This window comes from Papaver somniferum, chromosome 3 (genome assembly GCF_003573695.1).
Source record: "Papaver somniferum cultivar HN1 chromosome 3, ASM357369v1, whole genome shotgun sequence".
NCBI lineage: Eukaryota > Viridiplantae > Streptophyta > Magnoliopsida > Ranunculales > Papaveraceae > Papaver > Papaver somniferum.
In genome coordinates this window covers 220,810,034-220,882,122 of record NC_039360.1, presented here as the reverse complement: position 1 = coordinate 220,882,122, position 72,089 = coordinate 220,810,034, and the positions used below count along the sequence as shown (strand labels likewise).

Below are 72,089 nucleotides of genomic sequence, written 5' to 3'. Positions count from 1 at the left end.
TTTATGAAGACCGCAAAGACGAAGATTAACATTGATAAGGGTACACTTACTATGGAATTCGATAAGGAGATAAAACACTTCAACATATTTGAAGCCATGCGCTACCCAAGTGATGTGCATTCCGCTTACTCCATTGATGTGGTTAGTTCGTTAGCGCAACAAATGGTGGAATTGAGTCAAAAGAACGAACTTGAGGTGGTGTTGCAAAAGAGCATTGAATTGGACGTCCACGACTTGTCTAATTTGGATGTTGAAATATCCAAGGAATTGGTGGAGATGTGTGGTTCCTTGACGGCATTGCAAGAAGTTAAAAAGGGTAATGTTTCATATATTTCTTTACCATGGATGATGAATTACTTGTACCATCTATTGTGAAGACGCCTAAGCTAGAATTGAAGCCACTTCCGGAACATTTGAAGTATGCTTTCTTGGGAGATGAAGATGAGCTTCCGGTGATTATTGTAAAGAACCTCACACCGGTACAAGAAGACCGTTTGTTAGAATTTTGAAAGAGCACAAAACGGCTATTTGGTGGACAATTACGAACAGGCATTAGTCCATTCGTGTGCATGCATAGAGTTCTAATGGAAGAGAACGTGAAGCCGGTACGTGATTCTCAACGTAGGCTTAATCCTCCCGTGATGGAGGTTGTGAAGAAAGAGATACTCAAATTGCTAAGTATGGGGGTGATCTACCCAATATCCGATAGCAAATGGTTTAGTCCGGTACAAGTGGTACCAAAGAGGTCCGGTATTACGGTTGTTAGAAATCCAGACGATGAACTTGTTCTTACAAGAGTTCAAACCGGTTGGAGAGTGTGCATTGATTATAGAAAGATTAATTCCGCAACTCGAAAGGATCACTTTCCTTTACCTTTCATTGATCAAATGTTGGAGCGGTTAGCGGGGCATTCTCATTATTGTTTCTTGGACGGTTATTCGGGATACAACCAAATTGTTATTGCACCAGAGGACCAAGAGAAGACCACTTTCACTTGTCCGTTTGGAACATTTGCATATAGACGGATGTTGTTTGGTCTTTGCAATGCACCGGCTACTTTCCAAAGATGCATGGTAAGTATATTCTCGGACTATGTGGAGCGCATCATCGAGGTATCTATGGATGATTTTAGTGTTTATGGCAATTCTTTTGTTAGTTGTTTAGAAAACCTTGAACTAGTTCTTAAACGATGCATAGACACAAACCTCGTCCTTAATTGGGAGAAATGTCACTTTATGGTAAACCATGGCATAGTGCTTGGTCACATCGTGTCCTCTCGAGGGCTCGAAGTGGACAAGTCAAAGATAGATTTAATAAGGAACTTACAATATCCCACTTCGGTGAGGGAAATCCGTTCATTTCTTGGCCATGCAGGTTTCTATAGGCGGTTTATCAAGGATTTCTCCAAAATCTCCATGCCGATGTGCAAGTTATTACAAAAGGAGGTACCTTTTGACTTCAACAAGGAATGCAAGGATGCCTTTGACAAATTGAAGGCAATGTTGACAAGTGCGCCAATTATCAAATCACCGGATTGGAATCTTCCATTTGAATTAATGTGTGATGCTAGTGATTATGCGGTTGGAGCCATTTTGGGTCAAAGAGTGGACAAATTATCCCCATGTTATCTATTATGCATCGAGGACCCTTAATGATGCACAAGTCAACTATTATACCATGGAGAAGGAGTTATTGGCTATAGTTTTTGCATTGGAAAAGTTTCGATCATACTTGGTGGGCACAAAGGTTATTGTATATTCCGATCATACCGCACTTAAATACTTAATAAAGAAGAAAGAAGCTAAGCCAAGGATAATCCGATGGATCCTATTGCTACAAGAGTTCGACATAGAAATTCGAGACAAGAAAGGTGTGGAGAATACCGTTTCGGATCATCTCAGTAGACTTGTTATGTATCAAGAAGAACTTCCATTACAAGATCGCTTTCCGGACGAACAACTTTTCTCCTTGGAAAGTTTTACACCTTGGTACGCGGATATAGTGAATTACTTGGTGACAAGGAGGGTACCTAATACAATGTCTAACTTCCAAAAGATGAAACTTAAAAAGATAGCCAAGAAATATGTGTGGGATGAACCATACTTATGGAAATATTGCGTGGATCAAATGATACGAAGGTGCGTGCCTAATTCCGAATTTCAATCTATTCTCTCTTTTTGTCACACTCTTGCTTGTGGTGGCCATTTTGGTTCTAAATGTACCGCTCTCAAAGTTCTCGAGAGTGGATTTTATTGGCCCACCTTGTTTGAAGATGCACATGTTTTTTGTAAATCGTGTGATAGATGTCAAAGAACGGGCAATCTAGGTGCTCGAAATCAAATGTCACTCACACCAATCCTCACCGTTGAGATTTTTGTTGTGTGGGGAATCGATTTTATGGTCCCTTTTGTCAATTCAAATGGAAACTTTTATATACTTCTTGCGGTGGATTATGTTTCGAAATGGGTGGAAGCTAGAGCCACCAAAACTAATGATTATCAAGTTGTTTGTGATTTTGTAAGAGAAAACATATTCACTAGGCATGGTACACCAAGAGTGGTGATAAGTGATGGAGGCTCACATTTCAAGAAGGATTTCCACGCTCTCCTCAAGAAGTACAACATTACACATAAGATTGGTACGCCTTATCATCCACAAACTAGTGGACAAGCGGAAATTTCAAACCGGGAAATTAAGTCCATTCTTGAGAAAACGGTGAATACTACAAGGAAAGATTGTAGTTTCAAGCTTAATGATGCACTTTGGGCGTATATAATGGCGTACAAGACACCATTTGGAATGTCTCCATATCGGTTGGTTTATGGTAAGGCTTTTCATCTTCCGGTTGAAATTGAACATAAGGCTTATTGGGCGATAAAGAAATGCAACATGGAGTATGACGAAGCGGGGAAGCAAAGAAAGTTACAACTACATGAGCTAGAGGAGATACGTAATGATGTTTTCGAGAGTGCCCGGATTTACAATGAAAAGACCAAGCTTTTTCATGACAAGATGATTTCTCGGAAAAGCTTCGAAGTGGGAAAAAAAGTCCTTTTATATCATTCTTGCCTTAAACTATTTCCTGGAAAGTTAAGGTCCCGTTGGATTGGACCATATGTTGTTACTAATGTTTTTCCTTATGGTGCAGTTGAAATTACTAGTCTTAGAGACAACTCGGTTTCCAAGGTCAACGGTCATAGATTGAAGCCATAGTACGAGAACATCGCATATGTGAATGTGGATGAACTTTCATTTGAGGATTCACTCCCTCTGGAGGAGTAATGTGAAGCAACAGCTAAGTCGGGCCGCCGACTTTAAAACAAGCGCTTAATGGGAGGCAACCCATAGGTTTTGTATTTCTTATCCTTTTGCTTTTTATTTTCATTTATTTATTTTTATTGTTCCATATCATGTTAGGATTTCCCACCTTAACTTTGCTAGGATGATTCAATTACATTGAGGACAATGTAAGATTTAAGTGTGGGGGAGTGGTAAAGCATTTATTTAAAAAAAAAAAAATTGCATAAAACCTCCAACTTTTAGAGATTTTAGAGTCACTAGCATACTTCTAGGTATGTTTACATAGAGAATTATGACCGAGATAACTGAACTTGGAAGTGTTAGGGAACTACGTTCGAATTTCTTGCTTGTTAGAGTGTTAAATAATGGATTTAATCATGTCGGTGATGCAAATTAGGAGCAGGGAGAAATGCATTATTAGAGTTGTTGATCAATCATTAGTGGAGACTACCCTATTTATATCATGCGAGGCACCGACCAGATTTTTTTATAAATAACTAAAGAACTTTCTTTTGAGTGTGTGTCACTGTACGTTAATTCCGGGTAGAATGGTGAGCTACCCAACCTACCACCAATAGAAGCACTACTCTTTGATCTCTTGAGTGCTAATATTGTCAATCATGAGGGTGACGTCTATAGATGAAAGCCTCCTTCTTGTAGTTCGATTTGCAGTTAGCACCATTCTCTCTCTCAACAACAACGGATCCATAAAAACACCATCATCATCAACAAGGGAGCGACATCAAAATCTACAAGGAAAGTTGAAAAAGTTCAAGGTTTACAAGCAACAAAACAAGAAAAGAGCAAATTTCATATCAAGTAAAGCAACATATAATGAGCGGAATTATATATCCAAGTTGAAGACTTATTTACAAGAGCAAAGAAAAGCAAAATGTGAGAATTATTGAAGTTTATGATTTCGAGACGATATAAGTTGTGAAGAATCAAGCGGTAAAGTATTTTTCCCACGGCCATGGTTTGTTTTTATGTTCACTTTGTTTTATATTTTATTTCTCTTGTCTCTAAAAAAAAGTAAAATAAAAAAAAAATGGAAAACTAAAAGAACAAAAAAAAAAAAAAAAAAAAAAAAAATTGAATGAAAAAAAAATGATGGCAAGAGAAATTTTTGTTTTTATCTTTTATTTAATAATCCGTGGGGAAGAAAAATCTATAAGGAAGTTTCAAGCGACAAGGATTTAAGGTAAAGAGTTACAAATTGTCAAGGATCTACGAAGTTCAAGAGTTTATCATCAATAGTTTAAGCCGAAGACAAAGACCAAAAATATGAAGACGAGGAGCGAAGACGTTTCTATTGGATGCCGTGAGAGTGGTGTTACCATAATGGTTGATTTCCTTTCTTAGAGATCGTCAGAAAAATGGTTTTTCAAAATATTAAAAGATGTGGGTTTTTAAAATATTTCGGAATTTGTCCTTCCCACCATTCAACGTGTTGCAGGAATTCTCTCTTCATTCCTACCTGCACACATGTGATAACCATAAAAGTACATCCTTTGAGTGCAATTTCACAAAACCCTTTTTGGTGAGGCAGAAGTCGAGGCGAAATGCTTATTGATCGCTCTCAAACACGCGTTCTCTCATTATGGCATGGTTATTTCTCACTCAACATTTAAGAATGAGAATATGTTCTTTAGTATTTCTAACTTCTTATTACTAGCATGCAGAAACTCTATATCCTCATAACTCTTTGGATGCTTGGGACGCTAGAACGCTTTGAAGTTGTAAGTTTTAGTTTGATTTGCTCGAGGACTAGCAAAGTCTAAGTGTGGGGGAATTTGATAGGGTGTAGAATACACCTAATTACTATCTAGTAGCTATGCTTTCTTTGCTATTTTTCTTGTAAATTATGTACTTTACGCGTGTTTTTGAGTTATTAGCTACTTTGGAGTCGCACGGAAGAAAAGAAGAAATAAACATCCAAATTTGAGCAAAAAGGGCAAACTTGTCATTTTAGGAGCGAGCACTATCTGTAGCCAGTCAAGGTTAAGGGGCTGCCATATGGTTAACCCTTAGCATTGACCGGATGCTGAATAACCAACCATACTTCTATACCCTAAATTCGAGAGGATCTGGCTCTTATTCATCTCAATCATTTTCCCCAAAAATTGAGAAAGGAAATCAACTGTGAATGTTGTTAAACCAGAGAAAACACATCGAGAAATCGAGAGATGGGTGAGGGTTCTTGATGAGAGATTTAGAAATTATGGCAGAGAAGATGTTAATCGAAGCAAATCATGGTGTTGGTCGCTGTAATTGATGAAACAGAGATGAGTCCGAGATTGGAAGATGAAATTAGCAGGGAAGGATCAATAGAATGGCCTGAACTGTAGCAGGGAACAACAAGAACTCGGTCTGAATCCAATTCAGACCGAGTCAAATCAGTGATCCAGGTGAGTTGACAAGATAACGGCGCCGTCAGTCGGACCGTTAGAGATGACGGCGACCCAAAAAGACTGTTAGTTTGACTCAGGTAGCCGACGACAGAACTCAGGTGGCCGAATGTGACTTTTCCGTCCAAATTCCGGTGATCCCGAGAAATTTTCAGACGACCAAAATTACAGATTTTTGTGTGGATCCTTCTCATGGGTGTAAATACTTAGATTTCGAAGTTGGATGGAAACTTGGAAGATTTGGAGAATTGGACTTAAAATTGGAATTAGGCTCAAATTGGGAAAGTGGTGTTATTATGGAATGAGGATTCTTTTTTTACAAGGATTGGAGAGCATTGAAGCTTATAAATAAAGGAGTTATCTACACTTCTACATCTCTACACACCCCTACACACACAACACTTGTGTTTTTGCTTGCTTTCAAAATTCTTCTTTTAATTATTTGTGTGAACTTCAAAAATTCTCCCTTTAATTATTTGTGTGAATTTCAAAAATATGAGTAGCTAATTTTCTTATTGATTGAGGATGAATTCCTAGTTCTTAACATGTTTTTAGTTTTTTTTTTTAAATCTACTTTGAAGTTTTTCACATGATTATCGTTTGTTTTTACTAATAGGAATGTTTATACATTCATGGTTGATTGATAGATTGTTTAGGTGGACAACTAAATTGATTTGTTAATTGGTCTAAAGCTAGTGAAAGTTAGGGTATAAGTAATCGTTTCTTGACTCTTTACACAAGTAGCAAACACGAGACCTTGTCGAGGGATTCCGTGGAGCAATTGTGTGTGAAAACAACGTTAGCAAGTAGACCTTGAGCTAAGAGTCTAACTACTAATATCAACCTAATAAATTCATAAATCTTAATGCGTTTAACTAAATTACATCTTGAGTGAGCTAAGAGTCTAACTACTAGGTGGTTTGAATCCGGTAGTCGAGAACTTCCGTATCCGGTGATACTAGGGATTTAGGGGTTTGCATTGAGCTAGCTGCTTTACCTACGGTTGGTGATAATCTGTGACTAATAAAAAGTGGACAAGAACATAACTTGATTTATTGTTTTGCAACAAAGAAGGATTCCTTGATCTAATCTCTCTTATTGGTTTCAACATACACTTTTAATTGCTTTGTTTATTTTCTTTTGTTTTTAAAATCTAAAACCAATCCCCCATTTTTGTGACAACTAAACAACTAAAACCTCTTACTCCTCGTGGGAACGAACTTGACTACACTATATAGGTGAAAAATATTAATTAATTTGTTGTGGTTACGACACACATCAGAGACAGATTGGTTTATCAAGTCTTCGACTTTGGGTCGTAGCAACTCTTAGTTGTGGGTGAGATCAGCTAAGGGAATCAAGTGCGTAGAGTCCTGCTGGGATTCAAAGACGTAAGGAGCACAACTGTACCTTGATAAGTGTGAGATTGGTTAGGACTCAACTACATTCCAGTCTGAAGTTAGCTTGGAGTAGGCTAGATCTGTAGCGGCTTAATACAGTGTGGTGCTCAAATCTGGACTAGGTCCCGGGGTTTTTCTGCATTTGCGGTTTCCTCGTTAACAAAACTTCTGGTGTCCGTGTTATTTCTTTTTCGTATTATATTTGTTTATATAATTGAAATATCACATGTTGTACGTAAGTTCAATCAATTGTGAATCCAACCTTTGGTTGTTGATTAAATTAATTGACACTCGGATATTGGTTTTTGGTACCGTCCAAGTTATTTCTTATATTTAATCGGGCTCGCAAATTCCTATTTGTTTGATTGCGGATTGAATTGAGTAATAAAGATATAACTCTTTGATATACTTTTCTTAAGATTGAGTCTGACTATCTAGTTGATTCTCTTGAAAGTATACTGGAGTTAGTACATAGTCCGTACAGATTGCTAAGTAAAATATTGGGTGTGGTTGTTAGACCCCCTCTTTTTCACAACCACACCCAATATTTTGTTTAGGCAATATGTATGGGCTAACTCCAATATAATTCCAAGAGAATCAACTAAACAGTCAGACTCAATCAAGAAAAATATATTCAAGAGTTATATCTCTGTTTCTCAATGTAATCATCAAATCAAAAAGATAGAAATCTGCGAGCCTGATTATTATGAGAAACAACTTGAACGTTGGTTGGATTTACCAATTGATTGAACTACATCAAATGACTGTCTCACACAAATCATGTAAGATGTTACCGGGTGATTTTCACATGATCATCTTTTGACTTTCGTCAAGAATAATGATGAACGTAGTTAAACCAAAAATCTTTCCAACACATATTTCGAGAAAGATATAAGCGAGTTAAACTCAGCTCGAAATATCAAATGTGTATAATGTAAAGTCTATATAGCTATACGACTTTGTCTCAATAGGAGATAGAATAGAATAGACTTCTGAGTGATAGATGAGTTCAAGTCTCAACATACCTTTTGTTGATTGAGTTCCACAAGCTCCCCTTAGTAGTTCTTCGTCTTCAATCGATGAACGTCGTGAAGTCTAAATCTCAACTACACATTCTATCCTAATCCGGAGATAGCTATAAGTAGACTAGAAATCAAGACTTATAGTTTTGACAACTAAACTTGACAAATAATCTTGAGATAGCAACGGTTGCGAGTTCGACCGAGCAGTGCTCTAACAATCATAACATTAAATTTCATGTCTAAACCATAAGTAGATTTCAATATAGTTGTCTGAAGCTAGGTTAGAATTATATAAAACTATAATTTTATAATTTAGCCTTCGCCAAAAATCCACCATCAACAAGCCTGTTTGGATATCAATTTAAAATCAAAAGAGTCAGAAGTTAGTATGGATAGTAGCTCGTTTGGATACACATCCAAAAGTAGCTTTTGGACTTCTTGAAGTCAATAACCAAGAAATTAGCTTGGGTGTAAAATTTCATAACGACTTATAAAAGAAAAATATTCAACTTTTTGTGCAGCAAATATTTTTGCTTTTGCTTCTGATATCCAACCACGCTAGCACAGTTTTAGCAAAAAAATTTAATTTTTTGTAAAGCAAAAATATCTTGCTTCTGGCATCCAAACAGGCTATTAATCTCCTAACCGTTTCAATATTTTAAGATAGATTCAGTTTAGGAGTGTTCTAATTGAACTTCTCCCTTATCGAAGGACGAACATTCGACCCTTCCCTTTAGGGCACCAGGATTATTGATTTATGGAGTTCTTTATTTCGCCATTTTTCTTTTTCTTTTTGTTTTTCATAATGAAATCTTCAACAACTACTTTACTGGAATCCAAATCTTTTGAGTTTTATTTGATCTCAGAAGGAAAGTTGAGAGTTCTAAATTTTTTAGAGAGATACATGATTTTAGTGACTGAATAATCTTGCCAGATGAATCTGAATGTGGGTTTAATAATCAATGTTGGAGGTTGTTAAAAACGTTTCAAAACAAAATCAATTGTCTTTTTGATTTAACCAGGTGGCGATTCTCATTAAATTGTTGTCCAATTATTATGGATGTTATCTAAAGTTATCAAGAACCCGCCCTTAGAAAGAGGGGAAATGCATGTTCAGTTTGGAAAAGTTTTTAGTCTTCTATCATGCAAACTCCACTTGCTAGTTCTAATTGAGTTTTCAACATGGTACAAAAGCCAAACTATCACCATTTAATACAAGATTAAAAAGTAGCATATGTTTCAACTTTTTCTCAACGAAAGGAAACTATTACGAACACGTTTGATTCTTTCTCTTGTGTTTTGATGTGGATATTATAAACTTTCACAATGGGTAGAACATAATTGCTAATGGAATCTCTAATAAATTTAGTCGGTTAGGAAATCTTGAAGATTCCATCGACGAAGCGCAATTTCACTATCTAGTGTCTCTTTCTTCATGTTCTCAGCCTAGCAGTGAGTTTATCTCTATTTAGGTGTCGTGATTAGATTTTAAGCAACCAAAGTTTTTCGCCGACTAAGGGATCTCTCTACTCAACCTTATACAATCAAGAAAAGGTTAGTTAGTCGTAATTTCATTTAACTTTTCTTTATGGTTTTCTATTTGTTTTTTGGTTCTTCTTTAAGTTTTTGCTCCACTTATTTACTTTAGAGCACTAATTTTTACTTTCAGAACTTCCCTTGGGTTATTTTAAGTAACTTAAACTCCTTTTGCACGCACTTTACGCATACAGGAAAACTCACCCACATATCACAGTTAAAAACCCTTGTAGATAAGTTAATTAAAATTTCAAACAAAAAACTACCAACTGCTTTGTTACTATTTAGCTCATTCAAGAAAAATGTGTTTTTCTAAAATACATGTGTATTGTGTCTGAAAACAGTATAAATGGTTCAAAAATGCGTAAGTACGTCCCCAAAGCATATCGGTTTCGGATATTAGCTTGAAGTAACCCTATGAAATCAAGAGGGTTCCGAGTACACCATTATATCTTCACCATCAACTTATTACACACACACACCTTAGGTAATAGGGAAATAGTCTTCACCAGCAGTTTTTGGCAAGATTTTTTCAAGGCCTTAGATACAAGTTTGAATATGAGCATAACTTATCACCCACAAACAAGTGACCAAACTGAGATGGTGATTTCTTGTTTGGATACTTATTTGAGATGTATGACTAGTCATCAACCTAAGCAGTGTCATTACTGGTTACCACTGGCTGAATGGTGGTATAACACAAGATATCACACCAGTTTAAAGATGACACCCTTTTAAAGCATTGTATGGTTACAATCCTCCCCAGTTAGCTTTTTTTACTGCTATTACTATTTTAGTTGATGTTGTTGAGGATTATTGGAAGAAAATGACTGTTGTGTTAGATATTCTCAAATAAATTTTGACTAAAACTCAAAAGAGCATGAAACTATATCCTGAGAAAAGAGTTGATAGAAAGTTTGAAATGGGACACTTGGTGTGTCTAAAATTCCAGCCTTAAAGACAAGTCTTTATAGTATTGAGGAAAAATTTCAAGTTGTCTGCCAATTATTATGGCTGATTCAAGATTCTGCAGAAAATTGGCTCTGTAGCCTGTAAATAGGGGTCACCACTTGAAGCTAGAATTCATCTTGTCTTACATGTTTCTCAGTTAAAGATGAAGATTGGGAAATCAGTGATTCCTTCTCCAATTTTTCCTATTATTGATCACGAAGGTCAAGTGGTGATGATTCTACACTGTCAGCTAGATACAAGAGTTATCACTGGAGGGGACCAAAAGGTGCAACACATTCTCATTCAACGAATTAATTCTTCACTTGAGAATGCAACCTGAAAGATCTCTCCAACGTTCGGTCTCATTTCCTTGAATTTTTATCCTTGAGGACAAGGATATTAGGAAAGAAGGGGTAATGTCATGTTCCTATGGGTGCTCTTATCTTCTGTCTAGGCCTTATCTCTTAGGTTCTCTGCCCAAGTAATTTTAACAGTTAGGTTATTTATTTCTTTTCGTTATGTTCCTCCTGTTAATTAGTTATTTCTGGCGCCTGTACCATGCAAATTCTTGCGAGTGGAGGAATTAGATTTAGAGTGTATTTATTGTAATTCTTCCCTTGTAAGAACAATAATTGATTATTTGAATAGAATTCCTGAGGCTGTGTTCATCTTGTTAGAGGAATGCTCGGTTGAACCCACAAGTTTTGCTATCTCGAGCTTGTTGTCAATGTTAGATGATCAAACTTTTTCTTGGTTTCTAGTCTACTAAGTCAAGTCTCGGACTAGGTTACAACTTAGTAGTCGAGTTTCAGACATTACCCTCGAACACTGAAGATCGACGAAGACATTTGGAAAACTTCATCAACAAGGTATGTGAAGGCTGAACCATTCTATTTTATTCACTATCTTACCATTATATCTATTGAGACTATGTCGTATGACTTGTAGTAGATTTTACAAATAATAAATTTCGAGACTATGTTCAAAGGTTCTTAACAATTTAGTTCAAGACAAATTATTGTTTGAGAATTAATTTGAGGATCAATTGAAAATCGCCCATATAAGTGATTTTATCATTTGGGGATGTTTCAAACATTAAAAAGAATAATTCACGAACTTCTGATATTTCTGCTCAGGTAGGTTGTCAAACCTATTTGAAAACCATAGATATCTGATTTCAGAAATACAGGATGGTTGGCGGACCTGTTCGCAAACCTCAAGTTCAGCTGGGAACAGTTCACGAACCTGGTTGGGAAACTGTGGTGAACTGATTTTTAAGGCTGGTAGAAAAGGCTTAAGGTTGCGCACCCGGTTGGCAAACTATGTCCATTGGCAAACTATGTCCATTTGACTTCATATATCACAAAACGGTTAGCGAACCCAGTTCGCAAACTGTGTTCATCTGAAGTTCTCGATCCGAGTAGGGTTGGAGAACCCGGTTCACAAAAGCATTCTGAATCGTAAACTAGCCTTACGGAAAACCGTTTCACCAACTGTCCCAGTAATCTTAGCAGATGCTCAAAGACTTATTTTTTAAATATGTTTAGTATTTTTATGACTTTGTTAATCACTTCTAAGACTTCATTTATCAATTAAACTTATATGTGTGTGAATCATGATCAAATTTCTTACTGTTTTATGAACATCAAATTGTTTATTGTTCACATGGCATATTTGCCAAACCGAACAGTCGTTATACGCGGTTCCGTAACCGTACCATAATGTATATATTTTTATTGTATTTTCAAGACCTAAAGTGTTTGCTTGAATCCCAAGTTATCTTAAATTGAATTCGAAGAAACCCTCATTCTTGAAAATCTATAAATAGAGATGCTCTTTCAACTATGAAATTCAATCCCTGACACTTTGTGTCCTAGTTGATCTAGAGTCATCCTCTATGAACCTAGGTTTCCTATGAGAAACATAATTTGGTTTACGATTAAAAGACTTCGGTTATGGGATATGTGAAGCCAGGTCCGACTATATTTACCTTGATAGTTCGTGTATCCTGATCTTACTTTTATGTTATCGAGGTTTTCGTAATCTCTTTCAGGCAAGATAGATAGAAATCACAAAGTTCTCTTCGTCTCAGACTTTGTGATTCCTCAAGATATATATCTGAAAATTGATCTTAATTGATATACTGAAGATTGTTCTTGAGAGGTGGTTAAGAATCTAGGATGCTCTTCGGGAGTCGTAAGTTCCGAATCTATGAGGTTGCTAGCTTGTCTACCAAAAACAGGTTAAAGCAACTCTTAGGCTATAAAGGACGTCAGCTAAGGGAATCAAGTGCGTAGAACCTTGCGAGGTTCAAGGACGTAAGGAGCGCGGTTGTAACTGAATTGCTTGGAAGGTTGATTCGGTCTCATCTACATTCCAGTCCGAAGTCTGATAGTAGACTAGTGTTTGTAGTTGGTTAATACAACACGATGTTCAAATATGGACGAGGTCCCGAAGTTTTTCTGCAGTTGCGGTTTACTCGTTAATAAAATTTCTGGTGTCTTGTGTTTTTCCTTTTTCGCACTATATTGTTTATCTTTATAATTATAATTTACGTAAGTTGTACGTATTCAATCTTAATAGATATGTCCATTTAATTATAATCAATTACGAGACTTGTTCTTGTAGAATTCGTATCTTGAAAGATAGTAACCACTTGGCAAAATTCCGATTGGACAATTTGGATAACGACTAGATTGATCTTGGATATCGATTTTTGAGATCGTCCAAGTACTCTTCTTAACAATCAGGTTCACGGGCTCATTGTCTTAAACTTACTGATTGAGAAGAGGTTAAAATTTAAACTCTATACACATATTGTCAAGGATCATTAAGTTGGACTACTTGCAATTGTATTAGGTTTTATCCATATAGGTTGCCGAACAAAAAATTTGGCGGTGTACTTGGTACCGCCGCGTTTTCACATCTCGAACCAGAGTTACTATCTTTTCTTTCGAATTGATGTTCAAATTGTACTAAATCTAGTACAATTTGCAATAGCCAAGCAGCTCATATATCTATTTATTGTAATAAATTTGCTATTAACAAATACTGCGACGGGGAAAACCTTAGAACTCTTTAAACAATCCGGAATTCCAATTTTGGTAATCAACTTTCTTTCTCGTTACAATGAGGAAGCCTAAGGTTTAGTGAATGAATAAGGATTTTTCCTCTTTTCGAAGAAAAACGAGGGTCCAACCAAAAGCAAAATACTTACCAGAAAACACTCACACCATATAGATCAATACGAACTGCTTGATCCATTGATTTCAAAATATTCAAAATACTCCCTCCGTCCCCAATATATAGGCGGAAAAATGAATTTCTCTTAGAATAAGAAATTTTATTGATTTCCTACATTTCCATCCTCTTTCTTGTTTTATCCTTTGTACAATTTCCAACGTTAGAAACAAAATTTAATTATAGGTGTAACTACCTATGATAAATAAGGATAAATATGGAAAAAACCCATCTTGGAATTGAAAGTCCGCCTATCTAACGGGACTACAATTTTTTACAGCTCCGCCTATATATAGGGGACGGAGGGAATACCGTTTATTCTTGAAACTTACACTTCCTCGTCTTTGAGGAATCTGGGGATCATTGCTACCAGTACTCACTTTTTGTTTGGATGAAGTTGAATCAATGCTAGACAGCGTTCAGTTAACTTTGATACCACACTTGGAGCTAGAATTTCATGGCTCCTCCTACCACTAACTACATCTCTCATAGGCATGGCCAATCTTGATTGTTGCTCAGTTAATTCAATTCTTATTCCTTCACAGCCGATATAATGACATTTTAGACTTTGCATTTCATCCTTGAGGTTTGTATCAACAGATTCAAGTTCCTATTTACCGTTTTTGTGCTAATGGATTGGAACTTGAATTTCACACCACACTTGGAGGCTAGAATTTCATACAAAAACTCACCATGTGGACTATTGAAGGCCAACTATATTTGTAGAGCAGCCACCAACCTTTTGGGTCACTTTTTGGGTGTCCAGTGCCCCAGATCGGCCAAATGGGAACTTCCTAAGATCTTCTAGATTCCTTCTCAATAACAACAATCTTAATCAATCCAACGGATAACATACCATCACACAAAATCTTACGGTCTAAGATGTTTCTAGAAACATCTGACGTGTCTAGACCTAACCCTCACCCTCTCCCAATAAAAACCTCTCCTTTTTTCTTCTTCTACTCTCAATTTTCTTATCTTCTCTAATCTCATACTCCCTCGAAGTCTCAGAATTAGGGTTTTTCTTGCTCCTTTAAAACCCCCTTTAAAGAGCTTGAATCTCCTAAATAAACCCTTCTAATGGCATCATCAGCAGCACAGATTCATGTTCTTGGTACATCTTTCCCATCAACTACATCAAGAAAATCCACTTCTAGAAATGTGTTTTTCGGGCAGAGATTGAATTCAAGTGTTTCATTTGGATTACCACGTTCAGCTTTTCTAAAATTGAATCAGAGCAATAAACAGAGAAGGAATTGTGGTCCGGTTAGAGTTGTGGCTGAGAAAGTTGTTGGTATTGATTTGGGTACAACGAATTCAGCAGTAGCAGCAATGGAAGGTGGGAAACCAACTATTGTTACTAATATTGAAGGACAAAGAACAACACCATCCGTTGTTGCTTACACTAAAAATGGTGACAGATTAGTTGGTCAGATTGCTAAGAGACAAGCTGTTGTTAATCCTGAGAATACTTTTTTCTCTGTCAAGAGATTTATTGGTAGGAAAATGTCTGAGATTGAAGAAGAATCTAAACAAGTTTCTTACAGAGTTGTTAGGGATGAGAATGGAAACGTTAAACTTGAATGCCCTGCTATTGGTAAACAGTTTGCTGCTGAAGAAATCTCTGCTCAGGTTTGTCCGCTTATCCCTTCTCTTTTAGGGGTTTTTGTTTTGCTTACATATGTGCTGAATTTAGGTGATTCATAAATTTGGGTTTTTGATGAAACCCCAATTAGCTAGTATGATGTGTTGATTCTTACTTTTGTTGTGAATGTGGTATTTGCTATTGACAATATGTTAAATTAAGGTGAATTGACATGGATAATGTATTCAGAGACTATTCCTTTTTGTGCATAACACTGTTTAGGAGGTTTGTAGTGTTTTCTACTTGTATAACATGTAGGCAGGTGATAGCAAAAGAAAGTTTGTATCTTTAAGTGTACTGAGGTTTTCCAGCATGGTGTTTTTGGATTGAGTGGCTAATGGTTTACTTATACTTGTACTCATGTTTCCATGTTGTATAGCTTAGTGTTTATTTTTGGCTTTCTATTTTTATGAATTTGTGCTTACGTAGTTCTGCTTACAGGTGTTGAGAAAACTTGTGGATGACGCATCAAAGTTTTTGAATGACAAAGTTACTAAAGCAGTTGTTACAGTTCCTGCCTACTTCAATGACTCTCAAAGGACAGCAACAAAGGATGCTGGGAGAATTGCTGGGTTGGAGGTCCTTCGTATCATCAATGAGCCAACTGCTGCTTCACTGGCCTATGGGTTCGAGAAGAAAAACAATGAAACTATCCTAGTGTTTGATCTTGGTGGTGGTACCTTTGATGTTTCAGGTACTTCACTATTCAAATTTTGAAGTTTGGTTGTGCAGTTCATTTTGTCATATAAGCGCATATATTTTCTTACCAAATGTTGTTTTATTTGTATAGTCTTTTCCGATGATTGCCTAATTTAGAAACGAGCTGGTTAGATGTCAAAATGGACACTCTGATGAGTATTTGTTTCAGTTACATGTGGTTTTAAGTGTATTGATGCTTTTGAGGTGTTGTTGGATGTTCAAAGGATCAGTCAGGATTCCAATCTTTTCTTGAGCATCAGCGTTGAACAAGTTTATATTTAATATGTTTTCTGCCTCTGTTACAGTTCTCGAAGTTGGTGATGGAGTATTTGAGGTGTTATCTACTTCTGGAGATACTCATTTGGGTGGAGATGACTTCGACAAGGTTGATGCAGGCTTTCTTCATCATTTCATCATAATTGTGATGTATTACTGTAAAATTATTGTGCTGGTTGTGTTTACTGAGTGTTTGAATTTCCAATGAACAGAGAATTGTTGATTGGCTTGCTGCCAGCTTTAAGAGAGACGAAGGTATCGATCTTTTGAAGGATAAACAAGCTCTTCAGCGTCTCACTGAAACTGCTGAGAAAGCGAAGATGGAGTTGTCATCCTTGACTCAAGCTAACATTAGGTGAGTTGTTGTCCTTCCACATTTAGTCAAAGGTCAATGCAGCATTTTTTTCGGCTTTTGGCGCTCAGACAGGCACATGTGTCTCTCTTTTGCACTGCCTGTATTCGTGAGAGCTTACTGTTGTGTATCCGCTCTGTTTTGCAGTTTGCCTTTCATTACTGCAACGGCTGATGGTCCCAAGCACATCGAGACGACTCTTACAAGGGCCAAGTTCGAGGAGTTGTGCTCAGACCTTCTTGACCGGTAAGTACTCCTTCGTTCATCACCAGCAGTATTCTCACACATCTGGTTGTGTGACTTTTGTAGTGGTTTGGTACATTGCAAGCGTGCTAACTCCTGTCTTCCCTTGGAAATAATTTTTCCAGACTGAAAGTACCAGTTGAGAACTCTTTGAGAGATGCAAAGCTCGGGTTCAAGGACTTGGATGAGGTGATCCTTGTTGGTGGATCCACACGTATCCCAGCTGTTCAGGAGCTTGTTAAATCATTGACCGGTAAAGACCCAAATGTTACAGTAAATCCTGATGAAGTTGTTGCTCTTGGTGCTGCAGTTCAGGTTAGTTTCAGCTTTTTCCTTATCGTAGTTTTTATATAATCATGCGAGTGACAATGTAAATCCACAGTGAATACTGGGTTACTTATTTATCTTTGAATTACAGGCTGGTGTGCTCTCTGGGGATGTAAGTGATATTGTTCTCTTGGATGTGTCACCATTGTCTCTTGGTCTGGAAACACTTGGAGGTGTTATGACCAAGATCATTCCAAGGAATACTACATTGCCCACCTCAAAATCAGAGGTGTTCTCTACCGCCGCAGACGGGCAGACAAGTGTTGAAATTAATGTACTACAGGGTGAAAGAGAGTTTGTGAGAGACAATAAGTCACTCGGAAGCTTCCGTCTAGATGGTATTCCTCCAGCCCCACGTGGTGTCCCTCAGATTGAGGTCAAATTTGACATTGATGCAAATGGTATTCTGTCTGTTGCGGCTATTGACAAGGGCACCGGAAAGAAGCAGGACATTACTATTACTGGTGCTAGTACACTACCCGGTGATGAGGTATGTTTCTATGGCACTATTTTCTTCTGTAGCTTTACTCTTGTTTGCCTTCTTTCAATTGCCATGCTGACATTTCAAGTATACTTAAAAAGTTTAGCTCTTTACAGTACGAGCTTCTTGTCACATGACCTACAGTTTATTTACTGTGCATCTCAACTGTTCTAGACGATCTTTTTCATGCTTGAAACTTAGATAAATGCAGGATTGTATTACTCGAGCCTAATATGACAACTTGTGCAGGTTGAAAGAATGGTAAAGGAAGCTGAGAGGTTCGCCGGTGAGGACAAAGAGAAAAGAGACGCCATAGACACCAAGAACCAGGCTGATTCAGTTATTTACCAGACAGAGAAGCAACTCAAGGAATTGGGAGAGAAGGTTCCTGCTGAAGTGAAGGATAAGGTAGAGGCGAAACTTGGAGAGCTCAAGGAAGCTGTCACTGGTGGATCAACACAAGCCATCAAGGATGCCATGACTGCACTAAACCAGGAGGTGATGCAGCTAGGTCAATCTCTTTACAACCAACCAGGTGCAGCACCTGGTGCTGGGCCTGCACCTGGCGGTGATGAAGCTGCTGGGTCTCCAGGAGCTGGAGCTGGCAAGGGACCCGAGGGTGATGTCATCGATGCCGACTTCACTGACAGCAAATGAGGAACTAAATTCTAGGAACTATCTTTTTTGTAGGTTTCTCCTTTACCCTCTGCACTGTGTATATGTGGTAAGATTTTGAGAGATTTTTTATGAAGCAGATCTGAGGTTAATTTTACACTGGTTGGGGAATATAGGGTTTGAACTTGGGAGAGTGGGGAACAGATGATGAATAAATCTGAGAGCAAACAAGAATAGTAGGTGAGGGCCCTTTTGACCTTGAGGACAGGATTACGGGAGATAAAATGGTTGGTTGGTTTTGCCATAAATTGATTAATATAAATACCCAACTGTCATTTGTGCAATCTTCCTTCCTACCATCTTCATTTTCTTTCTTCTTGTTGCCCACTCCGATTGTACGGTTGCACAGCACACAATGAAATAAGATGGCATGGTCCGGATGGTATAACCCCCTGCCACCATTTTACTGCATGTTATAAGCTCTCTTCTTTGATTTCTGCGAAACACTGAAATTCAGATATGAGATAGTAGTGACCAATCGTTCAGCCTTGAGCAGGGCATAATGCACTGAAACTCAAATTGAAGTACATGTACTGCCTCATTGTCGTTGCTGCATGTAATTCTCTAGTCCATAGTGTATTGATTTTGTACGTGTTTGAGAATAGTGAATTGTTTGATTCATTCTGCAGTTTGTAATGGGACATTCTTTCCGTCTCTCCACGGTGAGATGTCTGCAATTGTGGGTTGTTTCAACCGGCGTGCACAGAAATTGCTACAAGTTCATTTATCTTCTGGTTTCAGAAATTATTTAACATGATTAAAAGAAAAATTGTGAAAGGGGATGATGTTGCTGTGGTTGAAGAAGGCAAAGAGTTAGTTGGTTATGCAATGATCAATGCCATTGCCATACGGAAAATTCTTAAACAGTATGAAAAGTTACGTGCCTTTTATGGGTGAAATGAACCGAGTAAAGATTCTAGACTTAATTGTTTAGATTACTTGCTCACAAGCGCAGAGCATGCATGCTGAGATCCTTCAATCTCCATGGCTATGTAAGCTAAATAGCCTTCCACATTAACTTGAAGAAAACCAAGAAAAATTTGAAGAAAACCAAGAAAAAGATGAGGAATCTGCCCGGATTATTTCAAGAATGTTTGATTACTTCTGACGGTGGGAAGCCATCGCTCTCCTTGCCCCTGTTTGATTCTGTCGAACTTGATATCGACCTGGGGTGTTCAATATGCTTGGTGAGTTCATTGATTTTTTCTTCACAGGTTCCCACCTTTTATTTCGAAACAACTTAAAAACTAGAAAATGGAGACACCGTTTGCACCTATGTTGTGTTAGGCGCTAGGCGAGGCGCCCAGAAAAATAGAATAAAATTGCTCACGGGTTTTCGCCTTGAGAACGAACTCGGGTGCCTAGCTCGCCTTTGACAACATATCACAAGTAGATGTCAAGGGGAAATATTTAGAGAGTATATTCATATTACCAAATCTAAAAGAATATCTTTTTAAAGAAAAATATCTCTTAAGGTATATTATCCTACAAACTACAACCGTATTACATGGAGATAGAGCTTAACATAAAATTCTAAAAGAAAATCCACACTAAGCGATAAAGTAGCTCCTTCTTCTCCTCCTTGGGTGGTTATTTTAGGGTTCAGTAATGTCTATAGAACGAAGAAGAAGTGAACAATCGTTGATGCAGATCAACGGTAGTAATGGTACATCCATGATGCTATCCTCTCCTTCTTCACCATCTCCTCAGTCTCATCAAAGGCTTAGGTTAAATCCAAACACTAATCACAACCCTGAGAACTACGAAGATCTCCATCTCGAATTCAATCCCTGTGTCTACACTTCCCTAGAGCGTTACTTACCCGCTAGTATGCTCACCGTCACCCGCCAACTTAAGGTTGATTACATGAAGGAAATTCTGGCTCGTTATTATTCTCCTCAAGGAGAACGCAACAGAGTCCAGAAGCACAGAGAATACAGGCAAAAAATAATAGAAAGCTATCAGCCATTACACAGAGAGCTGTACACTATGAACCCTGAAACTTTTTTTGTTCCATCATTTCTTGAGGCAATCAATAAGAACACAGAAGAGAGTTTAAGAAGGATAATATCTGAGCCCTCACCAGGAGTGTTTACGTTCGAGATGCTCCATAAGGATTTCTGTGACATGTTGCTATCTGAGGTGGATAATTTTGAAAAGTGGGTGACTGAATCTAATTTCAAAATCATGCGTCCGAATTTGATGAATAAATATGGCGCTGTTCTTGATGATTTTGGATTTGAAACCATGCTTGAAAAGCTGATGGATGACTTCGTACGTCCCATATCTAAAGTGTTCTTCCCTGAAGTCGGCGGGTCTACTGACTCTACTCTGGATTCTCATCATGGTTTTGTAGTTGAATATGGAAAAGACAGGGATGTCGACTTGGGCTTTCACGTGGATGACTCTGAACTCACCTTGAATGTGTGCCTGGGTAGGCAATTTTCCGGTGGTGACTTGTACTTTCGAGGAATCCGGTGTGACAAGCACGTAAATACCGAATATCAGCCTGAGGAATCCTTTGATTATTCCCATGTTATTGGACATGCGGTGCTTCATAGTGGTCGGCATAGGTATGGTGCCAGGGCTACAAGATCAGGGCATAGGATTAACTTACTCGTTTGGTGCAGAAGTTCAGCTTTTAGGGAGCTAAAAAAGTACCAGAAGGATTTTTCTGCCTGGTGTGGTGAGTGCCAACGTGAGCAGAGAGAAAGACAGCGTCTGTCAGTTGCAGCAACCAAGCTGCAATTACTGAGGAGACGAGGAGACAACACTGCGGCCTGAAACTGTTAGTTTGTGCAGTAGGTAAGTTTTACAAATTAAAGTGCCACTACTGTATCATATTTTTAGATTAGCACCCCTTTCTCTCAAACCACTGAAGCACACTGCTCATTTAGTGGTGATCAAGGATGATTTGTTCTTGTTCCTCCTTTGATGGGGTTGAGTTAAAGATTAATGCTATTAGTTGCAATTTTTTTTCCCTACTAAATTAAAATCCACACAACTAAAAGGATATAATCTAATCAGAAATGATATTCACCTCCCTATTCTCTTCCCTCTAATCTAAGCCCTACATCTCTATCGAGATCTGTATTCAGATTCAGGTGGGGTTCACCATTTCCTTAATATGGGGTTTAGATTGTAGGGAGGTGAACAGGGAGATGGTTAATAGGGAGTTGAATAGCATTGCCGCTAATCTAATTTAGAGTATTTTATATGTTATGTTTCTTGGTAACTAAACCGTGTCTATGTGTCGTGTCCGTGTCCAAGCGTATCGACACGGCTAAAAAAACATCATAGGCGTGTTGTTGTAACACAAGTCATTGGCAGAGCCAGCTTAGAGCGTGGGTGTGTTACCGGTAGCTCCCAAGTCCAATTATAGCTTCTTTTGGTTTTTTTTTTCTTTTATAAAATGGACTTCTACCCTGTCCAACTTGCCAAGAATTTTTGCACCCATTCTTCCAAAACCTGGCTCCGCCCCTGACACGGGTTTATATAGTCTTAACACTGTGCAACACATTTTGTATCATCATTGAAAATTAGGATCCCATCGTTTCTACAAGTGATACCGAGTATCCTACAAAAGAGAATTAGGATCCTATCATCATTTCTCTTGGGTCCTCCATATCCCCTTGTTGCAAAAAATGGAAATATCCGGTCCATAAATTTAGAGCTCGAAGCTCTGGCCATGTTGTTATCCATACAAAAATAAACTGTTGACAGTGGGATTTGAACCCACGCCCTTTCGGACCAGCGCCTTAAGCTGGCGCCTTAGACCAACTCGGCCATATCAACGTCGTTGTCGATGACTCACTCATAGAATACAACACCGATGAATCAAAGTGTGTTTTTGTAAAATCTGCTCAGTGCCTAAAAAGAGCGGATGCTAATTCTCACTGAGCAGATTTAGAAGGTACGCTTCATATATGCTGTTTCTGCGAACCCACTACAACAGCACTCCAGTTCTAATTCCATTTGAAAGAAAACCTTTAAATCATTTCGGTTATTCCTACAGCTATCCATGGACCGAAACGGCTTCAAAGGAAAGAAGAGATAGAGTTCGTCAAGCAAATATGCTTCAAAAAAACAAAAACAACAACAAATGAACACTGAGAATCTCATTGTAGAGCTCTCATGGGAGTCTAGTTAATAGATTACTCGAACTCCCTCTTTTGTGATTTGTCATATTCTTATCTTTAAAGCATGGTTCAAATGGACGAGTAAAAATTAGTATGGGTGAAATGGATAAAAAAAATTAGCAAGGATGAAACTGGACGCATCTTGTGTAAATTAAAAAATAAGAAAAAATATTTGAAAATTGGCAGGATGAAACTGTTTACATCCTGGCTAAATCTAAGTGTCCTTTTCATCCAGAAATTATTGATTTTGGTCTTTTTAATCAATTTTGTGTATTCTTTTGTATTCCTAGAATAATCTTTGTCCATTCTTCCTTTTCTATTATTTTTCTTCTTTCTGTTGCTTGATGTTGTTGCGACTTGCGAGTTCATTTATCTGACAAAGAAAAGCCTTGTATAATGTTTACAATAGGTGAGTATCTTAATGGAGTCGAGCAGGGATGGCTTTTAGACGTGCAGTACAAAAGGTCAACTCCCATGGTTTGCCGTCTCTGCTGATAAGGTGTTGTGTCACTCGATGCGGACACCAATACCTGATACGGCTGATTCTCATTTTATCAGGATGCAATAGTCAACTTGTTTGCTATTGGTTGCTTCTTAATTCATCGTGATACAAAAGTCCAACACCAGTTGATTCTCACCTCTCCAATGATATACCGAGTGTAAGATTCTCTTTGTATCCCAAAAAAGGAACTAGAGGTTCAATCACTTATATTGCATTAATTTTGAGAGAATATGCTTTCAATGGAAAAGCTTCAGTTTCTCAGTAATAATGATGACAAAAACAAAAAGTCCAACACCCATTTCAAGAGTTCGCAAGTATTTTCATGGAAATATTCCTAAGCTAATAGCTGCCAAGGTGAATACGAGAAGAAGACTTGGAAAAGTCCGAAGCATAACTTGTCATTATAATTCCAACTTGTCTACCAAAAAAGGCTAGTCAAACACAGAAACAACGCCGCTACATTTTACTTCCATTGTTTTTCTGCAGCGTCAAATATTATGGAAAATGATAAAGCTACTGCAAGAGAATCTCGACGCCAAATCCGGCAAGAGAACGAATTTTTGGTGGGGCTCAAACCCACCCCTATTGACTCCTTGGTTCCAGGGGCTGTGTGTGTGGGGGGTGGGGGGGATTTCTGGAGAGGGAATGCTCGGTCAATGTAGCATTCCCCAAATATTATACGGTTTATAATAATTGAGTAGCCACATATAAGTATCGCAAAATGAGGAAGGTTAAAATATTGAGTTAATTAGTGTTTGGGTCGTAAATTTTGACGTCTTTGAGTTTGGGTCGCACGTATGTCCGTCTCAGAGTTTGGGTCGTTGGCTCGTTAGTCATCGAAGTCAACTAGTCAAACTGTTAGTGTAGTATGACTCCGTCAACTTCCATCAATTAATTTATTTACGCAGTTTGTCGTTAATAAGTCTTATTGTCACTAGCTTCCCTAATTCCCCTTCTCTTATTAGCGTCATCTTCTTTTCAGTTTAGATATAGAAAACGCAGAGGCGATCGAGAGATTCATAGGAAAAAAATTCATTTATCTTCTTTTTTAGCTCGACATGAACGTTTCCTGTTAGGTGCGATGATTATGACGAGTTGATGAAAGAGGATAGAGGCGAGTTTGATGGTTCAGAGATTTTGAGAAGAAGAAAGGAGCAAATGAAGTTAGAGAAGTGAATCAAAGCTATATACAGTACAAACAAGTAAGTAAAATCAAACCCACATTTATTTATTTTTTGCCCAAATTCCATGTTTAGTTGTGTTAATTTTAATAACGCAATGAAATTTTATATTGTAATTGAAATAGAATGTAGTATGAACATACTTAAAAAACAAAAAAATTGTAGTATGAACATGTTTAGATGATTTTGAATGATTAATTTGATGTAACTGGGTATTTTTGACTTGGGGAAACTGAATATTAGGATTTCTGTAGATAAAATAAGGGTGGTAATTTTATCATGATTGAGTGAAATTGAATGATATAAACATGATATGAATTACAATTACATTGATATAAACGACTATAGTTAAATGTTAACATGAAATACTATTGTTTTTTTTTGTTGAACTTAAGCTGTTTTTTCTATATGTTATCAATTTCATTCGAGTTTGAGTTATTTATATTGTTTTTAGTTCAGAGTATTTCTTGCCCTTTCATCATGTGGACTTCATCTAGTTGTATGAGAGTTGTTGGTGTGAAGAACTCAGGCAATTCCACTTGTATTTTTTGGGTTGTAATTGATTGAAACGGATGTTGGATTTGTTTTCGTATCTTATGAAGGCCTGTAACGGCATGGTTGGGATAGATGTCGGCAACACATCTCAGAGCAATCTGGACCGTAGATTCTCAGTGATAGACGTGTGTGCAACATTTAACTGAGTGTCAAGCTGCGTAATGAAGTTAATTGACGGAGTCAGATTACACTAACAGTTTGACTTCGTTGACTTCATTGACTAACGGGTCAACGACCCAAACTCAAAGATATACCAACATTTACGACCCAAACACCAATTAACTCTAAAATATTCAATAGCAAATATTAACACCAGGAGTGAGACCAGAAAGGGAGCAGGAAAGGAAGATGAGGCGCCTCCTATAAAGAGTCGAGTTAAGGAAGAGCGTCTGACGGAATGGTCTACCTTAAAAAAATAAGGAAGTAAAAGAGGTGGAGCCACTGGAAGCCCCAGATCACAAAATTTAGCGGCGGAACCAGGAATTATAATTATGGGGGCTAATTTTTTTTTGGATTATATGCAGAACTAGGCCTGTTTTAGACCCTCATTTTCATTTCTAGGGCTGTTTTTTTATTTCTTACAAACCTAGGCCAATCAAACGGATTCCATCCAAATCCGTTATCTCGATCAATTTCTCGTGTTGACTAGTCGATATCTCTCCGGATCTCGTGAAGATGCTAAGATTACTAAACTGTCATTTCTGTACACGTGTTAGTAGCATATTAAATCTCGCCCAAGTGTGTCAATATGAAAGCCTAATTTAAGATCGTTGAAATCTCGAAGATAATTGAACGGCCACGATAGACGTCCATAGGAATTAATGTCACACGTGTTGGTCTCAGAATCAATAATCTCAGATATCCATATCCAAGAGAAATTGGATGGTCTAGATGCTTATATGATTAGATGATACACCCTTGCACAGAAACCCATCAGAGAGAGATCAATTTTTATTTTCTTCTTCCTTCCTCTCTCTGGTTCATCTAAACCAAAAATAAATTGTGCTAAAATCGAGAGATAACTTGGGGGTGTTTCTCAAATCAAACCTAATCTGGTTGTTTAAAAGAGATTGAATCATTAGCAAGTGGAAAAATTAGGTATTTCAATAACCGGTGTAATTACAGAAGGCAAAATTTAGGGTTTCTATGAATTAAATGGGTATTTCGATTTATGATGGATAAGAAGAAATCAAATGAGGGGTATGATTGATCTGAAGAGTTTGTCTAATGTTTTGATGCTCAAATTAGAGAAGAGAGGATTTGGAATTAAATTAAATTGTGTTCAAAGAAGCTAAGGATCGAGTATAACTCAGATCTGGTGGAAATGTTTTCAGTCAAGGTTGAATTTGAAGCTGATTGCGTGGTTATGAAGGAAGAAGAACGTTGGGGGTCAAGATGGGTTCCATTTTGGGTAATTCAGTGAATGTTGGTACTGTTCGGGTTGTTGAAATGGCAGGGAGAAGATGGGAGTTGTTCTGGAATTAAGAGGGTTTACTGATGATGTTAATAAGGGCTATGGTATGTTGGTGGTATGTTTATTTCCATGGGTTTGATTTTGAGCTCGATATTTGGTGTTTGTGGTGGTTATGAATCTGTAGATGCAGCTTCTACAAAGGTCAAATGGAGATGTTACAAGGGAGTGATGCTGCTGCAATGAGATGGCACTGAATGAAATGCCAGAAAAGCATAGTCGAGTGGTTGCCTTTTTCATCGATTATATGAGTTAGTTGAATCGGTGCAAGAAGGTGTTGTGGCTGGAACTAAGAAGGTGGGAGATAAGAAATACGCTGGTGTTGTTGACGTGTTTGAATTGGTGCAAGTGCCGTTCATATTAATTTTAAAACGAATCAAGTAGCTGCTAATACAACTATTGCGACGGAGTTCAGGTCCTCTTCCTAACAATAGCGAATGAATGACATGAATCTTGATTGTTGTAGGGTCCCGTTATGCTTAGGAAATCTTGTGTTTTTGTGAAGTTACAATTGCAGGTGCAACTAAGATGTAAGAGGAGACTCATACAACCAGCTGAAGGTTAACTCTAGACGTACTGAAAATAGAGGTTGTGTTGGGCTATCATGGCGCTACACATTTGCACAAGCCTTTGCAACTCAGACCAATCAGCTGAGCCATACTAGATGTCTCGGTCTGACTTGGAAGAAAAACTACAGCGACACAGACTTAAATTAGAGATACAAGGGACTATTATGCCATTTTACTTTGACTTAACCCTAATCTTTTATTTCGATTGTAATTATCTCCGGACCGGTTTTGAAATAATTTTTTTTTTTTTTGAGAATTGATTCAAAAACTCTTTCACAAAATTTTCAGATTTGTTCGTTGATTCCTTTGTTTTTACAATCAACATGATGTAATATTCACTACTTATCTAACCATTATGCAAACAACTTGTTTGGATTTTCGACCTAGCTTAAATTTCATATTTAAAGAAAATCTACTAAAGAAGATGTAGATAATCGTATATAATGAATGTTAAGGAAATCTGATAAAGAATATGAAATAACCGTATAAGGAAATCTAATAAAGAAGATATAACCATATATAATGAAGATAATTATTGTTTTTTATTTTGGTCTAAAATAAATCCTACTATTAAGTCTACGACTGTGCATAAGATTTGGGCAATCCAAAAAGTTGATAGGGACCTAAAAAGTCAAATTTACCCTTCCTCAAAAAACCTAAAATTAATTCAAATCAGATTTTTTCTATTTCTCTCTTTTCCTTCTCTAAAAACAAAACCTAATCTAACCTAAAACTTTTTTTTCCCTGTTTTCCATAGATTATATCCAAAAAAACTCATGTTGATTCTCCAAACAAATAACATTGATTCTCAAGATGACAACAAGATCAAGAGTGACAAGATCAGGCCGACTGAACCCTGATTCTGAAACATGCCAAGTTGTTAATGTATTTAATGGAGATTTGGTGAATAAATACGTTCAAGCACCAGCGAATCCTCCACAAATAGCTCCTACTAGATAAGAATCGAAAAACCCACCATTTATTTTAGCTTTAGATCGAATATTTAGGTTAGGTTGATGAAGTTGTGGATCTTAAAATTAAATTTTTGAGACGATTATGGCTAGGAGTTGTTATCGACCTAGTCGTAAGCTAATATTGTGGTTGGGACGTTATGAACTCACAACAGTAATGTACTTCTATGGTTAGGAGGTTCCAGATCCCAACCACGATTTACCCTTTACGGCTGGACCTTTCACACCCGCAAGTCTAACAGTTCGGCCGTATAAAATTTCCCCGTCGTAGTTGCATTAGTGAAGTGAATTGTTTCCTTCTTCTTATATGTTTGTGTAATTTTCAAGAACCGAGAAAATGAAAAGCATTAAAGACCACAAGAAAAATCCATTGCAATATGTTTCCATGATGATGGTACATATACTAACTATATCGTTTATTTATTTTATAATTTTTTCAAATTATATACAAGTATTCGAAGTTTGTAGGCTGGCCGAGCTAAGTGGTTGCTAAGGAACCTGGCATGTTCCATGATGATGACAAGATGTTAGGTGTTGAACAACAAACAAAATTGCTTCCCAGACTTCATGAGTTAGGCAACCCTTAATAATATTATTTCTATTTTTACGAGGAACCATTTTCAAGAGGTTCCAAGACGCTTGAGGGTTCTATATCATCTTCTGAGGATGTTCAACAGAATGTTGGTCGTAGTGGATGAATGAGTTATGAACTTGTTTAAGTATTTTCATCTTTTATTATGTAAAACTTTGTTTTAGAATGTTCCATTACGGATTTGGATGGATTTCTTTTGTTTTAAGCCATGAGAAATTAATTTAGGTTGAATGTGTTAGAGCATTGCTCGGTCGAACTCGCATGCGTTCCTATCTCAAGCATGTTTGTCAATGTTAGTGATAAAAACTATAAGTCTTGATTTCTAGTCTACTATAGCTAAGGTCTCGGACTAGGATAAAAAGTGTAGTTGAGCTCAAGAACTCCATGGCAATCATCATACAAGACAAAGGACTACTCAAGGAACTGGTGGATCTTCATCGACTAAAAGGTATGTGGAGACTTAAACTTATCTATCACTCAAAAGTCTATTTATCTCTTATCTTGAGACAAAAGTCGTTTTGCTATATAGATTTAGATTATACACATTTGGTATTTCGAGCCGAGTTTATCTCGCCTATCTATTTCTCGAAATATGTGTTGGTAAACTTTCGCTTTAGCCAAGTTCATCTTTACCTACTGACGAAAGTCATGTTATGTTTCAATCAATTTGAAAATTTCTCTGACGAAAAATGGTTTGTGAATAAAAACTATATAACGTCCTCTGAGAATGTTTCAATGATTGAAATGAGAGTTTACATTATATAACCGTTGGAGGATATAAGAATTGTTGTCGAAACACATATATGTATAAGTTCTTATTACTTGAACCGAAGTTTGCGAACTTTGTTGATCAAGTGAACCTGAGTAGTGCGTGAGCTAAGTCCGCGAACTCAGTCCAACCCAGTCCGTGAACTGGCGAAGTTCTCAAACCCGAGAATTTTTTCTGGAGTTTGTGAACTCCATCAGGGAACTTAAGTCCGCGAACCCAGTCCACGAACTTGAGTAGGTTATATCTAAAAACGATGTTTGTGAACTTATTCATATTAACTAAGGAATGCAATTGCAAACCGTGGCTATATAGTTCATGAACCGATTCAAGTGAATCAAATCGTTTTTGCTTCAATTGTGTCTTGTGTAGTACATGAAATTTCCTTTCAATTGAACAACTCTCTAACTAGTTCATTTGAGTCATTTGAACTAGTTATGGTGAAGAAGAATATGGTTGATATGAAAGTGATCATATGGCTAACCATTTGGCTAACTATTGTTGAACCAACTAATGTACAAGTTTGGGTACGGTTACACAAGCCTAGAAACATGCATTTCATGTGTGTATACCAAGTTATATTTTCGATCTAACGGTTGATAAATATTAGCTTGAATCTAATCAGGTTTTCATCTAACGGTGAATGTTGAATGCTTTGTTACCAAGCTAACATTGATTGCATACCCTAATTTGAAAGACTATATAAGGGAGAACTATATAACATTGATTGCATATCGTAGTTGTGTGCTCTGATCTTGCAGTTTCTATCGTACGAGTACAATTGCAATAATTGGCTTGAGATTTCTATCTCCGATAGGCAAGATAAAAAGTAATCACAAACATCTTCGTCTCATCGTTTGTGATTTCACAATATCTTTTTTCACTACGCCGATTAAGACTATTGTGAGGTGATTGATAATACTAGGCTGTTCTTCGTGAATATAAGTCCGAATTATCAATTGGTTCCTGTTCACCTTGACTTTTCAAAAGACGGAACAAAACTCGTAGGTATATTCGTTGGAGACGGATTTATCTATTATCATAGACTTTTCTATGTGGTACAAATTTTTTTATTAAAGTCTTCGACTTTGGGTCTTACCAACTCTTAAGTGTGGGTGAGATCAGCTAAGGGAATCAAATACGTAGTATCCTGCTGGGATCAGAGAAGTAGGAGCATAACTGTACCTTGGATCAGTGTGAGATTGGTTGGGGTTCAAGTACAGTCCAGACCGAAGTTAGTTTGGAGTAGGCTAGTGTCTGTGGCGGGTTAATATAGTGTGTATTCAATCTGGACTAGGTCTCGGGGTTTTTCTGCATTTCCTCGTTAACCAAATTCTGGTGTCTGTGTTATTTCTTTTCCGCATTATATTTTGTTATATAATTGAAATATCACAGGTTGTGCGTTGATCAATCAATTAGAATATCCGACCTTTTGGTTGTCGATTTAAATTGATTGACACTTGGATATTGGTCTTTGGTACCATCCAATTTATCTCTCTAGTATTTGATAAAGACTCGTAGATTTCTATTTGCTTGAGTATATATGAAATCGAGAGATTAAGATATAAACTCTTTGATATACTTTTTATCTAGATTGAGTCTGTCTGTCTAGTTGATTCTCTAGAAAGTATATTGGAGTTTTTCCATACAGATTGCTAAGCGAAATATTGGGTGTGGTTGTTAGACCCCCTCTTTTTCAATTGGTATCAGAGTAGGCAAACACTCTAAGCCTAATAAGTTTGTGTTTGTTCGTTCCTTAAAAATTGTCCCATGGGGAATTTCTTTGGAAACTTGTTGTTGGCATCTGTAGCGCACGCCAGACGTCCTTAAAGATTGCTCAAGGATTATTATGGTTAAAACCTCCGGGTTCACATGATAATCTCATTTCATCTAAAAAGGAAAATTTAGATGATGAGAATCAATCTAAAAGAAAAAATAAAAAGAAGGAAAGATTGTGGAGACGTTCGTCACGCTCAAGGATATGGACCCTCACTAGATTAACTCTTGATATCTTTGAGGAAGATTGTCGTAATGGATCAATTGACAAAGATCTATCAGAGCATTCGAAAGCGTTTTTAAATTCTTAGAAAAACTTAATTCTGTTAAGCCTAAGAATCAATCCGAAAAAGGTTCTGTACATGTTAAACCATGGAATAATATTGTACAGCCTAGGAGTCGGAAGAATCTTCCTTCTAGCCAGATCAAACAAAGGATAGAAAGATCTAACTGCCCTGATTATCATCATTACGTTGATTACATCACGGGAACTGTTCACACATATCAACTTGAAATGCTGCATGAGAATTCCTCTGCACATTATGCCTCTTGGTAACAATCCTGACACTACCTCATCTGTATATATCTTGGAATTGGGCAAGAAATGGTTTGATTTGTTGATGTGATTCTAGATAGTGGTAAATAGGTTGTGGTTCACTCGGACTTTGTTGAGATTGATTTTAAGAATTAATAAACTAAAATAAAAGAAAAATATACACAAAATATTGTCACGGGATGAAGAATTTACTGGGACTCAAAATTTCATTCTTTTTCATATTCAAGTGGTTCAGAAATTAATCCTAGGAAATTATAGCTCAAAATAAAAGAAATATTAACTATATTCTTTGCCAAAGTATATTTCATAAAACATTAGTTGTAAGTTGTGAGCATGATGCATCAAAAATAATTAAAACTAAGCATGTGATATCAGACAAAATAACAAATAATTAATAGAAATCATAAAACAATTAAATTATATGCAAATAGTTATAAAAGAATTAATTTAATTACCACATGGCTGAAAAACAACTTCCTCTATCGTCCCAGTGATGGGGTCTAGCTCCTCATGATAATACCAGAGACGATAATATGATTAAATAAATTTATTTTATTAATCATCATTGGAGTTCTCACAATAATACGTACAATCCTTTTTCTAAAATAATAATAATCAGAAACAGTAGAAAATAGAATTGAAAATATTAAACTCCAAATGAAATAACGCTCTTGGCTCCAGACTACCGGCCTCCCCAAATGTGCTCTCTAGCTCTCTATTTATACACACAAATACACATTACTCAAATATATTCTTCCATAACTCCAAAATCTTCTTCTTTTTAATTAAAAATATCTTCAGAATTTTTCATTCTCTTTATTCTATATTTCTTTACTAAAGCCATATCTTATTTAATTCGCAGAACAAAATCCAAGATAAAAGCTTCTAAGGATATCTTTCTTGTTTAATACAAGATAACTTCCTTTTTCTTCAAAACTTCATGTTTATAAGGCAAGAAGATATTCTTATCTTAAAGATAATAAATCCTTTACCGTTGACACCAAATTTCCCGCCAACTTTTCTTTTCAAATCAAGGAAGAAGATGGAGTCCCCTTAACCAGTGATGGGGTGCGATTAGCAGTTGGCTCCCTAGGGTGCCCCTTATCAGTTAGGTGCCCCTTATCCAAAATTGAGAGTCCGAATAACATGTGTCCTCCGGGTGCCTATACCAACTTTTCGAGCCGAATTTTTCAAAAATGCTTATTTTCCAAAAATACCTACAAACACATAAAACACCATAATAAGTAGAAAATCGAGTACCAAAAATATATAGTATTGAGATCAAATTAGACACAAAAATGTGTCTATCAAATACCCCCAAACTTATTATTTGCTAGTCCTCGAGCAAATTTATTCTAGAAATGAAAATTCAAACTCACTAGGTGGCCCTAGTGACCGAGTTATAATCTTGGGAGGGTTTACCAGAGGTGTACCCACAAAACATTTACTCCAGACCCTATCTATCTACGCAGAACCTTGAAAGGCACTAAAGAATCTCCTTGGTTGGCATACAATCATTGACTATAGGAGGAAGTACCATGATGCGAAATTTCAATTGTTGTACACGAGTTTGCACTCAAGCATACTAAAATTCATATACAAGTGACAAAGCTCTACTCAGATAGTTTCTAGACATCATAAACGGAGTCAACCAATCACATGGAAAGATTAAGAAGATGGATAAAGAGAAAAATAGGTGGTTTAAAGTGAACGGTGTTTCCCATATCTGTCTGAAGGCCTCTGCCAAGATGAACCTATCCTAATGGACTGAGATACCTGTCTGACTAATATCAACACAACTGGAAAATACAAAGGAACCAGTGGTCGATAAACCTAACTCTAGGTCAGCACAATTGGCATATACAAGGGCACCAGTAGTCGACTTTATTGAATTTATTCCGGTTGGTCTGATGGCCTGGTTTCAATTTTATTTTTATTTTGGTATCTCAATCACTCTATTTTACGCTAGCAATGGTAACAACTTGAATCGCGTGCCCCACCAAGTCACTTATAAAATAAAAACAGAAGGATTAGGATTCAACGAGATATGGCGAAACTACCATGTTTTTTTTTTTAATTCTAACACCTGAGCTATGTGCTTTTATGAATAGACTTTTTAGATGTTTCCATCTAATCAGATTGGTTCCTCAACTCCTATAACCAAGATGTTCCCATCCACTTAGATTGGTTAGTGCCAACCTTAATAAGCATAAATTTCTAGGCTTTGGAGTTTATTTATTTCAACTTGAAAGTTTCTCCCATATCCCCAAACTTAAATCTAACATTGTCCTCAATGTTCTAACGATAAAATTAAAAGCATGAACAAGGAGAAACTGTTACCACTCGAAGCAAAAGAGTTAAGGAAAGATATTACCGTGTTGAATGAGATTGGGTTACCTCCCAAGAAGTGTTAAGTTTAAAGTCTTCAGCCAGATATCAGAAGGAATTAATCATCTCATAAAATCATAAAGCAGTAGCCGGAATAACTGTGGGTTATCTGGATCAAAAAGTGCTAACCACAAGAAGAGGAAACTACAACAAACCAAGAAGACATCGAACATACCCTTGTTTAAGACAACTACATCTAGTTGTGGTTCAGGTTCAGACTCTATAAAAGGGTCTAAATAAAAAGATTTCATCGGTTGGATTTCCTCAAAGGCATTCTGAAGATAGGCTGAAGAGTCTGAAAATACTCAACTAAGAACTTAGAAGCGCATAACAAAAGTCTGAATAATTGGGGATCTTCTAAGTCAATCAGATTTGACTCACACAGCTGACCACAATGAAAGAGGTGGTCTTCCTTAAGAAAATGTGTCGACCCTATTTTCCTAAAGTAATTAGGTTTAGTCTCAAAACTTAATAACCGACACATCTGAAAATCATATGTTCCCACAATTGGAAGAAAAAATTTTGGTGGGAAAACAAAGTCAATCTTGGTATCATAGCCTGGGTTAACCACATCAACCAGAGGATGGGTTTCTAACAACTGAGCTCTCTTATGGAGACAACTAGGTTCTGAAAAAAGTGTATGAAGATAATCTTGTAAGATGGTTGAGGCACAAATGTCAAGTCCTACACGAGGGGAATTTATAATAGTTAAAGGTAAGGCACCAGGAAAGTGATAATCACCCTCAAACTTAGAGTTTTCAGTGTATCTAGGTAGACTAGTCACAATTTCTCTAATTTCTAAATCATTAGATTCCTGAAAATGGTCAATTGATTCTTCTAAGTTGTAATCAGGTGCATGCTCACTCATTTTTACGAGTTCACTTTCTTTGTCTAAAATTGTTGTTTCTAAATCGCTGGACTCAAAATAAACTCGTTCCTCTAAACCATCATTGACTTTGTAATCAAAAGGAAGTACAACTTCGTCTAAAACGGTTTATCTCTAGTCAAATCCCCGTCCTTTTGAATAGGTGGATAATAATTAAAATTATCGGGATTTGAACCAGAAATATCATTATCATTATCAAGCTCAATAGGAGTAACAAATTCCTGATCACCATGCCTAAATACTTCAGATTCTTCATCAACATTGTCCACATCTTAATCATCATTATCATAACATGGAAATGGCTGAACCTCATCTACACAAGGAGTGTCACCAATTCTAACCTCGATATCTTGATTATGCAAATAACTATCCTCATTTTCAAGAGTATTATTAGATACACTATATTGGAAATTCAAGTCAATTCGAGCAATACTTTCGTTCGTCTCTAACTCAAGTCTACGTGTCGACTCAACTATCCTCTCAAGGGTCTCTTCTAAAGAAAGCTCCCTAAGTGTTGGATCTAAGTTTTCACTTAACCTATTGAGGATATCTTCCAAAGAAGATTCAGTCGTTGCTGCAGTTTTTTCGTCCATAACTACGTTGTTCACCTCATCTAATTTGTATGTCGATTCATCTAACTTACATGATGACTTAGCTAAATTCCTGAGAGACTCTTCTAGATAAGGAATAGCAACTGAAGGATCATAAAAAAGACTACTTTTCAATAGTTTGATTGTATCCTCTAAAGACGAAGAACTAGTATTATAATCTTCTTGCCCGTATGACCAATGCGCGTGTGGAGAGTAATTGGGCTCACCATGGTATGACCCAAAACCTTGAAAAGATTGGAGTGCCCAACCACTATTCACACTATGATCATAAAAACAGTAATGTCCATGTTGTTCAGTTGGATAATTATTGTATTGGCTATACCAGTTCGACATCCTAACTGCAAGGGAATTCTAAACAAACACAAAAAAGGCTGACTCAACCACAACAAGCCTATTTTATCTAGCAAACAAAAAGCATGATGGCTCCCTTAGATTGTTTCTAGACCAGCTTTTATTCTTTCGAAAAGGAATTCGTTACAATCTGAGCAAACCTCTCTAGAATCAATCCAAGTTAAAGTAAGTTGAATAGAGACGAGGGAAGCTCAGTGGATCCTTGATACCCAAGGCCTCACCGGCGTTACAAGGCGGCGTATTCAACTCACAGTAACCATCATGAACTTCAAAGTATGCTCAAAAGAGTAACCAATATTTTTCGAACGACTTTCCTAATAAGCTCGTTACCCTATTGGTCTCATTCTAGTCCAAATTTTAAGGCTTAGTTTCGCGTAGGTTACGTGTTCCTAAGGCGGGCAAGAAGGAAACGGTGATGAAATCCGAGTCCTTATCTTGATTTGGCCAGGCCTTGCCCTTTACTAGAAAATTAAATCCGATTTCAGGTCCTCAACATATATGCATACAAAATCATCCAGTAAACCCGCTGACAGGGGATTCACGGGTGTTTAGAATTCTTACCTCCCGTTCCAGACAGGGGATGAACGTTGAAGTCGACTCGGGCCACGACTCCTATGTCATGTACGAACCCGAGCGGCCGAGGCGATATCGTAATCGTCGTCCTTCTCTCCAAACAGTTTATTTAAAACTACCCTTCCGTAGGGTTTTAAAAATAAAGTCCAATGTTCAATGTCCAGAATAAAAGAAGAAAAAAAAATGTCCAAAAAAAAATATTACAAAAATAAAAACCTTAATTACAGTTTCTAAAAAAATAAAAATAAAATTATTTACAAAATCTTCTTCTTCACTCCTTTTGGATTTCTCTTTTCTTTCCTTTTTGGGCTTTTCCTTTCTTTTCAGCACTTTCTCTTTTTTCCTTTAGCTTAGCTCCAAATCTGAAAGCAAACAAAAATACCAAAACGCGTAAAAAGAACAAATAAAATAAAACCTAAAAACAAATCTATAAACAAATCCGCGTCGGCGGCGCCAAAATTTGATGTGATTTTAGATAGTGGTAAATAGGTTGTCGTTCACTCGGACTTTGTTGAGATTGATTTTAAGAATTAAATAAAAGAAAATATAAATATATACAAAATATTGTCACAGGATGAAGAATTTACTGGGACTCAGGATTTCATTGTTTTTCATATTCAAGTGGTTCAGAAATTAATCCTAGGCAATTATAGCTCAAAATAAAAGAAATATTAACTTTATTCTTTGCCAAAGTAGATTTCAAACATTAGTTGTAAGTTGTGAGCGTGATGCATCAAAAATAATTAAAACTAAGCATGCGACATCAGACAAAATAACAAATAATTAATAGAAATCATAAAACAATTAAATTATATGCAAATAGTTATAAAAGAATTAATTTAATTACCACATGGCTGAAAAACAACTTCCTCCGTCGTCTCAGTGATGAGGTCTAGCTCCTCATGATAATACCAGAGACGATAACATGATTAAATAAATTTATTTTATTAATCACCATTGGAGTTCTCACAATAAACCGTACAATCCTTTTTCTAAAATAATAATAATCAGAAACAGTAGAAAATAGAATTGAAAGTATTAAACTCCAAATGAAATAACGCTCTTGGCTCCAGACTACCGGCTTCCCTAAATGTGCTCTCTAGCCCTCTATTTATACACACAAATACACATTACTCAAATATATTATTCCATAAATCTAAAATCTTCTTCTTTTTAATTAAAAATATCTTCAGAATTTTTCCTTCTCTTTATTCTATATATTTCTTTACTAAAGCCATATCTTCTTTAATTCGCAGAATAAAATCCAAGATAAAAGCTTCTAAGGATATCTTTCTTGTTTAATACAAGATAACTTCCTTTTTCTTCAAAACTTCATGTTTATAAGGCAAGAAGATATTCTTATCTTAAAGATAATAAATCCTTTACCGTTGACACCAAATTTCCCGTCAATTTTTCTTTTCAAATCAAGGAAGAAGATGGAGTCCCCTTAACCAGTGATGGGGTGCGATTAGCAGTTGGCTCCCTGGGGTGACCCTTATCAGTTAGGTGCCCCTTATCCAAAATTGAGAGTCCGAATAACATGTGTCCTCCGATGCCTTTACCAACATTTCGAGCCGAATTTTCAAAAAATGTTTATTGTCCAAAAATACCTACAAACACATAAAACACTATAATAAGTAGAAAATCAAGTACCAACAATATATAGTATTGAGATCAAATTAGACACAAAAATGTGTCTATCAGTTGTGTACAATTTTGTTATTCTCTTTTAGAGTATCAAATAAAGCTTTCTATTGCATCCATCGTCTCTCTTAAATTGTGTTGTCACGGGATGCACAACCTTTGATGTGCAAACATCTAAGGAAACCCCGCTTTCCTTTTGTTGGTCGCGGTTCACAAACGGGTCTGAGCCCATTAATGATCTCTTAAAGAAGAAGTTCGCGCACCCTCTTCTTCATCCCGTCAGTCCGCGTACGTGAACCTCTAGGGTTTTGTGTGCTTCCTCCATTGAAGTTTTTTTGGAGAAATTAAAAGAAAGGGTGTTCAAGATTCACTCCAAGTAAGTAAATTCCTCTTGTTCCTTTCAATTTATTAGATCCAATGATGAAGTATAAGGGCTCAAAAAGAAGTTCCAAAAGCTCAAATACCTCTAGCATGGATTTCCCCTGTGACCAAAATTCTCTTAGGATTAGGTTTGTGGATGATTCTTGTGCTAGAATTTTTGAAAAGATCTCATCTAAAGGTTTTATCCTAGAAAAGAAATTGGATCTATCTAGTGGGAATGAAGAGGATTTAGTTTGCTTCAAAAATTCAATCTTGGAAACATCTTTGATGGTCTTGGTCAAGGATTTGATTCTATCACAAGAATTTTCTATGCCAACATTCATGATGTTGATCTTAATAAGATGGAATTCAAATCCATGATAAATAGAGAAAGATTTATTGTTGATAGAGAATCAATTTCAAAGATTACCAACGTTCTGTTGGGAAACGTGCATCTTCCTAAACCAAGTGATGAACGACCATCACAAGATGATATATCTCTTGGGCTTTGCGGTAAGAAGGTGACTTGGAATCAAGGAAAGTTTCCTACTAATGATCTAAGTATTGTCTTAATGGCTTTTGGAAAACTTGGTATCTCCAATTTTTGTCCCTCCACAATTGAGAATTCTTGGTGGAGTCATGAGTTTGCGGAATTGGTTTATTTCCTTGAAACGGGTGTTCAAAGTCTCGATATTTGTGGTTTTATCATTTTTCAAATGACTTCGATGACTTCACCCATCAAGATGTTAGGTTACCCTTTCTTGATTGGTCAAATTTTCCGTGATCGTGGTTTTGATTCAATTGGAAACTCTCTTGGGGTTCCAAACCGGTTCGTCCCTGTACCTTCAGACGCATAAGGGAGAATGTGTGCAAAAGACAAAGAGATGCTTTCCTTAAAAATGGTGACCCTACCTCCTTGAGTCTTCTTCAAAAATTCACAAGGGTGTGTGTAAGGTCAATTCAAGGGTAAAGTGTGTCCAAGAACAAGTGTCATTAGTTGCAACGAAGTTTCCCGAGCTCAAGGAAGAATTGAACACAATTCAAGCATCTTGGAGTATCTCCGATGAAGAAGAGAATGAGTAAATGGTGTTTTTGTTTGCCTAGTAAATCTTCTATTTTTCTTGTTTTATTTAGAAGAATAACTAGAGTTTGGAATAGCCATTATTGTGATTACACATAGCTATGTCCAACGTTTTCATCTTCATTTTTTAGGTTTATTTGTTTAAATTCTAAAATTGTTTGGAAGATGATTTTTTGCAGTATTAATCTTTATGATTTTATATATTGGAATATTGTTATGGGATATGTGTGTTTACGTCCGTGAACTTGATTGTCCCATACTTTGTCAAAAGTAAAGTCGTTCATGAGTTGATATGTATATATTGATGAAAGAATGAATTGACTTTTGACAAATACAAAAGTTAAGCCTATTATGTCAATTCTTGATGAAAGATAGGTTAAAATCTTTTGTGTTCAAGGATTATGTATATTGAATGTCATTGTGCAAATGGTGATAGAAAATAGAATGAGTCTTTGCTTATTCCGCGGTATAAGGTCGATCTCCGATACACAATTTTTGTGTACATATTGTGTTGTTCCATAAGGTGTATTATGTTGAGCTCTATCGACTGAGTCATTGTTTTGACATAGTTGTTGTTCCATGAGATACTTTATGTCGAGCATGACCAATTAAATTGAATACTTTTGTGATTAGTTTAGTTGTGTATTTCGATTAGATTAATTATGGGTTTTCTTGTGATTAATCTAATTGAGAGTTTTTAAGTCTCCATAAGTTTACTTATGTTGAGCATGTTTGATTAAATTAATCTTGGGTTCTCCTATGGTTAATTTCATTAAATATTTTGGATTCAAATTCATACTCTTATGTGATTTGTTATGTCCAAAGAAATCCTTCTTTTCTCTTTGAAATTAAGGTCGCTCTTGTTGTTCTTTCGGGAATGACATTTTATGGGGAAGAGTTATTCATTGAACTTGTGCTTAGTTTCCAAATCTTTGCGGGGAGTGCGGCTGTGGAATATTATAGGGGTTATCTTGTATCTTTAAACTCCTTGATGAATGCATTTAGCTTCGGCTTTATGATTGCATCTAATTAATATGATATATGCTTTCTTTTGGTCATGAAATGTCTCTTTCGGAAATTTCATTAGGATCCCGTTCTTGTACCTTTGCCAATTTTATTGACAAAAAGGGGGAGAATTAATATGTAGTTCACACTAAAAATACATATGGTTTTCGGATCATTATGTAAGGGGGAGTGGTTTCCATGAGAGATGGAGTATTGACTAAGGGGGAGTGACATATCACCATAGTATTGTTGTTAAAGTTGTGATACAATTGAACTTTGACGTTGTGTAATGATACTCTGACACTGTATAACAATGATTGAGAACTCTTGTTTTCTCGTTGTTATAGCTACGTATTTTCAACAACGATGATGCTAAACTTACAACCTTTGGGATCATTGGAGTACTTGGAAGTGACGAAGATTTCGAGTAATGTTGAAGATTAGGCATGTTGAATAGGAGCTACAAAAGTTTATTTATATATTTTTTATATTCCATATGTATTGATAGTTTTGTCACTAAAATTGACAAAGGGGGAGATTGTTAGAGCATTTCTCGGTCGAACTCGCATGCGTTGCTATATCAAGCATGTTTTTCAATGTTAGTGATCAAAACTATAAGTCTTGATTTCTTGTCTACTATAGATAAGGTCTCAGACTAGGATAGAAAGTGTAGTTGAGATCAAGAACTTCATGACAATCATCATACAAGACGAAGGACTATTCAAGGAACTGGTGGATCTTCACCGACTAAAAGGTATGTGGAGACTTGAACTTATCTATCACTCAAAAGTCTATTTATCTCCTATCTTGAGACAAAAGTCGTTTTGCTATATAGACTTAGATTATATACATTTGGTATTTCGAGCCTAGTAACGAAAGTCATTTATGTTTTAATCACTTTAAAAATTGCTCTGACGAAAAATGGTTTGTGAATAACAACTATATAAAGTCCTCTGAGAATGTTTCAATGATTGAAATGAGAGTTTAGATTATATAACCATTGGAGGATATAAGCATTGTTTTGGAAACACATATATGTATAAGTCCTTATTCCTTGAACCGAAGTTTGCGAACTTTTTTGATCAAGTGAACCGGAGTAGTGCGTGAGCTAAGTCCGCGAACTGGCGAAGTTCTCAAACCCGAGAATTTCTGCTGGAGTTTGTGAACTCCATCCGGGAACTTAATTCCGCGAACCCAGTCCGCGAACTTGAGTAGGTTATATCTAAAAACGATGTTTGTGAACTTATTCATATTAACTAAGAAATGCGATTGCAAACCGTGGCTATATAGTTCATGAACTGATTCAAGTGAATCAAATCGTTTTTGCTTCAATTGTGTCTTGTGTAGTAGATGAGATTTCCTTGCAATTGAACAACTCTCTAACTAGTTCATTTGAGTCATTTGAACTAGTTATCGTGAAGAAGAATATGGTTGATATGAAAGTGATCATATGGCTAACCATTTGATTAACTATTGTTGAACCAACTAATGTACAAGTTTGGGTACGGTTACACAATCCTAGAAACGTGCATTTCATGTGTGTATAACAAGATATGTTTTCAATATAACGGTTGACAAATATTAGCTTGAATCTAATCAGGTTTTCATCTAACGGTGAATATTGAATGCTTTGTTACCAAGCTAACATTGATTGCAAACATTGATTTGAAAGACTATATAACGGAGAACTCTAGCAACTGGGAAACCTAATCCCCACACATTCTGTGTGATACTAGTTGTGCTAAGCTAGAGTCGATTCTCCTTTAACCTTTGGTTTCTTCTTCTATTCTACTTTAACCTTTGGTTTCTTCTTCTATTCTCCTTTAACCTTTGGTTTCTTCTTCTAAACCAGGTTAACGACTGATGTAGTTTTTTAAGTGGTAAATAAAGTTCGTTCAACTCGGACTTGTGTAGACTCAATTTCAGACATAATAATAGAAAACAATAAAAATAAAGAAAATATATACACAAGGTTTGTCACAATGTCGAGAGATTACTGAGACTCAGGATTCCACCAAACCTCATACCATGTGGTTCAAAAATCAATTCTTAGACAATTATAGCTCTTGTTTATTGACTCTAATTCTTTGCCAGGGTAGATTTTAAAAAGATTAACTGTAAATCACTAGAATGATGCATCAAAAGCACTTAGACCAAGCATACATCATCATACGACTTCACAACTAATTAAGAAAAATCATAAAACGATTAAATTAATGCAAAAAGTCATAAAAAGAATAAAATAAAATTACCACTGGTATGAAATATGGCTTCCTCCGTCATCCCAGTGTTGGGGTTTAGCTACTCATATTATTCACGTGCTCAAAATAGTTGTTCATAGCTCAAATAGGTGAAAAACAAGAGAAAACTAATAAAACAGACAGTTTGCAACGCTGCAACGGTGTTACAAACATCTGTTACAACGGGTTGGACTGTTACAGAGAAAAGATGACAAGCTTATGATATATGTTATCTATTATTGTTGAATAACGATACTTCTGTTATGCTGTTTGAAAAAGACTCCCTCTGCGACTGTCTTCGTCTGTCCAATGTTCTTCAGCTTCGTCTTCTTCCTCCTGCTGCTGCAACTTTCTCTGCAGCGTGATTTCTTCGTACCAGAGCTTCCCCTAAACTACGTAAAGGCCCCAAACTACTCGATAGCCCCTTTTGGAACTCCAAGCAACATATATATATATATATATATATGTCACAGCCCAATCAAGTCTCCAAGAAAGCTCTGATTTTCTTCCTTTACTTTTTCCAAAAGTTACGGATATAATTTCCATATTTTCTTCACACGTCTCCCTGTTTAGTCCAAACTCTCCTTTGTTGATAGATTCGAATCCATAAGGAGATATTCACTATCCCATTCCCCACGTACTACCAAATTTATCCGAACATAAAATCCATCAAAAACTACTCCCCCGTTTCACCGTGTTTATAAATGACAATCTTTTTCTTTACGTAAATAAGTTCATTGTTGATCCTGTGAAACATGGTAATGCAAATCAAAATTCGAGAAGAAATCCGACTAAATCTCGCCCAAACTCAATCCACAAAGACCCGAGTATTACTCCTCCCGTGTTTCATCAAATCTCGATTATCAAGCCAAATACAACTGAATTGAACACCCATACAGGCCCTGTTTCGCCTGTTTTAGGAAATCTTCCCATATCCCCCTTTATTTTCGATTTTAATCCACGTACCTTGCATGTATGATCAAACCAAGCCCAAACCAACTTGGTATGCTGAAAATCCACGAGAATATCACGTCCAAATCCAATTCAGGGAGTTCGCTGTTGATAATAATTTTCCAGCCAAAATTCAGTGCGATTAAACCATAGAGATGGTGTCCCCCTAACAATGGCTGGGGTGGGAATAGCTGGTTGGGTTCCCCTTAGTAATTTGGGTACCCCTTATCCATTGCTAGGGGTCCCTTTAGCGATTTTCTGGGGTATTTTTAATACTTTTCCTGGGTGCGTTTAACACTTCTTCCGGGTCCCAACAACATTTCTTCGGGGTGTATTTAGTGATTCCTCCGGAGAGTGCAAACATCACTTTTCGAGCCAATTTCGCCGCAAAAGTTTATTTTTCCAAAAACACCTACAAAGACATAAAAAGCCAAAATAAATACAAAATCGAGCACTAACAATATATACAATTGAGATTATATCAGACACAAAAATGTGTCTATCAAATACCCCCAAAGCTATTATTTGCTAGTCCTCGAGCAAAAATAAAATAGAAATAAAATCCTAACTCACTGTCGCAGGCATCGTCGATTGCATTTAGCGTATGCAATAAGCCTTTAAACCCCTAGGTGTCCCTAGTGGCGGAGTGTTGTGGAGAGCTTACCAGAGGTATGCTCACAAAACCTTTTTACTCCATACCCTAGCTATCTACACAGAACCTTGGAAGGCACTAAAGAATCTCCTTGGTTGGCATACTTATTGACTACAGGAGGAAGTATCCTGATGCGAAATTCCAATTGTTGTACACGAGTTTGCACTCAAGCATACTAAAATTCATATGAAGTGACAGAGCTCTACTCAGATAGTCGCACTATGAACATCAATATCCGGAGTCAAAACTAATCACATAGATAGATCAAGAAGATGGATATAGAAAAACATAGATGGTTTTGATGTTTACTAGGTGAACGGTGTTTCTCATATCTGTCTGAAGGCCTCCGCCAAAATGAACCTATCCTAATGGAATGAGATACTAGTCTGACTAATATCAACACTGGCATATACAAGGGAACCAGTGATTGATAATCCTAACTCTAGGTCAACACAACTGGCATATACAAGGGTTCCAGTGGTCGACTTTATTGAATTTATTCCAGTTGGTCTGATGGTCTGGTCTTTTTTTTTTCTTTTTTTTTCAACTTCTTTTTTTTGTATCTCAATCACTCTAATTCACCCAGCATTGGTAACAACTTGAATCGTGAGCCCCACCTAATCACTTAGAGAAACATAGTTTAAAAACAAAACAAAATAAAAACAGAAGTGAAAAGGACTCAACGAGATATGGTGAAACTATCATGTTATTTCTAACACCTGAGCTCTGTGCTTTTATGAATAGACTCTTTAGATGTTTCCATCTAGTCAGATTGGTTCCTCAACTCCTACAACCAAAATGCTTCCATCCAATTAGATTGGTTAGTGTCATCCTTAATAGGGATAAATTTCTATGCTCTGGAGTTTAATTATGCAACTAAAAAGTTTCTCCTATACCCCCAAACTTAAATCTAACATTGTCCTCAATGTTCTAAAGATCAAATTAAAAGCATGAACAAGGAGAAACTGTTACCATTGGAAGCAAAAGAGATAAGGAAAGATATTATCGTGTTGTATGAGAATGAGTTACCTCCCAAGAAGTGCTAAGTTTAATGTCTTCAGCCAGACTAAGAAAGTATTAGTCACCTTATAAAATCATAAAGTAATAGCCAAAATATCTGTGGGTCATGAAAACCAAATAGAGCTATCACAAGTAAAAGGAATTTGCAACATGCCAAGAAAATGAACAAATAAAGCACACCCTTGTATAGTTTCTTGTTTAAGACAACTACATCTAGTTGTGGTTCAGGTTCAGGATCTATAACTGGGTCCAAATAAAATATTTTCATGGGTTGCATTTCCTCATAGGTTAGATCCAAATGTTCAGGTTCTAGAGTCTGGAAAAACTCAAATAAAAACTTAGAAACACATAATAATAACCTGAATAATTGAGGATCCTCTAAGTCAATCAGATTTGACTTACACAGCTGACCACAATGAGAGTGGTGATCTTCCTTAAACAAGTATGTCGACTCTAATCTCCTAAAGTAATTAGGTTTAGTCTCAAAACTTAATATTCGACACATTTGAAAATCAAACATTCCCACATTTGGAAGAAAAACATTTGGTGGGAAAAAAAAGTCAATCTGGGTATCATAGCCTGGGTAAACCACATCAACCAGAGGATGGGTTTCTAATAATTGAAATTTCTTGTGGACATCACTAGGTTCAGGAAAACGTGTATGGAGATAATATTGTAAAATGGTTGAGGCATATATGTCAAGTCCCAAGTGAGGGATCTCTGTAAGAGCTAAAGGTAAGGCACAAGGAGAATGATAATCACCCCCAAACTTAGAGTTTTGGGTGTCTCTAGATAGACTAGTTACAATTTCCTTAATTTCTAGATCATCAGAATCCTGAAAATGGTCCATTTCTTCGTGTATATTATACTCAGGTGATGCATCCTCACTCATATTTAAAAGCTGTACGAGTTCATCTTCTTCGTCTAAGACTAATGTTTCTAAGTCTTGGGACTCTAAAACAATATTCTCAGAATAAACTCGTTCCTCTAAAACATTATCGACTTCGTAAACAGGAAATACTACATCGTCTAAAACGGGGGTATTGCTAGTCAAATCCTCGTCCTTTTGAATGGGTGAATAATTATTAAAATTATTTTGATTTGAACTAGAAATAATATTATTATTAAGCTCAGTTGGAGTAGCAAATTCCTGATCACTATGCCTATTTATTTCAAATTCTTCATCAACACTATCCTCATCATAATCATTATAATAACATGAAAATGGTTGAACCTCATCTAAACAAGTAGTGTAACCAATTTTATCCTCGTCATCCTGTTTATGCAAATAACTATCCTCATTTTCAAGGGTATTATTGGAGACACTATATTGAAATAAGATTATTTCGAGCAATTCTTTCGTTCGTCTCAGCTATCAGCTTGAGGGATTCCTCTAAAGAAAGTTTTCTTTCGTCATAAACTAATTTATTCATCTCAGCTATCCTACGTGTCGACTCTTCTAACTTCCTGAGAGACTCTTCTATAGGAGAAATGTAAGAATTTTGCTCATATGACTGGTGCGTATGTGGATAGTAATTGGGCTCACCATGGTATGGACCATAATCTTCAAAAGGCTGATGTTCCCAACCACTATTCACACTATGGTCAAAGTAGTAACATCCATTTTGAAACTCAGTCGGATATTCGTTGTATTGGCTATTGTAATACCAGTTCGACATTCTACTGCAGGGGTGTGAGTTGTCACACAAAATAAAACCCACTGACAGGGGATTCATGGGTGGATAGAGTCTACCTCCCGTACCATACGGGCGATGAACCGTTGAAGTCGACTCAGGCCACCGATTCCTATGTCAGTGTACGAACCCGAGGGGCCGAGACAGTATCGTAACTGTCGTCCTTCCCTGCAAACAGTTTATATTTAATTTTTAACCCTTCCTTAGGGTTTCAAAATAATAATAATGTCCAGTCCAAAAATAAAAATGTCCAAAAAGGAAAAGAAAAATTACAAAAATAAAATCCTATTTATAGTTTCTAAAATAAAATAAAAATAACTATATACAAAATCTTCTTCTTCACTCCTTTCAGATTCCTCTTTTCTTTTTTTCTTTGGCGATGCTTTCCTTTTATAATACTTTTCTTTCCTTGTAGCTTCGCTCCAAATCTGAAAAGAATCGAAAAAATACCAAAACGCGTAAAAAAGAACAAAAAAATAATAAAAATAAAAATAAACCTAAAACAAATCTAAATACAAATCCGCATCGGCGGCGCCAAAAGTTGATGTAGTTTTTTAAGTGGTAAATAAAGTTCGTTCAACTCGGACTTGTGTAGACTCAATTTCAGACATAATAATAGAAAACAATAAAAATAAAGAAAATATATACACAAGGTTTGTCACAATGTCGAGAGATTACTGAGACTCAGGATTCCACCAAACCTCATACTATGTGGTTCAAAAATCAATTCTTAGACAATTATAGCTCTTGTTTATTGACTCTAATTCTTTGCCAGGGTAGATTTTAAAAAGATTAACTGTAAATCACTAGAATGATGCATCAAAAGCACTTAGACCGAGCATACATCATCATACGACTTCACAACTAATTAAGAAAAATCATAAAACGATTAAATTAATGCAAAAAGTCATAAAAAGAATTAAATAAAATTACCACTCGTATGAAATATGGCTTCCTCCGTCATCCCAGTGTTGGGGTTTAGCTCCTCATATTATTCACGTGCTCAAAATAGTTGTTCATAGCTCAAATAGGTGAAAAACAAGAGAAAACTAATAAAGCAGACAGTTTGCAACGCTGCAACGGTGTTACAAACAGCTGTTACAACGGGTTGGACTGTTACATAGAAAAGATAACAAGCTTATGATATATGTTATCTATTATTGTTGAACAACGATACTTCTGTTATGCTGTTTGAAAAAGACTCCCCCTGCAACTGTCTTCGTCTGTCCAATGTTCTTCAGCTTCGTCTTCTTCCTCCTGCTGCTGCAACTTTCTGTGCAGCGTGATTTTTGCGTAACAGAGCTTCCCCTAAACTACGTAAAGGCCCCAAACTACTCGATAGCCCATTTTGGAACTCCAAGCAACATATATATATGCCACAGCCCAATCAAGTCTCCAAGAAATCTCTGATTTTCTTCCTTTACTTTTTCCAAAAGTTACGGATATAATTTCCATATTTTCTTCACACGTCTCCCTGTTTAGTCCAAACTCTCCTTTGTTGATAGATTCAAATCCATAAGGAGATATTCACTATCCCATTCCCCACGTACTAATAAATTTAGCCGAACATAAAATCCGTGAACAACTATTCCCCTGTTTCACCGTGTTTATAAATGACAATCTTTTTCTTTACGTAAATAAGTTCATTGTTGATCCTGTGAAATAGGGTAATGCAAATCAAAATCCGAGAAGAAATCCGACTAAATCTCGCCCAAACTCAATCCACAAAGACCCGAGTATTACTCCTCCCGTGTTTCATCAAATCTAGATTATCAAGCCCAATACAAATGAATTGAACACCCATACAGGCCCTGTTTCGCCTGTTTTAGGAAATCTTCACATATCTCCCTTTAATTTCGATTTTAATCCACGTACCTTGCATGTATGATCAAACCAAGCCCAAACCAACTTGGTCTGCTGAAAATCCACGAGAATATCACGTCCAAATCCAATTCAGGGAGTTCGTTGTTGATAATAATTTTCCAGCCAAAATTCAGTGCGTTTAAACCATAAAGATGGTGTCCCTCTAACAATGGTTGGGGTGGGAATAGCTGGTTGGGTTCCCCTTAGTAATTTGGGTACCCCTTATCCATTGCTAGGGGTCCCTTTAGCGATTTTCTGGGGTATTTTTAATACTTTTCCTGGGTGCGTTTAACACTTCGTCCGGGTGCCAACAACATTTCTTCGGGGTGTATTTAGTGATTCCTCCGGATAGTGCAAACATCACTTTTCGAGCCAATTTCGCCGCAAAAGTTTATTTTTCCAAAAACACCTACAAAGACATAAAAAGCCAAAATAAATACAAAATCGAGCACTAACAATATATACAATTGAGATTATATCAGACACAAAAATGTGTCTATCAACGACTTAAAGATTTCATTGGGATTGTGAAGCCAGACCGATACTACTTTATCGTAGTTGTGTGATCTGATCTTGTTGTTTCTATCGTACGAGTACAATTGTAATAATTGGCTTGATATTTCTATCTCCGATAGGCAAGATAAAAGGTAATCACAAACATCTTCGTCTCATCGTTTGTGATTCCACAATATCTTTTTCGCTGCGTCGATTAAGACTATTGTGAGGTGATTGATAATACTAGGCTGTTCTTCGGGAATATAAGTCTGGATTATCAATTGGTTCCTGTTCACCTTGATTTATCAAAAGATGGAACAAAACTCATAGGTATATTCGTGGGAGACGGATTTATCTATTATCATATACTTTTCTGTGTGGTACAGATTTGTTTATTAAAGTCTTCGACTTTGGGTCGTAGCATCTCTTAGTTGTGGGTGAGATCAGCTAAGGGAATCAAGTACGTAGTATCCTGCTGGGATCAGAGACGTAGAAGCATAACTGTACCTTGGATCAGTGTGAGATTGGTTGGGGTTCAACTACAGTCCAGACCGAAGTTAGTTTGGAGTAGGCTAGTGTCTGTAGCGGCTTAATACAGTGTGTGTTCAATCTGGACTAGGTCCCAGAGTTTTTCTGCATTTACGGTTTCCTCGTTAACAAAATTATGGTGTCTGTGTTATTTCTTTTCCGCATTATATTTTGATATATAATTGAAATATCACAGATTATGCATTGATCAATCAATTAGAATATCCGACCTTTTGGTTGTTGATTTAAATTGATTGACACTTGGATATTGGTATTTGGTACCATCCAAGTTAGCTCTCTAGTATTTGATAAAGACTCGCAGATTTCTATTTGCTTGAGTATATATCAAATCGAGAGATTGAGATATAAACTCTTTGATATGCTTTTTATCTAGATTGAGTCTGACTGTCTAGTTGATTCTCTATAAAGTATATTGGAGTTTGTCCATACAGACTGCTAAGAGAAATATTGGGTGTGGTTGTTAGACCTCCGTTTTTTCAGAATGAATGAAATTTAGCGTTTTAATTTATCTAATTTTAAATATATATATATATATATATATATATATATATATATATATATATATGTATATATAATGGAAGAAAAATCAGACAATGGAAATTTAGGGTCAATTATAGCTAGGATTAATCATAATGTAACCTAGCCGTATGTAGCTTACGGTTGGGAAGTTTTTAAAAGTGGGACTTCCCAACTGAAATTGGTATAACCCATTCTTAAGTCCTTCTGGAATTCGTTTTACGGCGGGGAAATTCAAAGACCCATTGTTTTTTCTTTTATAAAGTGAGCAAACATAGTGAGTGATTCAATTCTCGATTTCATTGGGAAACTTAAACATTTTATTGATGCGGCGGTAACGTGGGGAAAAAATTGGCCGTCGGGATGCTTTGTCGTTCCAGCCGTAAGTCCATATTTACGGCTTGGAGTTCATGATGACCTGGTCGTAACTGATAGTTATATTAGGAGTTAATGATTTCCCAGTCGTACTATTTCTGGTGGCTGAAAATTTAGGGTTTTTAGAAAGAAAAAATTCAAATTTTTGCAATTAGAAGCTTGAAAATTGAAATTGGATTAAGTTAGAGGTTACCCACTATGTTGACCTTGAACATTTGTTTCTTCATTTTCTTCTTTTTGGATTGGTCCTTTAAAATAATAATAACGTTCGTAAGTTTGATTAGTTTGAGTTAAAATTTCTAGATTATCTGAAAAATCTGGCAACATGTGATCATTGTTGATGGACATTAATATGTTATCAGGTTTTGAAGATTAAGAACCATTTACATCAGAACTCTTATTTGAATCGCTCATATTGAAAGAAAAAAAATTCCAAAAAATACTCCTTCGTCTTCTCCCTCTAAAAGCATTTTCTTTTTAGATTCTGATTTTCAATCACTAACTTATAAAAGTAGACTAAAATAAAGTAATAGTAACACTTTCGCATAAATCGAGGGACTAACCGTTTATTATCAAAGATATTTAGCTGAGCATTCTCCTATGCTGCACGGACACATCTAAAAAGATGTTGTACCCGTGTCAGGCACACGACCAGATATAGCACACTTACAACACTTCCCGACAGTGGTGTACAAGCCGCATCATGTGTCCCGTAAAAGTCGATATTGAACACTTTACAGACACTAATCGGATACTTTCGGACACACCATAAATGATTCATTAAAGTGAATGTGAAGTTAATTCATTCTCATTTAATCAAATCCAAACATCATTTATGAAAAACTTAATCACTTTTAAATCACTATTAATTTTATTTAGTTAGTAATTAAATATTTTAATTTTGTTGAGTTAGGTTGTTTTAGAATCTCATTCTCTTATTTTGCTGAGCGTTCTTTTTTTCTTTCTTTTAGAGCAAGTCTTATGGTGGAATCCATCCATCTTCCATCTTCCACGCCACCTCAGCACTTGGAACTGTGGATGGAAGCGCAAGTGTAATGGTGGAATAGTAGAAACGCTATTCTTAATGGGGATAAAAAAACGCAATTAAGAATGGAGCTAAAAAGACGCAATTAAGAATGGAGCTTTTTTTTTCCAGCCGTTAGATTTCAACAACTCATTTTAAATTTACGGATAAAAAAAAACGCAATTCTTAATTGCGTTTTTTTAGCTCCATTCTTAATTGCGTTTAACGCTATTCTGGCGTTCAGATGGATTCCACGAACCCTTCCATGAAACCGTGGAACCTTGCTTGGATTTTCTATGAAAGACCCCAACTTGGAAGCCACTAGACTTGACATTCCATGGTTTTTCCATACTTGGAATAGTTTGGATTCCACCATAAGACTTCCTCTTAATGAACGTGGGTCGTTCACCATGATTTATAAAGGGAATACCAGTTCTACTAAGTGTTGATACCGTTTTATATAGGAGAAAAAGATCTCACCGATCCTGACCGTTGAATCGATGACATGGTATCAACACTTAGTAGGGTATCCCCTTTATAAATGGGGAAGGGGAACTTTTTTCTTCTTCTAGAACATGTCGAATGAAACCATGCTTCATATTGACATAATACGTGTCCGTAACTCACCCTCCACGTGACAGAGAAAAACATACATATCCGTTATCTATCCATCTGAACTGCATTAAAAGGACGGAGAGCAAATCTTTTTGACATTACATAATTACTCCCTTCGTCCCCAATATACTGGCGGAAAAGTGAATTTCTCTTAGAATAAGAAATTTTATTGATTTCCTACATTTCCATCCTCTTTTCTGTTTTATCCTTTGTATAATTTACAACATTAGAAACAAAACTTAATTATAGTTATAACTATCTATGATAAATAAGGATAATATATGAAAAAACCCATCTTGAAATTGAAAATCCACCTATTTAATGGGACTACAATTTTTTACAACTCTGCCTGTATGTAGGGGACGCAGGGAGTAATTAGTAAAATGATCCTCCTCCATTTAAGTAGAATACACCAAATTCAGTCCAGCTCAACCTCTGCCCATCGTTTTAGCTTGCAGATTCGTGATATCCTCAAAATCAATAGTGGATGAAACCTGAGGAAAATTATTTTATAATACTCTCGAGGTCCACTATATATACATAACATCACTCTTCTTTAATAACCCAATACCATTTGGAATTTTTCGATCTCTCCAAGAAAGAAAAGAAACCATGTGAGACAGTGAGAGACAAACAGATGTGAAGTTTTGTAAGAGATATCAAGAATACATGAAAGAACTGGAGAAAGATTTGCCCGGGGTTCAATTCAAGAAGCATAAGAAGATATTTAAAAAATGTAGAAGAAGACGATTCCCATCCCAGACTGGCGATGATGACAAGCAATCAATTGCTCATTGTCCTAACCATTGCTCTGGTAAGTTGTTATTATATATTATTGTGGATACTCTTGTCATGGTGTATTGATTTGTATGTATTTGATAATGAAACTCTGTAGAAATTTTGGAAACACTTGTTAATTTGTGTTTTTGAGATCTCAATGTTCCAATTTGGTTGATCACTTTAATGGGAAAACATCATTTGCAGTCACTTTAATGGAGGAGGATCACTTTAATGCAAGTTTGCCTTGCATTTTCTTCTCAACCAACGTTCCTTCCCCATATATGTCTTATTTGCATTTCTACAAATTAGATTAGGGGAGGAAAAATCATTCACCAACTCTCGAAGCCGCATCTTGCAATGGCCATGCCCAAATGAAGCTTCATCGTGACAGATGATGCAATATGGGTCTCCGGCATTGGCCTTACTCACGTGGTTGTAAGCCAGTGATGCCAATAAATTCGATAAATCGCATTTGGCACGCATAAATGCATGCCAAAGCGTCGCGGCATTCGCTTCCCGTAGGAAATGCAAGGCAAACTTGCATTTTCTTCTCAACCAACGTCCCTTCCCTATATATGTCTTATTTGCATTTCTACAAATTAGATTAGGGGAGGAAAAATCATTCACCAACTCTCGAGGCCGCATCTTGCAATGGCAATGCCCAAATGAAGCTTCATCGTTTCAAATGAAGCTTCATCGTGACAGATGATGCAATATGGGTCTCCGGCATTGGCCTTACTCACGTGGTTGTAAGCCAGTGATGCAATATGGGTCTCCGCATTCATAACCACTGACAACCCGTTTTTTAGAAGCTCTCCTTGTTTTAACATCCAGTTTACAATGTTGATGTAGTCTTTTGCATTCAGTAGATAAGTGTTCAGGGGTGATACAATGCTTTGCAAAGGAACACACATCATCCTGATGTTCTTCAGAAACAGGCTCAAATCCAAGCGGATAAGCTGGAGTTGATGAAGAAGACGCTGCAGACATCTCATCTAAATCCAGATTCACAATGAAAGTATTTTCCAAACCATTGAGATGTTGATATCTTCTTTTAGAGATGTTTAGTTTCCTCCAATGGCTCATAAAACTGATGGACACAAGATCTGTACATCAAAAATGATAAATATTCGGCTTTGTGAATTGCTTTAGACATCCGATGAAAGTATTTTCCAAACCATTGAGAGGTTGATTATTTTTGCTTTTAAAAAATTATCTTGGTGGACCACGACCTCAATACATGATAGATACCAATCTATACATCAAAACATATGAAGATTCGACTTTGTAAATTGTTTGGACAATCCCTTTTACTTTTTAATTTTCGATGTTACTCTGATTACCTATTTATGTGACTACACAAGCATGCCAAAATGGTTATGTTTCCTAAATTCATGGGAAATTTAACGAATGATGCAAGAAACATGCTTGATGTGTGGTATAAACTGTCTCAATATTTTTTTATCAACGATAGACAATGAATAAAAATGTGAAACTTGATCGCAAGATGTATGGACTAGACGGAAGCTAATGTTAAGGTTAATGGTTAAACGATCTCTAGTGAGAGCCCCAGTTTGAATGTCACAAAATTATTACATGGTGTGTTTGCTTTCATTTATTTTACATTTCAATGTCCATGAAGTGAGTAACTGAGTAAGGTTTGGTCATGAATGGAGCAACCTGATACCTTTGACGGATTTCCCAAGTATTTATTTTTGTGAAATTATTTGTCAAAAAAATTTACAACCTTAATATGGGTATGAAGTAGACATCAAGTTTATCTTTTTGTGATTTGACATGGGGGTCTGATTGTTTTGTAATTGATCACTTCCACTGTGTATGGTATATTATATATACACTGTGATTACAACCTTGAGATTTTGGAGTGAACTGAGCTGAAACTTTAGGATACAATTGGACCACTATGTTTCTGACTCGGTCAAACTTTCGGCAGATAAATATTTATCCGAGAGAGTGAGTTCAACTGTATGTTGATTGGAATTCTTATCTTTATAAGTCTGTTTCATCACAAAAGAAAAATTGTTCTACTCTCGTTTACAATTGGTTATTAATCTATAACTTTCAGTGCTAGGAGAATCACTATTTTAAGTCAACATTCTGGTATCACTTTTCACTATTTTAAGTCAACATTCTGGTATCACTTTTGCTTTTAACCATCAATAATGATATAGATGATGCGGCAACTGACATTAAAAAAAAAGTAGGAATTACCTATAGGTACTAGTTTAGTATTTTACATGTTATCTTCGGGTTTATTTATCTTCGGGTTTCAGAAAGTATTTTACATGGATTACAAGAAAAATTGTGAAAGGGAATCATGTTGCTATGGTTGAAGAAGGCAAAGAGTTGGTTACTTATGCAATGATCAATGCCATTGCCATACGGAAAATTCTCAAAAAGTATGACAAGGTAAAGATTCCAGACTTGAAAATATGTAATTGTTGAAGTGACGGATTTCTTATTGGCTTGTTTGCTGTCTTTTAACAGATTCATTACTCAAAGCAAGGGCAAGCATTTAAATCACAAGCGCAGAGTATGCATACTGAGATCCTTCAGTCTCCATGGCTATGTGAGCTAATAGCCTTTCACATTAACTTGAAGGAAACCAACAAAGAGATGAGGAATATACCCGGATTTTTTGAAGAGTGTTTGGTCACTTTTGATGGTGGGAAGCCATCACTATCCTTTTCCCTGTTTGATTCTGTCAAACTTGATATCGACTTGACGTGTTCCATATGCTTGGTGAGTTCATTGATTTTTTTCCTTCATGTTCCCACCATTCAATAGTCTCAACTCTCAAGTGTCAACAAAATGAAACTGTTTATGCGATAATCTGTGCACGACATCTTGCGTTTTTGTCATCACTGAAAATTAGGATCCCATCTTGTCAAGTGATACCAAGTATCCTGCAAAAGAGAATCAAGATTTTATCGATGCTCATTCTAGACTGGCTATTCATTATAAATTGACCCACTAGTAGTACTACCAATCAAATCCATTACACACTGACCAAAAGAGTTGAATTATGCTTGTATCAGGACACTATATTCGATGTGGTTTCTCTTACGTGCAGTCATATATTCTGTCACATGTGTGCCTGCTCTGCCTCATCAGTTACAATAGTGGATGGACTAAAGGCAGCGAATCCAAAAGCCAAATGCCCACTATGCCGATAGGTAAATCATGTTTCTGTTCCAAATTGTGTTACTGCCACATTTCATGCTACTGTAACGTTACTTGAGGAAGCCGCATGTTTATTTATATGATAGAAAATTTTGAAATGGGATTACAGGAAGGAGTATTCGAAGGTGTTGTGCACTTGGAAGAACTTAATATGTTGTTAAGTAGAAGGTACGTTTCATGTTTCATATATATGCTGTTACTGAGAAGCCACTACCACACTCCAGTTCTGATTCCATTTGAAACAAAACCCTTAAACCGTTTAGGTTATTCTCTACAGTTGTCCTGATTACTGGACCGAACGGCTTCAAAAGGAAAGAAGAGAGAGAGTTCGTCAAGCAAAGGAATACTGGGAATCTCATAATAGAGCTCTCATGGGAGTCTAGTTAACAGATTATTCAAATTCCCTCTTTTGTGATTTGTCATATTCTTTTGTATTCCTTGAATATCTTTGTCTAAAGGGTAAAGAACATGTTACCAGCTTAGGTTAAATCACTAGTTGTTAGCCTATATGGTCCATTCTTCCCTTTTTTTTTGGCTGATGTTGTTGGCGAGTGCATTTATCTGACAAAACATAATGTTTACAGTAATAAGTATGTTAATAGAGTTGAGCAGGGTTGTTTTTCTTATGAAAAATGGGTCATTTGTCCAAATATTTTTAAAACATGGTTCAAATGGACGAGTAAAAATTAGTATGGGTGAAATGGACAAAAAAAATTTAGCAAGGATGAAACTGGATTCATCTTGACTTAAACTTAAAATATAGCGAGGATAAAACTGGATGCATCATGTGTAAATTAAAAAATAAGAAAAAGTATTTAAAAATTGGTAGGATGGAACTGTTTAGCTATTTTTATATTTTTGTTTATTTAAACAGTATCAAAATCTAAGTGTCTTTTTCACCCAGGAATTATTGATTTTGGTCCTTTTAACCAATTTTGTGTTTTTCTTATAACTAACGGCATTTATAAAATATCTATTTTTGGGTATCAGTTTTGTAAAGAAGATTGATAAAATATACAGTAGTATGTTAATCAAATCTTAGTCTCGGCCGGCAGCGGTTAGTCTCAGCTAATATCTCTCAGTCAGTATCATGATTAACATGATTTGGAATATGCATCAGCGAGGGTCAAAACGATAGATTACATACGTATACCTGATAGGACGCCGGTACGTGACATGGCAAAGCAGACCATCCACCCATTTTACGCAAAAGTCAACTTCTTATTCATCGGGATACAAAAGTCCAACGACAGTTGATTCTCACGAATCTCACCTCTCCAATGATACATAAGATTCTCTTAATATCTGAAGGTCCGATCACTGATGTTGTCAATGTCATAGTTCCGAGCAAATGAGAAAATAAAAAATGATACATTCACAAAAGATGAAGCACCGATGATGCACCGTGAAAAAGTGTGTGAAGGGTAGTGGGGCCCACTCATGTCCCACCCCTATCCCAATGTAGTGAAGAGATATTTCTGACCATCCGATCCCTTTTTGGTGCCCACTTCGGTGCTGGGCTTCGATGATGTATCAAGACTCATAAGAAAATATTCAATGGAATTTCTTCAGTCACAGGTGGCCAATCATATCGTACCCCATATATTACGGACCAAAACCAAAAGTCCAACACCCATTTCAAGGAGTGTGGACGTAACAAAACAAAAATATTTCATTAATTATTCTAAACAGATTGTTATTTTAATAAAGAAAATAGGTTTTCACTTGATCTAAATTTTAAAAAGGTGAGAATATTTAAAAAATTTCTAGTGGAAATGTTCCTAAAATAATTGCTGTCTCGATAAATATTATCCTACTTGCAAAAGTCCAAAGCGTAATTTATCATTATAATTTGACCAAAGAATTTTGCATAAAATGTTTTATCAACATTTAGAATACATTTTTTTATACTATTCAACCTAGAGAGCTTTTGGTTGGCAGCCGAGCAACAAGCTGAGCGCCAATCCCTTTCTGAATAACAACACCCAGTCTATGAAAAATAAAATTACCTAAGCCACTACCAGCATCATTGTTGACTAAACAATTCTTTAGACGTTTGAAAAAACAAATAAAATCTTCACTAAGCTCCCCTAAAGTAGTAAAAGCTAAGACACCCAAACCATAACCATGAGAAACACATTCAGACAAATATTTAGTACGTTCGCGCGAAATTGCTCTCGAAATAGCCTGGCCTGGAATGAAGGCACGAACTCCATCACCGGTAAAGGGTGAGACACCAGTGACATCCATACACACATCTTGGCCATTTTCCCAATTGAGTACAAGGATATCCGCTGGACGTAAATCGTTGTTGTCATCTGATAAAATACCCAGAGCCGCTTCTTTGCGCGTAGGAACACCTGCTTTGTAACAGATATCGGTAGCTACATCACGAACTAAGTCATGACGAAACTTAATTCCAACATCCTTAGCACAATGAAGCGCATGATCACCGAAAATGTCCGTAGGTTTATTGCAACAAGATCATAAACCACCTTCGACGAACAAAGGAATACCAAGACGACAACAAACTACAACTCTGAACTGATGGGGACCCAAAAAAAGAAAATATACTCCCTCCGTCCTAAATTAATTGATCTAGTTGTAGTTTGCACAGTTCTTAATGTAAGGAGGAAAATGGAGTATATTTAAATATTTTTTTACAATTATACATAGATTTATCTCTTAAACTATACGACGGTTTTTCGTAAACTTTATACCGTTGAAAAACATTTTAAAACATCTACGTAAGGAATGTAAAAATGACTATCAAATTATACATATTTCTTATAGTAGAAATAATCAATTAAAAGGGTAGTTTTAGAGATATCCCCTTGATTAGTGAAATAACTCAATTATTTGTGGGACAAAATTTAAAACCAAATAAATCAATTAATTGGGACAGAGGGAGTAATAATAATTTGACCAAAGATTATAAGAAGTTGGAAGCAATGGTTTTTCTTTCTCCGAATGTTACATATTTGCTGAAGATGATGGTTTGGTGTCTGAACATCATAATTTGATCATAAATAAGACTCCTTCTCTCTCCTCTTTAAAGACGCCTTCTCTCTTCTCGTACGGATCATTATCTCTCCTCTTCACCTAACTCATGTTTTCCCGTCACCTTTTTCTCCCTATCGACTCTTTTTCTTTCTGTTGCGCCGTCTTGTAGCGCCTCAACGAATATTTTTGGCCGATAAAAGTATCGGAAAATTCTACCTGTTTTTCTCTTTTCTCCTTTGATGAAGCCTACCCAACTAACTTGATCTTCATAATTCTTTCTTGCTCGGTCTGTTTATGAGAATCACAATCACTACTGGCTGGATTTGTTTGCAATCACTTCTGGCTCAATTGGTTTATGAGAATCACAATCATCACCATCATCTGTGAATCACCTATTACTCCTCTTCTCCAGTTATCTCAATAAAAATCACAGGTCACATAAATCACTGTCAGTGCAACTGTCTCAACATCACAGCTCTAAAGCTCCACGGAAATAGGAAATCTCAAAGCAATTATTCAATCAATAAGCCACATTTGGTTAGGAACAGTAAGAATCACAAGAATCTCAAGAAAATCAACTCAGGAGGAACTGAATCCCCAACTCTTAAACACAATCACAAGCCTACTCAAGATACCCATGAGACTTCCAAATCTCATCTCACATTTCAACATTGGACCTCTACCCTTACCCTTGTTGCTTGGATTCATCTTTGCAATCCAAACCCCTTAATAATTCAAACCAACTCCCCTCTGACCCTCAACCCATCCTGCCATCCTTTTTCTAAGAAATTCCCTCACCATCAATTTCATTCTCAGTGGAAATATCTCCCAGGTTGGTTCAGATGGAACAACCTACTGCTTCAGACATTGCTGAACCCAAAAGAAGAAGCCTACCAACAGCATGGAAGAGGAATCTCTCAACTCAATCATTCTGAGAAAGCCAAAATATTCAAGGACTTGGACTCAACTATGATTGATCATCATACTGCACCTACTCAGATTCTGGCTAACGGTACCTTGGAGGACAACACTCTTGATTACAAGGTACTCCTTACTTTATTCTTTATCATGTCTTTTAACTATTACCATACTTTGCTTAGTATTTTGACTAGAGTCACCACCACCACTAGAGTACTATATTGCACACACTACATTCATTTTTTTTTGATCACATTGCTAGAAAAGCTACTTCAAGGTATCCGCTTGTATCCAACTTATGGCAATTCTTTACATCTCTTGCATGGAGCTGCCAAGGTTTAGGCACAAAAGATACTAAGATATATCTAAATGACGTGCTGAATAAATTAAATCCTGACATTATCTTTCTCTCTGAAACCAAACAAAATAAAGCTCCCATCAAAAAGATTAAGAGAGATTTAAAAGTCATCAACTATTGGTTTGTTGAACCAGGAGGGGCTAGTGGCAATACTGGTGGTCTAGTATTTATTTGGAAAAACACCATCTCTGTTGAGATAATTGATTTCTCCCTAAACCACATCAATGCTATAATCACCACTGCTCTTAGCCCCCCTTGGATTTTCACTGGATACTATGGTAGCCCTTATGAGTTTGGGAACAAAGTGGAATCATGGAGTAGATTGGAAAACACTTCTCTAACTAATCATCTACCGTGGATGATTATTAGGGATTTCAACTTTCCACTCCATGACTCTGAGAAATATAGTGTTAATCCAATTGACACTATATAAGCAACTTGTTTTCAAAACAAAATTATAGAATTGGGTTTGGTGGATATTGGTTTCACAGTTTGACCATTTACTTGGTCTAACAAAAGATCTGGTCCTGCTCTCACTGAACAAAAACTAGATAAGGGCCTTGCAACTGATAGCTGGCTACTCTTATTTCCTAATACCACCATATCTAATATGATGGACATATGGTCAGACCACCATCCCATATTATTAAATTCTAATCCTCATTGGAAGAGTGGTGGAATCCCTTTCAAGTTCTTTGGCCCTTGGTTGAATCATGAAGATTGTAAGAAAATAATAGTTGACTGCTGGAACAAAGATCTTTCTGGTTCTAGTGCTTTTCTTATAGCTAGAAAACTTAAGGATATCAAACTTCAAATGAGAATATGGAATAAAGAGGTTTATGGGAATATCAAAACTAATGTGGAAGACTGCAAAAATCATATGGAGTGGCTCCACAAAAATTACTTCAGAAGAGATAGAGGATATACGCCCTCAAAATTCCCAGAAAGAATCTCAAGCATTGGATGGATATTGAAGAATGCTTCTGGAAGACTAAGAGCAGATACCATATTATCCAGTTAGGGGACATGAACACTGACTACTTCCAAAGAGCCACTAAATGTAGAACTAGGAGGAATAAAATAGATACTATTCAAAATGAAGCTGGGGAATGGATATCTGAATATCATGAAGTTGTTGCTTGTTTCACAAACCATTTTTCCAAAATGTCTACTGCCGAACCCATTAACAAAAACCCTGAAATCTTAAACCCCCAACCAACTACCATTAACCATCATGAAAACATCTTCATCAATAGAACCCCAGGTATGCTTGAAATAAAAAACATTGTTTTCAGCATAACAGGTGACAAAGCTTCAGGACTTGATGGTTTCTCTGCAAACTTCTTCCAAGCCAATTGGGATATTTTGGGTACTGACATTGTTAAGATGGTCCAACATTTTTTCTCCTCTGGTCATATGCTCAAAGAAATGAATTCCACCTTCATCTCTCACATACCCAAAATAAACACCCCTTCTTCCCCTAGTCATTTCAGACCTATTAGTATTTTCAATACAACATATAAGATTATATCCAAACTTATTTTTCAAAGAATGAAACCTTACCTTAACAAGATCATCTCCCCATACCAATCAGCTTTTATGCCTGGTAGACAAATTTCTGACAATATTGTTATAGCTTATGAGATAATACATCCATGAGATCAAAAGACGAAAAAATAGAGAAAATGGTAGTATGGGTATCAAAATCGACGTGGCTAAAGCTTTTTACAGGGTGGAATGGGAATTCCTTATAGACATTATGAAGAAAATTGGCTTTAACTCTCACTGGTGTGATTTAATTCACCAGTGTATCTCTACCACCACCTCCGCTGTTCATATGGATAACTCTCACTGGTTTGATATGAAAGTGTTCATATGGCTAACTTCGGTTAACTATTGTTGATCCAACAAGGTGCACACGTTTAGGTACGGTTACTCATATCTAAATGAAGTCACTTTTCATTTGTGTGTAACAAGCTAAGTTCGATCTAAAGGTTGAAAGATATTAACTTGAGTCTAATCAGGTTTTCATCTAAAGGTGAATATTGAATGCTTCGTTACCAAGGTAACATTGATTGCAAACCCTGATTTGAAGAGTATATAAAGGAGAACTCTATCAACTGGGAAACCTAATCCCCACACTTCATGTGTGATACTAGTTGCGACTAGAGTCGATTCTCCTTTAACCTTAGTTTTTTCCCAAAGCCATGTAAGTTAACGACTTGAATACTTCATTGGGATTGTGAAGCCAGACCCAACTATTTTCTCTGTAGTTGCGTGTTATGATCTTGCTTTATTCTATCGTATTGAGTACTATCTTCTCTAAGATTTGCTCGAGATTTAATCTCCGATAGGCAAGATAAAAAGTAGTCACAAACATCTCGTCTCATCGTTTGTGATTCCACAATATCTTGTTTCGCTATTATACGATTAAGATTATTGTGAGGTGATTGACATTACTAGGTTGTTCTTCGGGAATATAAGACCGGTTGTTGATGGTGGTTTTTAGCTTAGGGTTAAAATCGTAAAACCTTAGTCAGACAGTGACGTCACACTTGAGTAATAATGTCACCACTAGCACATTTATTGAACCATTAAACATGTCTGCGTAAAATTACCGGGGTACCTTTTTTATATGCCATGCTCCACGGAAGAGACCTCGGTACTGTCTGGCATCATCTCTGCACATGCCAGCCGTGCATGCTAGCCAGACGTTCCAATCACGCGTGCCACATATTTTAAACTAGGGTTTCGACACGCTAAACCCTAATAGACATATCTCCGCGCCAAAGGCATGCCAGCCGCACCACCGTGCCAATGGCATGCCATGCCAGCCACATCTCCGCGCCAAAGGCATGCCAACCATGCCAGCCACACCACCGTGCCAATGGCATGCCATGCCAGCCACATCTCCGCTCCAAAGGCATGCCAACCATGCCAACCTCACCATAGTGCCAATGGCATGCCATGCCAGCCACACCTCCGCACCAAAGCCATGTCGTCCATGCCTCCATGCCGCTGGCTGCCAAATGAAGGGCTACAATAATCAACGGCCACCCTTCCTTCTGAGATGCAAATCTCAGCCGTCCAAGTTCGCCACCAAACACGTGGAAACTTTTGGCCCAATGCCAAGCCCTAATTTTGGCCGCACCCTAATTTTGGCCGCGCCTAAAACTATGCAAAAATCCTAGCTTGGCCGCATCTAAACCACGCCAAAGCCATGCCTCCATGCCGCTGGATACCAAATGAAGTTATCATGCATTGTTTGGTATGTCCAAAACTAGGGTTTTGGGCCATAAGTTATCATGCATTGTTTGGCGACCTTGGACGCCTAGGATTTGCATCTAGGATGGAAGGGTGGTCGTTGATCCTCCACACCTTCGTTTTGGTAGCCGCATAGGGAAGGACGACATGGTGTGGCGCGACAAAGTGGTTGGCATGCCATTGGCACATGTGGCATGACATGCCTTGGCGCGGTTTGGCGTGGCCAAAACTAGGGTTTTGGGCCAAAGGTTACCATGCGTTGTTTGGCGACCTTGGACGGCTAGGATTTGCATCTAGGATGGAAGGGTGTCCGTTGATCGTCGCACGCCTTCGTTATGGTAGGCGCATGGGGAAGGCCGGCATGGTGGGGCCAGGGCCAATGGCGCGGATGGCTTGGCATAGTGGGGCCATGGGTTTGGTACAGATGGCTTGACATGGTGGGGCCAAGGCAAGGTGTGGTTGACTTAGCATGGCGAGGCCAAGTGTTTGCCATGATATTGGCGCATGGTGCTTCTAGCATGGTTGGGGCCAAGCCAAGGCGCGGTTGGCTTGGCATGGTGGGGCCAAGGGTTTGACATGCTATTCGCACATGGTGCGGCTACATGGCTGGGGCCAAGGCAAGGTGCGGTTGGCTTGGCATGGTGGGGCCAAGGGTTTGGCATGGCATTGGCGCATGGTGCGTCTAGCATGGTTGGCATGCCTTGGCGCGGAGATGTGGATGGCATGGTTTGCCATTGGCATAGTGGTGCGGCTGGTATGCCTTGGCGCGGAGATGTGGCTGACATTGTTTTCCATTGGCACAGTGGTGCGGCTGGCATGGTTGGCATGCCTTGGCGTGGTAGCATGAGAATTAGGGTTTGTCATAGATGATGTCGGTCAATGTTAAGGGTTCTGCCGTGGAACATGACACATAAGAAAAAAGTGGTCGTTCATTGTTGCAGGCCTTCGTTTTGGTAGCCGCATATGGAAGGCCGGCATGGTATGGCGCGGAAAGGTGATTGGAATGCCATTTGGTACATGTGGCATGGCATGCCTTGGCGCGGTTCAGCGTGGCCAAAACTAGGGTTTTGGGCCAATGGTTACCATGCGTTGTTTGGCAACCTTGGACGGCTAGGATTTGCATCTAGGATGGAAAGGTGGTCATTGATCGTCGCACGCCTTCTTTTTGGTAGCCGCATGGGGAAGGCCGGCATGGTATGGCGCGGCAAGGTGGTTGGTGGCAGGTCCGGAAAGTGTATAAATTTGATGCAATGGAAACGGGCCTACAGTAATACCGCAAGTGCACGGTCGTCAGTTGTAGCTCGTGCAAGTACGGGTCGATCCACAGAGATCGGGTGTGTTTCGGAAGTGTTTTAGCTAAATTGGGTTCCTAGATTTGCTTTGGGCTTAGAAGCCCTTTGGAAGTGTTGGGCTTAATGTACTACTGGGTTTGAATACCCTTTGAATGGATTGGGCTTAGTTGGTTTGTTAAACATAAAATGAACTGAGCTTGGGCTCAGTTATATTTAAAGTGCAAATGGGCTTTGGTTCTTTGTTTAAGCTTTGGGCTCAATCTCACCTGAACAGTGAAATGGCCTTTTACAGTAATTGGGCTTTGGTTATGGTCTTCTGATGAGCCCAATTTGTGCTCTGGGCTTTTGGAAGTGAGCTGGACTTGGCAGGAGAAGAAGTGGCAGGGCAGAGTGGAGTTGCAGCTTGGTAGTGGCAGCAGCAACAGCAACTGCAGCAGCACAAGCAACAGCAGCCACAGCAGCACAAGTAGCAGCAGTTGCAAGGGAAGAAAAGCAGCAACCCTGCAGCTGCAGAAGCAGTGCACAGAAAGAAGGCAGCAGCACTGTAGTGCAGCAGCAGAAGTGCAACAGTAGGGGAAACAGAAATGCAGTAGAAGAAAATGTAGAAAAGCAACAGAGTTGCAAGGCATGGAAGAAACAATCAAGGCAAAAACAAAACAAAGCATGAACAAAGCCAACAGTTGATGATGAAAATGTGGATGACAGGGAGCTAGGGGTTGAATTCACTCTAATGTTTACTGTGTATTCTCCTATAGGAAGTTAAACACAACTATGGTATAATTTCCAAAGCACTAATTGTCTTTCTACAGCACAACTAGTCAAGAGATTATGAATTCAGCTTGAGTTGCAGCTTATCAGCAGCTCATGATCCTAACTACAAAGTATACATGGCATACATTGTGAAAGTGAGGTGATGATGAGCTAAGTTCAGGTTTTACCTAAACTTGTTTAGCTTTCTAGAGCAATGTGGTCAATATACTGCACAATACAACAATAAAGCTTCATCAAGTCCCTAGCAGGGTGATTTAGAACATGATAAGCAGCATAACACTGAGCTAGGGGTGGCACTAACAAGACATTTGCACATTAACAGGCACAATTACACATGAACAGGAGCACTGAACTAACAATACATCAAAACAATTACACAACATGGCAACAAATGCATATTACAACATCATACACAGTACAATAACAAGAAGAAACATATGCAGATGATTAACAGTGCAGCAAAAATTAACATCAAACTTAACCCAATTAGGGGGAAACTTGGCTAGCCCAAGAACAGTTTTCTCTCTACACATCAGTTCCTATTTATAGTTTACAACAAAAATACAAACCCTAATTCGAAACCCTAAAATTTTGGGGAAAATCAAATTCTCTCACCAATTTTCTGAATTAAGCTCGACCCATGCCCTGTTGATGTTCCCTCTGCTCCTCCTCTGCTCCACAGCTCCCAATTCAGTCTACTGATGCCCTAGCTTTTCTCTTTCTTATCTGTAGCACCTAGGGTTGATGCTAAGAACAAGAAAGGGAAATACTAGGGAGCTGGATGATGGTGAAGCTCGAGGTGGTGATGGAAGAGATGGTGGTGGCGTACATGGTGTTGCAGTTGCAGCTCTGCAACTGTCGGGTGGAGGAAGATGAGATCGAGTTTTGGGAAGAAGGGGGTGTTTGGGTGGTAGTATAGGCTTTGGTGCTAGGGTGTGAGGCGGGATTATCTGAGTCGATGTTTGGCGAGATGATCCGTAGGATGTGACGATGGTAGGTGGATCCAACGATGAGGTGGGAGGCTATGGGTAGCGACCGTCGGATGGAGGAATACAACGAAATGGACGGCCCAAGATGGAGATCGGCGCTGCGATGTAAAGCAGGAGCTTCGGAGATTGATGTGCGACGATGGAGCGACCGTAGGATGCTGAGAGGCTTCAATCTGACGGCTGAAATCCGAGACGGGCTTGGGTAATGGAAATGGGTTTGAGAAAGGATTTTGGGCCTTGGGTGTGCCAGGCCCATAACTTCTTTAAGAACAATTCTTCCTTCTTGAGCCCATTCCTAGTTTTGGACTTGTGCGCACCATTCTTTGCGGCTTCCTTGCGTAATTTCTTCCGGCTTTTCACCACTCTTCAGCTCTTTTCCGCTCCGCAAGTCATCCAGACTTTATTTATTACCTAAAAATGCGAAATTAAGTAAGAAAAAATATTTATTCTTGAAAACAATGAAAATACAGAATATGGGATAAAATGTAGAATTAATGCGCAAAAGATGAGTTAAATGCCAACAAAAAGGGATAAATATATACAATATTTGGCACTCATCAAATACCCCCAAACCTGAATTTTACTTGTCCTCAAGTAAAAACAAAACTAAGGAAATCCTACTATACCACTGTCGCTGGTCTCTCGAATGCATTTAGCGTATGCACTAAGCCTTTTAAACCACTAAGTGTCCCTAGTGGACGAGTTGAAGTCTCGTGAAGGTTTACCAGAGGTGTGCCTACAAAACCTAAGGACAAAATATAAGCTCAGATTCCGTCAAATGTGACATGTGCAAAACAGTTTAAGCTCACAGCAAAATGGAGATGTCAATCTAGCTATCAAGGCACAATCCTAGCACTGATAAAAAAAGACATGTGATAAGAGTGTAAAGTGTATCTACACATGTGTAAAGAAAGATCTGAAGTTATGACTACTAATCACCAAGAGATAGTTTCTCAGGCTAAGAACTGAGGTCGAAATCTAGCTAGCTGTCCGGACTTTACGAGAATTGTGAATGAGTTGGAGGTATTTCACAATTTCTCGCGTTGTACATCAATGGCATACACCCTCCTTGCTTATTACAAAAGAAACAACAAAAGATGACTATTTACATGACTCTTATTTACATTGACAAATCTCTTTTATTTTTGGAACAAGAGATGATGGAATTGATAAATACTTGATTTTTTTTGGTATTTTTCTGATTTTTTTTTTTTTTTTTTTCTGAATATATACATCGTTTTTTTTTTTTTTTTTTTTTTTTTTTTTTTTTTGAACAAGGAAACACTTTTGATACATAACAAGAAGAAACAAAAAATTACATGACACTTTGCAAGAGGTAGCCCTTTTTGATGCACCCAGTTAAATTCGATGGTTGTCTTTCTTAATGTAACCTCCACCTTCTATCCCAACCAACCAAAGAACAAGCTAGTCAAGTTTCGTTCAGTATTCTAAAGTGATTGGCAATCGTAACTTCCTATCCAACACCTTGAAGATCGAGGCCATACATGTATTGGTAGATCGTGCGCGTGCAATTTTTATCACTATGTGAATTGTGCTAGAATCAGGGTGCCTAAATATCTAGACTAAGACTCCTAATAAAAATACATATTTGCACAAGAGTCAACATTTCAAGGTAAATGAGCTCCATTTTTATGATTTTTCATTTTTTAATTTTTTTGAATTTTGATTTTTTAATTTTTTTGAATTTTTCAATTTTTTCAAAAAGAAGAAGGAGTTCGTTTTTAATTATAGCATATTATCGTGGTATCTACTCTATACCCCCAAACCTAAACTAAACATTGTCCTCAATGTTTCAAAATATGGAAAGAATTAAAATGCAACATATGGAAAGGGACATGCTGAGTAGAGTAAAAGGAGAGAGAATACCCGATTTCGGCGAAAGCAGAATTAAAACTCCGTTATTCAAGGCAAAAATCCAACATATTTCAGCCGAGATCATATTGGATTAGCAAAATATATACAAAAGGAACAAAAGGGTTTTTAAAATTTTATCTACTGGATTATATACAAAAAATTCACCATACACTAACAATCTAAAGAGTTGAGGATCAACCCAAAAGACGAAGTGTAGACATTTCAACAGCTTCACACAATAATAACAGGAAAGAAACGCAAGTGAAACTGTGAAACAAAATGAGCTACCCCCAAACCTGGATTTTACAGAAGATATAATTTTGAAAACAAAATCGCGCAGTTTTGGGGGTTCATCATGCAAAAGGTCTAGCTCGAAATGAACTGTGCTAGGGACGGGCAAACATGCAATTTCCAACTGTGGTTCCTCAAATGTATTATATTTGGAAGCAAAATAGTCCAAGAGGACTTGGGAAGCACACAGTTCCAAACCTAGGTTGGGAATTTTCAGAAAAATTGGTTTTACAATATTGGTACAAACCAAATCTAGGTTGGGTGGAAGGCCAACAGATTGTGACTCATGTAGGAGAATAGGTGCGTCATTATTAATCAAATCAAAATCTCCTAAATCATCTACACATGTCACATCATGCTCACAATCATCAATCACATTGGCAAGTTCACACTCAGAATCATCAACATATCAACAAATTATTCTCATGCATCGGCAAATCAGGAGAAATATCACAATGTGACCTAGGTAGAGAATCAGACACATCAAATATATTTTCATGCATATTAGTGTCTACAGAAGATTCAACTATTCCTATGTCATGCTCATCTTCACAGATAATTGTACGAATCCCATGTCAATATCAAAATCATATGAATTACAATGAGTATTAGAAAAAACAACATTCATGAAGGTCGAGGGCGAGAAGCCATATGTTATTGAACCAACAGGTTCCACAATATTTTCATGTTCTTCTAACACATCATCATAATCATCATAATCATCATCATGGTAGCATGCATATTGGTCCTCATTAAAAGTGGTGGTGTCGTTAGTCGATTCATGTTCCTCTAAATTAGGTTCATATTCAACATTATTTATATGAATGGGACTAGACACTTCATTAGGGACAACATACATTTCCTCATGAATTTCCTCCTTTTGTAGGTGAAGCAAAATCTGATCTAAATATGCCTGAATTCGTGATGTAGATCTATCGAAGTTTTGCTCACTAAGTCTGAAAGCTTCTGTGGTGGAGTCTAAATTCATGGGAGTACAAAATTCTTCATGTTCAAATTGTGGTGATGGTACATGTGTGCATGGTCATTAGGGTTTATAAAAGATTGATCGCAACCCTCAAAGATTGATTATGGTCCCAATGACTACCATTCTCACAATTTATGGGCGTTTCATACATTGGATTTTCTCTAGATTGCCTAAAATTATGCAAAATATGACAATGCTCAACAGGGTGGTCTAAACTACCACATGCGGGACATGCATAGATTTCAGGTTGCCTAAGAAAATTAGATGTGACAGATTCCTCATGTGATTGCATTTCTAAAGCTGTGATTCGAGCTTCTATTTGATCCATAAGTGATGATTGTGTGAGTGAGGCACTAGCAAAATGTTCATTTTCACGTTGCGATAAATGATGCATGTGTGAATAGTCATTAGGGTTCATGTATTGAGGCTCGGGACTTTGAAATGTCCATAATAATTCCTATGACTATTGACATCATGGTCTATGGGAGGTGCATAACGTGAAGTTTGTCCACACGCAAGTTCTCTAAGGGATTTGTTGTATTCCCCAACTGTAGAAAAAGATCTATACATGATTGGGCTCAAAGGCTAAGTAAAGAGTTTACAAAGCTCAGAATTTGGTTTTTAAAGGGTTTGGATTTTTGGGAAAAATTTGGTTTTTAAAGGGTTTGGATTTTTTGGGAAAATTTGGTTTGGTGGGAGACATTTGAAATTTGGTTTAAAATGGGAGTAAAAATAAAAATTTGGTTTAAGATGGGAGCAAGTAAAAATTTGGTTTTAAAATTGGGAGCAAAGTAGAAATATTTTTTTTTTTTTTTTTTTTTTTTTTTTTTTTTTAAAGAAAAATAAAATTAAAAAAATAAAATTTGGTTTTTGAATGGGAGCAAGCCCACTGTGCAAGCCTCTAATGAAATGGAAGGAAGGCTGCGGCCCACAATCGGTTATCAGCTGGGTTTAAACCCAGAGTCCAAAATACAAGTCCAATGGAAAAATTTAAAACAAGCCCACACAAAATAAATACAAGCCCACAAATTAAACAACAAGCCCACACATAAATTATTACAAACCCAAAATAGAAAAATAAAAAGCCCAAAAAATTGGGTTAATTATTACAAGCCCACAAATAAAAAATTGGAAGCCCACAGGTTGGGTTCTCTCAATTAAATGGGTTTAGGCTTACCTTTTTAGCACAGCCCAGCTGCTCTGATATTGTTGCAAAAACCCAGTTGGGTTTTGGTTCTTTTCCTTGGTGGCGTCCCAGCAGAGGAAAAACAGGTTCAGAACAGCAGGTCCAACAGCAAATGAAATGAAGCAGATGCAGATGCAAATGCTATGAAATGAAATACAAAATAGCTAAAAAACACAGATAAAACACAGCACCAATCCCCGGCAGCGGCGCCAAAAACTTGGCAGGTCCGGAAAGTGTATAAATTTGATGCAATGGAAACGGGCCTACAGTAATACCGCAAGTGCACGGTCGTCAGTTGTAGCTCGTGCAAGTACGGGTCGATCCACAGAGATCGGGTGTGTTTCGGAAGTGTTTTAGCTAAATTGGGTTCCTAGATTTGCTTTGGGCTTAGAAGCCCTTTGGAAGTGTTGGGCTTAATGTACTACTGGGTTTGAATACCCTTTGAATGGATTGGGCTTAGTTGGTTTGTTAAACATAAAATGAACTGAGCTTGGGCTCAGTTATATTTAAAGTGCAAATGGGCTTTGGTTCTTTGTTTAAGCTTTGGGCTCAATCTCACCTGAACAGTGAAATGGCCTTTTACAGTAATTGGGCTTTGGTTATGGTCTTCTGATGAGCCCAATTTGTGCTCTGGGCTTTTGGAAGTG

The 72,089-nt window shown here is 37.1% G+C and overlaps 2 protein-coding genes, 1 non-coding gene and 2 pseudogenes across 3 annotated transcripts; 4 read left to right on the top strand and 1 right to left on the bottom strand.

Annotated features, from left to right (window-relative positions):
• Positions 1–14,822: 14,822 nt before the first annotated feature.
• LOC113358732 (stromal 70 kDa heat shock-related protein, chloroplastic) lies at positions 14,823–18,841 on the top strand. Its single transcript, XM_026602387.1, has 8 exons — positions 14,823–15,489; positions 15,944–16,196; positions 16,507–16,586; positions 16,690–16,832; positions 16,977–17,075; positions 17,198–17,387; positions 17,491–17,889; positions 18,130–18,841. Exons 1-8 carry the CDS (start codon positions 14,938–14,940, stop codon positions 18,535–18,537), a joined length of 2,124 nt encoding a protein of 707 aa, XP_026458172.1. The 5' UTR covers positions 14,823–14,937; the 3' UTR covers positions 18,538–18,841.
• Positions 18,842–19,141: 300 nt separating this feature from the next.
• Positions 19,142–19,799, top strand: LOC113360693 (annotated as a pseudogene).
• A 364-nt stretch (positions 19,800–20,163) lies between these two features.
• On the top strand, positions 20,164–21,339 carry LOC113360692 (uncharacterized PKHD-type hydroxylase At1g22950-like). The gene has a single exon (XM_026604170.1). The coding sequence runs from the start codon at positions 20,164–20,166 to the stop codon at positions 21,337–21,339; it is 1,176 nt and encodes a 391-aa protein (XP_026459955.1).
• Positions 21,340–22,269: 930 nt separating this feature from the next.
• Positions 22,270–22,350, bottom strand: TRNAL-AAG. The gene has a single exon. It is a non-coding gene; the product is annotated as a tRNA-Leu (tRNA).
• Positions 22,351–26,106: 3,756 nt separating this feature from the next.
• LOC113360691 lies at positions 26,107–56,915 on the top strand (annotated as a pseudogene).
• Positions 56,916–72,089: the final 15,174 nt, after the last annotated feature.

Bases quoted from the DNA above. Each gene is read 5' to 3' on its own strand.
- LOC113358732 (XM_026602387.1), top strand. From the start codon at position 14,938: ATGGCATCATCAGCAGCACAGATTCATGTTCTTGGTACATCTTTCCCA. The intron at 15,490-15,943 runs GTTTGTCCGCTT...TTCTGCTTACAG, and splicing joins CTGAAGAAATCTCTGCTCAG to GTGTTGAGAAAACTTGTGGA. The intron at 17,388-17,490 runs GTTAGTTTCAGC...TTTGAATTACAG, and splicing joins CTCTTGGTGCTGCAGTTCAG to GCTGGTGTGCTCTCTGGGGA.
- LOC113360692 (XM_026604170.1), top strand. From the start codon at position 20,164: ATGTCTATAGAACGAAGAAGAAGTGAACAATCGTTGATGCAGATCAAC.